General features: G+C 38.2%; 2 protein-coding genes across 3 annotated transcripts; one reads left to right on the top strand and one right to left on the bottom strand.

The window, feature by feature from the left end:
- The first annotated feature begins 4,916 nt into the window (after window positions 1-4,916).
- ddx21 (DEAD (Asp-Glu-Ala-Asp) box helicase 21) lies at window positions 4,917-14,454 on the top strand. Of its 2 annotated transcripts, none has more exons than XM_023395279.1 (16): window positions 4,917-5,079; window positions 6,142-6,375; window positions 6,603-6,743; window positions 7,090-7,165; window positions 7,632-7,807; window positions 7,961-8,078; window positions 8,273-8,458; window positions 8,780-8,925; window positions 9,553-9,702; window positions 10,035-10,196; window positions 10,509-10,628; window positions 11,929-12,002; window positions 12,217-12,376; window positions 12,716-12,850; window positions 13,130-13,174; window positions 13,300-14,454. In XM_023395279.1, exons 1-16 carry the CDS (start codon window positions 4,996-4,998, stop codon window positions 13,558-13,560), a joined length of 2,268 nt encoding a protein of 755 aa, XP_023251047.1. In that variant the 5' UTR covers window positions 4,917-4,995; the 3' UTR covers window positions 13,561-14,454. The 2 variants fall into 2 exon arrangements, with proteins under 2 accessions (XP_023251047.1, XP_023251046.1); XM_023395278.1 differs by having other exon boundaries at window positions 6,139-6,375.
- A 1,130-nt stretch (window positions 14,455-15,584) lies between these two features.
- On the bottom strand, window positions 15,585-43,057 carry chs1 (chitin synthase 1). The gene is made up of 35 exons (XM_023395272.2): window positions 42,759-43,057; window positions 42,525-42,616; window positions 38,734-38,869; window positions 37,365-37,550; window positions 36,500-36,701; window positions 34,778-34,938; window positions 34,342-34,417; window positions 33,760-33,878; window positions 32,822-32,999; window positions 32,499-32,595; window positions 30,489-30,585; window positions 30,078-30,199; window positions 29,722-29,817; window positions 29,061-29,225; window positions 28,828-28,975; window positions 26,926-26,991; window positions 26,650-26,825; window positions 26,394-26,452; window positions 25,994-26,194; window positions 25,686-25,854; window positions 25,380-25,495; window positions 24,288-24,467; window positions 24,069-24,173; window positions 23,793-23,910; window positions 22,783-22,864; window positions 22,455-22,693; window positions 22,054-22,130; window positions 21,795-21,876; window positions 21,343-21,496; window positions 20,932-21,036; window positions 20,466-20,576; window positions 19,348-19,485; window positions 19,134-19,213; window positions 18,683-18,749; window positions 15,585-16,546 (listed from the first exon to the last, which is right to left on the bottom strand). The coding sequence occupies exons 2-35, from the start codon at window positions 42,569-42,571 to the stop codon at window positions 16,463-16,465; spliced, it is 4,239 nt and encodes a 1,412-aa protein (XP_023251040.1). The 5' UTR covers window positions 42,572-42,616; window positions 42,759-43,057; the 3' UTR covers window positions 15,585-16,462.
- Window positions 43,058-61,499: the final 18,442 nt, after the last annotated feature.

The following is a 61,499-nucleotide window of genomic DNA, read 5'->3' as shown; positions in this document are numbered from 1 at the left end:
GGGGGGGGCTTGAGTGGACAAACTAGCTGAACCTGTTTTTCAACAGACCCTTGCTCTCCCACCTCCAACAGCCCCACACTATCCCTCTGAGCTGCCGTCCTCAGTCAGCCCCCAGGACTGTCCCTTTACGAAATCCATCCTCCCCCTATCAACAACATCAGAGGAGCCCCTGCTGATGACCCCATTTGCTGACCCCACCCTCCCCACCTCCACAAAAACCTACTGCAGACCATGCGACATCTTCCACTGGATTTCACACCACAAGCAACCAGGTGAAGAGACAGGCCGAGAGATTTTATCAGAGCACGGCTTAAATAAACATTTGGAAAAACTGATTACTGTTAGGATCTGCAGTGTTGTCCATTCCCCCTTGTTTCCCTGTTGTGTTCTCCCTTCTTGTTCCATGTTTGTCCCCAGTTTGTTTCCCCCATCTATCTGTGTTTGTCTTAGGCTGGGTGTGTGTCTTAGGCTGGGCATGGCTGACCTACATTCTGCTCTTCTGCCAAACTCATCACACACCTGCTGCTCCTCTCCTGTGGATAATTTACTCTGATTGCCAGCTACCTGACTTAACCCTGGCCTTTCTCTCCAGTCTTCGCCAGTTCATTGTGAACCTTTCAGTGGTAAGACCTCACCTGCCCCATCCAGCCACGTCCAGCCTCACCATCTCATCTCTCCCCGAATTCTCAGGACTACCATACTTGTGAGAGAAGAGACCCGTGTCTGCATTGTGGGTCCAGATAACTACTGCTAGATTGTAACAATTACGCAAGTACAGGGATACAAGTGGTGGATCAACCTTGAAAAGGAGTAACTTGAACAGAAAACCTAAAACCATATCATGTATGCTATGGTGTTTGACTGTATTGCTCCCATAAAGCTGTTAAGACTTGACAGTTGAGTCCTGCGGCAGTGTCCCACATGGCTGGACCCCAAAAACTTGTCCTGCTATATATCTCCAGAACAGTTTTATTCACATGTTGCTTCAAAACACTTCTTGCAACCCAACAGCATCATTCGAAGATTTGGCAGCATCTTTAGTGCACACAGGGTCAGCCACTGCCAGTTACAAGCTAATAAAAAAACATAAACAAATGATACGTCCTCTAGTCGCCAATTTTGGTGCACACCACCACCCTAAATAAAATCTCTTCTATTCAGGAGACAGACATACTGTGTACTATGGACATTGTGAGCATTTAAACTAATGTTCCACATCTAAAGGGTTTGAGGGCAGTTGCTCATTTTCTATATTCGAGAAAAAAATCAAACTCCAAACCCCTACTGGTTTTTTGGCAGAACTTACTCAGCTGGTTCTCAATAAAAACTAGTTCACTATTTTCTTTCCATCTACAATGTCAGGAAGTTAGCATGGGCAGTGCATGTGCTCCCAATTATGCCAACTTATTTATGGGAAAGTTTTAATAAGTTTATGTATATCAAAACAACCAGGTTCTTTCTATATGAAATTGTTGGTTTCAACAACATATTTCTAATATTTTCTGGCACAGTCAATGATTTGGAGTCTCAGTCATACAGTAAGCTATTATAGAATGTCAACTATAAAATTACAGTACAGTAGAAAATCTGTTTCCTCTTTGATGAGCTCGTTAAGAAAACTGAATATCTTGATACCAGTGTCTATAGACAAAAGACAGACAGAAACATGCTTTTACATTTCAAGAGCTACCATCCTCCAGGGTTAAAGAAGGGTCTTCCTTACGGCCTACACAGACAAGGCATTTGAGGAACATGTTACAGGGATGTATAATTGCTTCCTGGAGAGAGGATACAGTGATACGGTTACCATACCAAAAGTTTTGAGCGAGTGAAAAATGCAGAAAAAAATTACTTATTAGCCCTTAAACCTCAATGAGGGACCCAAAAATTGTGTTGGGTACCACACTTTCCCTATAGTCCAATGAGATTAAGAGGTGTGTTGTCAGACATTGGCATACTTTATCCAGTGACCCATCAGTGGGCAGTGGCTTCAAAGATTTACCATTTGCTAACAAACACGCCAAATGAAGTGTTAATGATGCAATGTTTTCTTACACCCCCACTCTGGTAAAAAGTTAATAATTTTCCTCAATTTTGTCAATTTTTCAAGAAACTAGAAGAGCATTCTTGGAGCACAGACCACCAGCCAATGTCAAACAACACGAGGAGAAATTCGTTGTAGGCCTAAATGATCCTGATCTGCCCCAAAATTGCCCCAACACTGCCCCCAAAATCTAACGTTAACCATATATGGATTTATCTTCTGGATCTTTATTGTAACTGAGTTTAAAAACTAGAATTACTGTATCACGGTTGTATGCCTCCAACAACCAGCCAAGTTGCAAGTAATATGGCCACAGCGATGGAGGAGGACTGAAATGGCAGTTATATTGTTGCTCTCAGGTCTGACACTATTGTATGTGCGTGTTATGCTGAAGTGAAGTGCCTTTAATAAAAGTTAAGTCAAGTCTCTGGAAGTTCATCATATGCTGCAAGACCCCCGGTCATATTGAAGTCATTACAATAGAAAAAAAAAATCATACAGCTACTATAATTTGTAATGTTTGAAAAAAAAAAAGTACAGCTCTTATTATGACAGGTAAAAGACTTACCCCAAAAGGACGAGAAGAAAGGCAACACCAACAAAATATGGGTCCTGGAAATGTTGCACAAAATATTAATTCTCCGGATAATTTATGCCCTATGGTCTGAACGGACTGTATCTGTAACTGGACTAATACGGAACTTTACAAGAAACAGCAACAACAACAACAACAACAACAACAACAACAACAACAATGTAACAGAGGTTAAACTAAACTAAAAGCATTGGCTGTAGGCTCAGTTTCAATATAAACTAAAACAAGCAGGTCATTGAGTATTTACATAGCCTACTACTACGCAGGATGTCCTGGAGACCCCTTTTAGTTGGTAGCCGGTGTGAATAATATTCAATTGAACACTGTGTGATGCAAGATAAGACCCCACCCCACCCGTGGAAAGAAAAAAAAAGAAAAAAACACATGACCACAAAACCCCAAAAGTTTTACTACTTTTTATTACTATAATATTCAAAACACTGCAATTCCTAGTCTGAATATGTACAATCCCCTGTGATCCAACCACAATATTTTTAGATTAATAATAAAACATCAATATCTCATGATAACCCATGGATAATATAACTTATCTGGCTTATCCTTCCATGCGTTACTGTTTTCATTTAGTCCTGATTAGGTTGAGGAAAAGCTGTCTTGATGTGGTGCTGAGTTTCTCAATGTACAGCAGCATGCATGTTTATCTTAGCTGGAGTGAAATCTACAACTTACTTGACTGCAAGCCATGTATTTGTTGTGAATGCACATTGTTGTCATTTCAGCTATTTATTATTGTAGAAGAGAGCAAAATTCATTAATATGCCATAGTTATGCCGACAAATTACATTGGCCAACTCAACATCAACTTTTTTTGAACGGAATATGCCTTGTTAAATTAACTTTTTAAACATGAAAACAAACTATTTACTCAAGTTTAATAACTGTAAATACCATTTTTTTGCCATTAAAGCTGCCAATCTGTTTTCATTCAAAAACTGTGTACTTTGTTCATTGTATGTTAAATGATCCTTTGTTACAGTTCTACTATTTTGAATGTCTGTACTGGATTGTAATACCATGTGCATTACAATTTTTTGTTTTTACCAGTGTTTGTTAAAAAAAAAACTCTTATTTTCTCTATTATGTTTTAATGGATGGCTTTGTTAAGAGAATACTGGCATTGATTTCACAATTTCAGGTGGAACTGTCATCATAATATATTCCTTTTTACATTATCTCAATACATTATTATCGTGTACCTGTTACTGGCACATTGTGACCAATACTGCAACATGTTCTCTTGTCTAATGATTGACCTGCTAATGGACAAAATGGCAAAACCTTTGAGGAGCTTAGAATTCAAATGTTAGGACCTCCCTTACAGCAAACATTTGAATTCTAAGCTCCTCTAAGGGTTTGCCAATTTGTCCATTAGCAGGTTTATGGTGCTTTGATATTCAAATGATAGCACATTTTTCCTTGTTGTTGTCACACACCTGACTTCATCTTGGCTATGTACTGACACAAGGAATATTGAATCATATGTGACATATGTGTCTTGTGATATCATCGTTACTGTGGGCAAAATATGATGATAGAGCATCATGAGTTAGCTTGTGATTTCCAGCAGTATACTGCAAATCTCTATATTGTGTATTTTGTTAAGTTAGTTTTCTTTTTGCTAGACTTTTACATGTATAAAGATCCCCTTTAATGGGAAAAAGACTGCAAAATTTTATGAATTTTCTAGATAATTTTAAAGTGTTAATATATTTTTGCACAAGCAGAACAAATTTCATATGGAGTTGAAGTGTAAAGACAAGTACGCCTTATTATTCCTACCCTGTGGATGCACTTAATGCAATGAATCATCATACATAGAGAGCATACTACAGGACAAAGCCTCAGGATAGGACCCACTGTGCCATCTGCTGGGCAGGTATTATCGTTACGGTTTTGATGCTGACTGCAGTGTGTTTAAAGGGCATTTCGGCTGTTTATGCTATTATGCGATTATAATGTGAGAAATTTTGTTTGTACGGTCGTTTTGTTGAATTTCATTCATATGTCGCACCACTCTAATTATTATTATTTTTTTTACAATACTTTATTTCTCACGTAAGCCGTAGTAGAATAAAAAACTGATAAGTTTCATAATAAAAATCACACCTTGCCTTTTGTCTCCTATGTAGCGTGTAGAACTCCCAGTGATGTATTGTGGACAGTGGCATGTTGAGGTGTGTAGTGACTTTGCGCTGTTCTTCAGTGTCTATAACTTGTATTTCTATGTGTGCCTCGTGAACACGCTTCCGCGCGCCGCCTTGCGCGCTCCTTTCCGCCCGTGTGCCCGTGGGTTTGCCTGTGTGTCTACGCCGAGGGGTTTCATCAGGAACGAGAAATGCCGTCAAAAATCATCTTTGACACTGAAGACCAAGCCATGGAGGAAGATGTAAACACTGTCGCCGAGGCTAAAACCCTGAAGGTGAGCAGACCCGGTCGTGTCGCCCAGGACAGACTGAAAACTCCGGCTCGTGTGACGGCGTGCCCCGGCTGCTCCCTGTTTGACAACATGTGGCTGAACGTGCTAACCTGAAACCTTGGCTAACCGGCCAGCTAACTGTTAGCAGACAATTAAAGGATATGTTTCTGAAGCCACATCGATACCGTCATTGAGACACACTAGGAGTTAAACATTGTTAACTTAATGTAATCAATTGCGGTACGAATGATGCTAGCACACGTTGCCAATGTAGCCATGTAGCATAGCTGTGAGGTCACATGGCCTGTCCACGTGTTACTGAGCTGCTCTGTGGATCACAGCGTGGAGTTCTTTAACAGACTGTTTACATGTACGTGTTTCTGCGCTGCTGTGGACGCGACCGGATGTCGTGTTATACAGCTGTGCTCGTCAGCTGTCAAATATACAAAAAAGTTCATATAATTATAGCTGCTTTTCTTGATTATTGAGATTTTTCCACAAAACAAAATTTCCAACTCATGCACCCTTTACTGTTAGTTTATCTTAGGTTTGGATTTCTTTGTAAAAGTACTATTTCTTGATAACTTATGATGATTAAATGTGCACTATGTAAAGTGTCAAAACTTTTGAAGATGGTCTTACAAATAGCCATTCCCAAAATCAAAATAAGTTGGAGCAGCAATCTAAAGAGACTAAAGGGGTTTGATTAAGTCACCATTAAAACGGTTGTTGATTGATTTTACCTTGATGGATAATTAGTCAATCAAAAGCAGTGCACTTAATGTGACTGCAAATTTTGTTTATAAAAATGGTTGACTTGATCTGAGTGTATCCTTGGTTGCACAACTCAAATACAGTATACTTTAATTTTTAACTGTTCTTATTAATGTGTAATCTAAACTTAAACTAAAGTACAATGTAAATTTTAAATGTGTGAAACACATCTTTTAGAAAAGAAGGCTTTTCTAAAAAAAAAAAAAAAAAAAACTTAACAGTAGCTGCATGGTGTTTGGTTTAACTGAAACCTATTTGTTTTTATTGTTTCTGTAAAAAAATAAAAAGAAGAACAAGACCAAGGAGGGCAAGAAGTTGAAGAAGAAGAAGGAGTTGGAGGACCAGGAAGAACAGGAGGACCCAGGCTGTGAACCTCCAGCACCTAAGAAGAAAAAGAAAAAAGACAAGTTGAGTGCGGATCAAGTGAATGGCCACTTAGATGAGGCCACAGACATGAATGGCAACAGTGATGGTGTTGAAACACCAAAGCAGAAGACTAAGAAGAACACTGAAGGAGACACAGAGGTCAGTGCTGTGTTATTACTACAAATATGTATATACTAGTAGATTCTCTTTCTGAGAAGATCTAATCTTGGTTGTTCTGTGGGACACTGGATGATGTTTCCTGTTAAATTGTGAAAAGGCTGTAGGGGTGATTGTTAGCTGATTAAAATATTCATGATATAAATTCTCTGGCTATGCCCTGGTAGAAAAGGTCATGCTTTGTTTCCACTTTCATCTTTTTGTTTAAGAAAAAAAAAAAGAAGCAAAAGAAATCAATCGCAGAGGCAGCAACCAACGGACATTCCACCTCCAACACCCCTGTTCAGACGCCCATCCAGACACCTTCACAGTCAAGTGAAGAGTCAGCCAGTGACAGCGAAAAAGAAACGGTATGACTCTGGGGCTAGTTGTAAGCAGTTTTTTATCCCAGAAGTTAAAAGTTTGTGTTGATTCTGAGTGTATGATGACTCCATTTAGGAAGCTGTTACTAAATCCTTATTTGTAGGTGTCACATTTTTTATATGATATTTGTACATTTTATCATATTGGAAAACTGCCATTTTGTAATCGATTTGTTAAGCAGCTAATTTCCCAGATCTGCATGTTTTCAAGCATTTAACAGATTCACAAATTTTGTAAACTAAAAATATTTAATTTAGTTTAATTGTGGTCTTATTGCATTGTCAGCTGTAGAGAGGAAACAGTCATATAGATTGACTCTGTTTATCTGTTTAGGAAGAGACACCAGAGCAGAGGGAAGGGGCCTTCTCCAACTTCAGGATCTCTGAGGGCACCATCGGTAAACTGAAAGGTAAACATCATAATTATACCTTTGTTTTTACCACTGTGGCTCAAGACCACAGCTGTACTGGTACATGCCCAACATCTGAAATGTTTGCTGCTCTGTGCAAAGCTGAGAAGACTATGCTTTAACTTGGTTGATGAACATCACTTTATAAAATATTTATTATGTTTGAACACTTACCTTTGTTATTGCATACACAGGCTTACTGATTGACAATCAACAATTGACATATTTTGTCGGTTTTTGAGAAGTGATCTGACACATGGCACACTTAAATAATGAACATTTGAATTTGAAATTTGCTGATCACTGTCACGGACGGTTTTTTTTTCTGTTTGTTTGTTTTTTGTTTGTTTTTTGACTGAAAATGTATATTGGAGTGTTAACAGTGGGCTTTGCTAAATAACAAATTTACCCTTGATTGCCTGTCTTTTTCCCTGTCCCGTGACTCAACTTTGTATCACTTTCTCAGCTCGGGGAGTCTCTTACCTGTTTGACATTCAGGTGAAGACATTTGATATTGTATACGATGGAGAAGATGTAATTGCCCAAGCCCGAACAGGAACAGGAAAAACTTTCTCCTTTGCCATCCCTTTGGTTGAGAAGCTTCAGGATGCATTTACTCCGACCAGAGGCCGGGCTCCCAAGGTGCACGCACACACACACACACACACACACACACACACACACACACACACACACAAACACCAATCAATGAAAACTAGCATCAGTCAGAGTCCCAGTATCGGTTGCTCCCTGAATATGTTTGTGTATGACTAAGTCTCTTTTGTGTGTCTGTAGGTTCTGGTGTTGGCACCAACCAGAGAGTTAGCTATCCAGGTCGCTAAGGACTTCAAAGACATCTCCAAAAGACTGGCTATCGCCTGTTTCTATGGAGGTAGCTCATACCACCCACAGAGTAAGTCTTACGCAAAAACTCAGTTTTGTTTAATAGAAGTCCTTTCTGAAATAGTTAAATTTGTCCATTTGTCCATTTATTCATATTTGTTTGAAATGTTGTTTTTGTCTGCTTGTTTGAAAACACTTTTTTAATAGCATACTTTGTTAATCAATATCAATAGTGACTGTCTCCACTCCTCTCCTCCTGTCTAGTTGATGCTATCCGTAATGGTATTGATATTTTGATTGGAACCCCTGGTCGTGTCAAAGACCACCTCCAGAACAATAAACTCGACCTCTCAAAAGTGAAACATGTTGTCCTGGATGAAGTGGACCAAATGCTGGACATGGGATTTGCAGAGCAGGTTGAAGAAATTTTGGCTTCATCATATAATAGAGGTAAAGTAAATCTGTATGTGCTGGTTTGTAAATTGATAGTTGGAAATGTTTTTAAAAAAGTTAATGGTTCCTGCAATTTCTTTTAGATTGAGCATGTATGTGTATTCTGTGTTCATATTTATGTGTACAGTACAGTGTGTAAACAATTTGGTGTATGTTTTTTAAGACATGGTACATAAAATTCTGGGGGTAGTATGATGTTTGTAAAATCACAGAAAAACTAGTTGAACTGATCAGAGTTATGGAGGTGAGAGTGTGGTCCTCTCCACAATCCTCCACAATTACAACACTTTGTTTTTGTGTGTGCGTGTTCCTGTTCAGAGTGTGACGCCAACCCTCAGACTATGCTGTTTTCGGCTACTTGCCCCTCTTGGGTCTACGATGTGGCCAAGAAATACATGAGACCAGAATGCAAACATGTTGACCTGATTGGCAAGAAAACACAAAAAGCTGCAACAACTGTAGAAGTAAGTGTGTGTGTGTGTGTGTGTGTGTGTGTGTGTGTGTGTGTGTGTGTGTGTGTGTGTGTTATTTTTGTTATTTTTAGGGACAAATTTCAGAATAAAGACCTGGGGATGGCTTGTCCAATTGGGGACAAAGGCAGATTTCTGGGTCAGTGCTTATGGTTAGAGTTAGGGTTAGTCAAGTAGGACAAGTAGTGATTATAGGATTGGTAAAAGTAAGCCGCCAAGAAATGAATGTAAGTGTATGTAATTTCTCACAAATGACAAGAGTAAACGTGTGTGCGAGAAAGTGTTGGAAGAGGTGAAAAAGGGCATTAGGTATGTGATGGGTGCGATTTAACAAGCGTTACGGCAGTCTTAGTTCTTAGGCTTAGATTTCTCAAAGATGCCTGTAAGCAGAGACAGTTAAAGTAATTGAGGCTGTGAAATAAGCTCACATATATCTCCATTCGGAAAGGACAGCAAGTTAATTTGCAGTAAAACTGCCTTATTTATCATCGTCACAAACAGAATTATGATGAAGTTCAAGTCTGACTGTAGGATTAATGGAAATATCTCTTATCTCCTGGTGTCCCTCTCACTGTCTATCTCTGTTGCTCTTTTTGCCTCTGTCTGCCTTCTCTTCTGTAGCATCTGGCCATAGCATGCCACTGGTCACAGCGTGCAGCCGTGATAGGTGATGTGATCCAAGTTTACAGCGGCAGCCATGGCAGAACCATTGTGTTCTGTGAGACAAAGAAAGATGCCAACGAACTTTCCATGAATGCATCCATCAAACAGGTGGAGACACACTCGCACTTATGCACACACACTTAGCAGTTTGTGAATAGCTATTTCATACACTGGCACTACATGACACTTTTAATTTGCAAGATGACCATCTGTCACTATCGCATATCCCATAAAAAGAATAATTTTGACAGTTTTGTAAGATTTGGAAGTTGACACATTCATTTGTTAACCAAGGCTGTTACATTGTCTGTCTTCATTTTCTAATTGTGTTGCAGTGTGTTTGTGTCAATTTCCCCAGAGCAATACCATTACAAAAGATACAGCTGCGAAAAAGCAAGCAAATTTTGTAGTTTTCATTTATTTTGTTTGTATGTTTTCAGAGTGCCCAGTCCCTCCATGGTGATATTCCTCAGAAACAGAGAGAGTTGACACTGAAGGGCTTCAGGAATGGTTCCTTTGAGGTTCTTGTTGCCACCAACGTTGCAGCCCGTGGATTAGATATCCCTGAAGTCGACCTGGTGATCCAGTGTTCTCCACCCAAGGTGTGACGTGTTACCATCAATCTACAAAAACTTCAATATATCTTTGCATTTATTCAATGTGCCATTTCTTTTATATGTAGAGGTTGGATATATGATTATGTTCTAATTTTAAAGGGGAGGATTCAGTTCACATAGACGATTTCACATTGAAAATGGAAACAACTGCAATACACGTGCACTTGTTGATGAATGAAAAATGAAGAAATTAACACTTACTGGACTTGGTGGATGAATGTTAACTGTACACTTAGGAATCATGGATGCTTGTTACTTTTGCTGAACATTTTTTGCTATCTCTGTGGTTGTTCTCAGGATGTGGAGTCATACATCCATCGCTCAGGACGTACAGGCCGAGCAGGCAGGACTGGAGTCTGCATCTGTTTCTACCAGAGGAAAGAAGAGGACCAGCTGCGCTACGTAGAAAACAAAGCAGTATGTGTTTTTTAAATTTGGTGGAAGGTGCAGAAGACAATGGCAAAAAAAAAAAGCGACAGGTTTACTTGTTTAAGCAGCTCTACCAAAATGAAAAAGCTTTCACATCTGTGCTACACATGGGATGAAAATGTACACGAGGGAAAGAATCAAAAATAGTGGACTACATAAAGGTAGAGGAAGGAGTGCTTCATCAGAGGAACCAGAGTTGAAGGAGGTGTTGTGTTGTATAGAAACCTAGACTGAAAGACACTTTTTCCCTGTAGTTCTGTATAGTGTGAAAACTGAACGTTTTATTGACCACGAAACTGCTTTTGGACATTCCATTCAAGCTGTGTGACTACGGTTGGATATCGTTTGAATTTTATCAATTGTGATTGTGCTTAATGTTTCCAGTTTTTATTGATTCCCTCCTTAGATTCCAAAATGATTAGATTGGTTGGGTGTTTAGAAAACAAAAATTCATTTAAGCATTAATCGAACTTTCCCAAAGTAAATAGTATTTACCATTAACTAATTCTTACTACAATAAAAGCGTATGAACCTCAGACATGTGCATTAAAAAAATTGAATGATAGATCTGTCTAGAGTAGTTAATTAAACTAACTGCTAGTTGTTTACTTTTAGTTTTCTGGTGACAAACATCCATCTTTGTTTGTCCCTTATTTTACTAGGACATCATGCAAATGTAAAAGGTATTTATTGGGCTTTTCCATGCCTTTTATTAGAGTAGCAGTGAGAGAGAGGGGATGACATGCAGCAAAGGGCCGTGGGTCGGATTCAAACCCAGGCCGCTGTGGTAAAGACTGAGTCCTAATGGCACACACTCTGCCAGGTGAGCCACCGAGGCGCGCAGGGATTATACTCTTGAATCAAGGCATTTCAAGGAAAAAATAATGCTCTGGAGAATATTAAGGAAAAAAACAATGGTGGCCAAGAATCACACAGTTAAAATTGTAATCAGAAGTAAATTCACTCCAGCATGAGACGCATGAGAGTAAATGGCAAACTGCATTTATTCATCCAAAGGTGAATTGAGGCTGGACCGATGCACAGTTGCTGAGCTTTATGATTTGCAGCAGCAGCAAGAAACACTGCACAGTCTTTCAGTCTTGTAGATGTGTAGGAACCGATAAGCAGAACCAAAATTCGCTTCTTTTTTCAGGTACTCTGCCTCTTGGCATTTTTGAACCAGTTCTAATTTGGAACCAGGCTTCGATCCTCAGCCCTATGTGTGACTACTTCAGATGTTTGTGTATTGACTACCAAACTAAAAAGATTTTATTTTGTTCCCATCCAGGGTATCACATTCAGACGAGTTGGCGTTCCCACCGCCAATGATATCATCAAGTCATCAAGCAAGGATGCTGTCAGGTGAGTTATTCTGCGAAGTGAGAGGACTGCTATTATTACTCAGGGAACTTAGCTTAGTTTAAACTGGTTACATTGACTTTAAACAGTGTCTCCACAAAGCCTCTGTCTCACTCAAATCTCCTTAATCATGATACTGCTCAATGTGAAACTAATTTCCTGATAGCAAGGAATTCAGTGTCAGATTGTTATGATTTTATTTCTATATTGTGTACAGGTTTCTGGACTCTGTTCCAGTCACAGCTGTCGGGTACTTCAGAGCATCAGCTGAGAAGCTAATTGAGGAGAGAGGAGCTGTTGATGCACTAGCTGCTGCACTGGCCCATATTTCTGGAGCCACAAGTCTAGAGCAAAGGTCACTGCTCAACTCTGATGCTGTAAGTTGCGCACATAAACAATATATAGAGCAAAAATCTCGATGTGCTTCTCGTATTACAGCGACCACAGCTCATCCCTCACACACAGTATTTTTCTACACAAGAAAGCTTTATGTCTGCTCATGGCGGACCACCGTGTTACATGGGGCACAGCTACCCATGGGGGTAGGACAAAGAAACAAACAACCTTGGATACGCACATTCGCACCTGAAATGTTATTCCTTTTACGCACTTGAAAATGTAGCGCCTATTCTCCATTTAGATTTCTCCATGAAGTTCTTCTAGGTGATGAGTAACCCTAATTCCACCTAACATATTATTCCTATTTATATTTCCAGGGTTGCACCACGATGCAGTTGGTTTGTTCTCAGGAGATGCACAATCTGGGTTACGCCTGGAGAACCATCAAAGAGCAGCTTGGAGAACAGATTGAGAACCACATTCAAAGAATGACCTTCATTAAAGGCAAAACGGTATGTACACACACAAACATGTACATATGTGATGTGCTTCTGGTGTATATATACTTACTTTCTCTCAGTTTTAGATTATGTTGTGTTATGGTATGGCTGTATGACATTTGACAGCAAGAATAGGGTTTTGTGTAACCTTTGCAGCATGAAGAGTATATTTCATATTGTGTATACAGATTTGAAGTGAGAACAGGGATGTAGGTTACAAAGAATTCAGCCCAATGGTAGCCAATGACCAAAAAAACACTCACCATCTCATCCTTATTGTGTTTCTAACAGGGAGTGTGTTTTGATGTCCCAGTTGACAAAGTCAAGGAGATGCAGGTGAGAACAACAGTAAAAATTTTATATTGTTGTCAAAATTAAATTTGTGAAAATGAATAATCCAAAGTAAAATATTAAATATTTTGATTGTTTCTTCCTTTTCACCTCACTTGATCCCACAACAGGAGAACTGGAAGGATGGTCGCCGTTGGCAACTGACTGTAGCCACAGAGCTTCCAGAGTTGGAGGAGAAGCAGTTCAATAACCGTGGTGACAGAGGCTTTGGCGGCGGTAACCGCGGTGACAGAGGAGGAGGGTTCAGAGGTGGAAGGGGACGGAATTTCGGGGGAAATGGTGGCCGTGGTAGTGGGTTCCGGAATGGCGGTGGTGGCTATAGCAACAGAGGAGGACACAAACGCAGCTTCAGCCAAGCTTTTGATTACTGAAGAACCAACCTGTGACTAATAAGACTGACTGTCATTCATCTGGGCTGGCAGTGGTTTTTATTGGCTGTCAGTGAGAGGGCTCGATGTATGGCTGGTGGGAAATCTCCATCATGATGCAAGCTGAATTGTAAACTATCAAGTATTCATAAATTGAATCCACAGTACATTAAATTACAGCTTTCAAATATAAAGTAAACATGTTATCTGAAGAATAAAATGTATTTCCATGAAGCCACATCCAAAGGGTTTAAGATCAGTTTTTCTGTGTACAGTGTAAAAACACAGTACCACTGGCAGCCAGTGTTTCTTTTAGGTGACACATTCGATGAAACTCATGAAATGACATGTTCCTAACAGTTTTGACTACATAAATTGGTAATTAATTCACTTCTTACGTCTTAAATGGCAGAGAATCAAAAACACTGGCTAATCAACCCATTTTATATTATGTGATGACATGAATTGAAAGTTTGAATGTGTCATTCAATGAGTTTCAAGTAAAGTGTTTATCTTTTTTTTACTGGATGTTTGGGGAGCAGTGGCAGCAATCAGGCTTGAGCCTTTGTCCAAAATAGAATGCACACCATCCTGACATAACAATTTGACTACATTGGATAACTGGGTGTGCAGTACCATGAAGGTGCACTGTACTGCAGACACTGTCATGTGGGAGGCGCTGCATTTCTCCTGTACGCCCATAGAAAAAAGTGATTAAATGGGGTTTAATCTTTACACTTATGCTCAATGTCAGGTTGCTGCCCTTACCTTCAGCTGAAACCTCTCCCCGAAAATATGTTGGATAATTGCTTTGCAATTGCCTCTATTTAATAATTGTTTCTATTGCTTCCATTCATTTGAATGACATGACTTATTCATTAAAAAAGCTCAACTGAAGTTGTCTTCATTCTTTTCAATGGGGTGTGAAATGAGCATATACAGTTGAAACCAGAAGTTTACATACCCTGTATAAAAAGACATAATCTTTTTTTTTTTTTCTCACTGCCTGACATTAAATCAGACTAAATTTTCCTGTTTTAGGTCAGTTAGGATTACCAAAATTATTTATATTTGCTAAATGACAGAATAATGAGAGAGAATTTTTTAGACAATTTTTTATTACTTTCTTCAAAGTCAGAAGTTTACATACACTTCATTAGTATTTGGTAGCATTGCCTTTAAACTGTATGACTTGGGTCAAACATTGCGGGTATCCTTCCACAAGCGTCTCACAATAGTTTGCTGGAATTTTGGTCCATTCCTCCTGACAGAACTGGTGTAACTGAGTCAGGTTTGCAGGCCGCCTTGCTGGCATACGCCTTTTCAAAAGTTTATTCTGATTTAATGTCAGACTGAGAAAAAAAAGGTTATGTGTCTTTTTATACAGTGTATGTAAACTTCTGGTTCAACTGTATACGATGTACAATGTTTTAAGGTATACATATAAATAATACTTTTAGTTAGTTGGATTTTAAGATCATAAGTGCATTAATGGATCACTAACAATATAGGTAATGTAATTTACTAAATTTTATGATTTTAAGATGGGACTATCAGCTAAATCTACTGCACACAAATCAAATTATAAGGTTTATTTATAAGGCTTTTGGAACCAATACACTACCCACAAGGTTATGCCCTCTTCCTTTAGCTAACTGATTAAATCCCACTTGCCCCCACACCATTTAGGTGCAGGGGTACAGTTTTTATGCACAGCAGTCAAACCTTGTTCACCTATTATCATCCCACACACACCAGAAAAAATATTGTCATAGGTTTACATATCCCAGCATTAGAGTATTGTTAGATGGTAAGGTAATTTTTTTAACTGCCTTTTCACTGTTGAATAGAGTTGAATTAACACATTTCTTTCAAGGTCTCCACAGTTAGAAAAAACAAGAAAGATTTTTGGTTTTATATCCATTCAAAGGACAAAATATTATTTTTACTCATGTAGCATGTGTGAATGGGGTGTGAAAATGAATAAGAGCAGCTGAATATAAGTCAGAACATAATACAGAAAAGGCTTTATTGTCTTTTTTTTTTTTACAGTACAAAGATTGTCCACATATTTAGTTTAATCAGCTCAGTAGTTTCCTGAACAATTTACCAAAATCTTTCCAAGAAGATTCTCTCCCTTTGTAAAGTGCATTTTTACAGTTGGTACACATAATTACACTGATAAGATCCTCAACACAATATTAAAAAGGCAACACAGTGTAACTTACACTAGAAAGTATTTAGAGTATAAAATATGTGAGATTTACCAATAAAATGATGAAAATAATTCTCACAATAATTCATATGCAAATATTGAATTTAAAAATCTGTGAAGGACTGGCACTGTTTCCTGAGAGTAATGAATTAATTTATTAATACTGTAACCTGAATTGCAAAGGAGATAATTCTTGAACAAATAAAAATCATTTGTTTCCATCTTCATCCATCCCATTATTGTAATTCACAAAAGAACTGATTTTGGTGCAGATACATTAAATGAAAAGAAAACAATCAAGAGATTACACTGCCTTTCTTATAGTTTGTTGTTTTACCTTCAACCCTCCTAAATCATTTTACAATGGGATGTACAATCTGTTCAACAAACAACACCCTCGATTTCAGATGGCATTTAATTAGTCTGTAAACCTAATGTATTCAACCATACTTAAACAAAATAAATAAAACTATTAAGAGTAAAAATATTCAAATAAAACACTTGATCATACCTGAGATCTTTTTGACTTTTTGAATAAAAGCCTGACTTTACATGATAGCAATTCCTCATTTTAATTTGTCAAGCAAAGCTTAATGAATCTGTTTTAACTGATATCCCTTGTGCCATTTTGCCTTCCCAGGTGATGCCCGTGTGTGCTGGTTGTCGGACTTCAGTGGTTACAGTTGGTTGTTACTGATACAGGTCATCATTGGTAATGGCAAGTCCATTGGCAAAGTGGGTCTCCAGAGCTATGCCACCTTCCTCATCATCCTCCTGAATGACAGAGAGACACAAAAAACAATGTCATGAGCTGCTTAAAAATATTTTTGTGTCATTCACTACTGTCAGACTACTTTCCAGTGAATCAATATATCCCCAAATATCCACCAGGTTACTTAGTGAAACAGCGCCCCCTGAATTGCAGTAGATGGTAAAGTCCGTCGTATTGTGCGGTGGCAGACTGTATTGCACTGTGATTGGGCGGTTGTTTCTACCGAGGGAAACACAGGTGAAGTAAGTTTTGCCTTGATTAAAAACTCCACCCTCGCGCCACAGGCAACCTGCTGCAAACGGCCAGCACCCAGGTAAAAACTATGAGGTGGATCCACTGTGGCCTTTTCCACTCCTATTAAACCCTAGAAAGTTAGCAAGGTTGTTTAAATGGAATAAAGTGGGTTTAATTGGCAAGTTTTCCAGTAGTGCTAATGACATTAGCTAAATGGTTTATGATAGCGTGCTTTGCTTACATTGGCTCAACATGGAGGACTGAGGAAAAGCTGATGGGAGGCCGACGGACCTGCGCCCGGTTTAACAAGGAGGACGGTGTCGGAGGACATGACAGCATAGACTTTGACACTCAAAATATACAAGACAAGAAGTTGGCTACAGTGGAGGAAAAATGCGACGTCGACGGCATATCTGAACATTTCACCACCACGGAGGACTGGTCTTCTACCGGTAGGTGAATCGGACACACTCTCCCTCCTTTCCTCCTGGCAAATCACTAGCTGTGTCTGTCTGTGACTTGACTTTCCTGCTGGATGTGCAGTTGCTGATTGAATTTTCTGTTTGTGTGATATCATAGTCAAGGTTACTGAAGTTTGACCAAACTCAGACAGCCAACACCTCGGATCGAGGCTGTTTGGGCAAATTAGGAACCCTCCAATTTAATTTTTTTGACATTTTAGTTGTCATTTTAGTAGCCTTGGATTTGTGACTTTTTTTGCCAGCATATGCAGAAGTCTGGTAGTTGCTTGTTGGATTTTTAGCATCCGTCCTTCTTTTAAGTTGAGCTACTGTGTATAATTAGTAATTTGCTTTAATACCTACATTACATTGCATTGCAACTAGTGCATGTATATGGGGTCAGCTGTTAGCCAGAATCCTGCTGCTCATTTAATTTTATTTGTGGCACACTGCCAGAATTGACCAATATATTAATTCAGGAAAATTAAAGCTGAAAAAGAGATTCCACTGCTTATCAAGATCTGTACTGTTTAAAACTAGGTAAAAGCCTTTGCATTTCAGCCTGTGCTTATGTTAAACTGACAGACAAAACATTTGTAAGTTATGTATCGGTATCATGAATACTTTATTTTAATTAATCTGAAACATAATTTTGTTGTATTAATGAGCTGTGGCTAAAAAATCTCAAGAATGTGTTATGTGTTTGACAGCATAGTGCTTTCAATCTAAAGTTTAGACACTTTATAGTTTGTGCAGTTTCTAGCAGTGCATTAGTCATTCACGATTCATTTACATTTTTTTCCTCACACCACCTCTATTAATCTATGATCTGAATAATTAATTTTCTTTACCACTTCCATTTGGTCCATAACTATTGCATTCATGCACTGACCTTCTTAAGTATCAATTATTTCACTCTCTACATCTACATTATGATTAAATGTTCTTTTGTGCAATAGTCTTTATTAAAATCCCATTTGAATGCATATTCTGCTGCAAATACACCATACTCTGCGTGAATCGTGTCAGAGACGGTGTAGTATGTTGTGCCAGCAGTGTTTGGCTGGTTTGTGGCCAGGGTGCTTTTAAGTCCTAGTCAGTTCCAGTTTGAGTGAGTTTTCAGATGTACTCCAAACACTGATGCAAAAGACACCAAAGTGTAGAGTATCTTTATCTTGGTGTTTGAACGAGCTGTCATTATGTTTTAGTGTTTGATAGGGAAGTTTAGATTTGTGTGTAGTTCTGCTTTACAACTTGGCTCTTTTTCTTTAACAATGGTATGTTGAGGGGCCCAAGTGGCATAGTGGCTTAATATAATCAAGGCTCTGCAAGTCTTGTACCTGACAAGGATTCAAATTTAAAAAAAACCCCAAAAAAACCAAAAAACAAACCCCTGCAGTGTTAGGAGTGTATGCACGTGTGTGTTTGAGGTTTGTTACTTACATCATCTTTCTCTTTATAGTCTTTCTCTGTGCTGCGATAAGAAACCACATGGATCAGTGTGTAGATCCTGCAAACAGAGAGGCACCAAGATAAAACAAAAGTAGAAAATATGGAAAATGAAAATGAGGCAATAGATGCACAACAGTTCTGATAACAACAGGGGATATCATTATAATTCTCCGTAAAGGCAGGAATTCATCAATCAAAATTCCGCTGGTCCTGGTGGGGGAAATATTCAGTACCACTGGAAAAACTTTGGTATTTCTTTGCCACTGCAGTATCTGAAAGTTAGGATGTTTCCTGCTTAGTTTTCAAGGTTAGTCTGTGAGCAGTGAGTCTGTCAAATACAAAATCAGATTTTACCACTGCAAAAGTGATGAGAATTTAGTGTGTGTGTGTGTGTGTGTGTGTGCGCGCGTGCGCGTGTGTGTGTGTGTGTGTGTGTGCCTACCTGTGATATAACATAGCCAAGAACTGGACAAGTAGAAGAATAGCAAAAGATAACAGGAACATCAAACTCAGAGGCTCCACCTGTCAATACAAAACGACAGTAATGGTGATAACTTTTAGCAGGAGTTAAAGCTGCTTCAGAAATATGTCGGAGTCCTTATTCAGTTGCTTGTTGCAGCACATGTATCTAGGACTGTTAGTCTGTCTGGCCACACCTTGAGGACTTCTCCAGATTCACTTCCATTTGGAAAGTACTTAGGGATCTTGATGCTGATGACATCATTTCCAATGGCCTGAAGGAAGAAGGTAGCTACCACCCACAGCACGTTGATGATGAAATACAGGAAGACGGCCTGTGGGGAGGAGGGAACATTTAATGCTTTTTTTTTTTTGTAACTCTTCATACTAAAATACTATCAACATGTCAATTAATTTCCTGCAATGGTAGTGGATAAATGTTGTGAAAAGTGTGAGCATGCATTCAAAATGGACAAAAATTTTAACTAAGATAAACATCCCAGAAAGGTCTAAAATTTCCCACAACTCCTTGTTCAACATTTCAAAGTTAGCAAATTGAAATTCTAATATCATCAGGTAATGATAACTTATTACAGATGTATCTGTATCAGCAAATATGTTGACCACTTTGTAAAAGAAATATCGCATTAGAGAAATGCCTAAGATATGTTTGCAGTAATTGAGAAACAGTGCCATCATTACATACTGTAGTTTGTCTACCAGACAACACTGACAAATTATTTTTCATATGTTAAATGTCCCGCTCTCTACATATCTTGGTTGCAGTCTTTGATAACCAAACATTTATCATCAATGTCTGTTTATGAAAAAAGTAGGCCTGCTGCCCGATGCTGCGCCTTGAAAACCCTGTGTGACTGCATTGTGTGTGTATATAAAATAATATAAAATATTGTTTTATATATTTATTTATTTATTTATATATATATATATATATATTTTTTTTTTCTTTCTAATTCATCGCGTTTCATTTAGTCTTTTGCAATGAGTTTAATGCACATGTTTGTATTGCAGTGATGGTGAAAATACGACTTATTGGTCAGCACTAGAAAAAAGGTTGATACATTTTAAGCAAAACAAAAAAGCTACACAGGAAACAAACTAAGTCTGTTTTTGATGATGCTCTTCACTTTTACTGGCGTTATTATTGCATGTGCACTCTAGGAACCCCCTGTTTGCAACTTTTGCTCTCACTTATCTTTGGCTTCTCCTTTTCTGTAGTAGACTTCACTATCAATACAATTAGACAAACGGTAAACATTTGCAGTACATGCAATACAGTAACAGTAAATCTGACCTTGTTGCGCAGTGACTTCAGTTCTCTGGTGACCTCCTCCTGATGTGCTTTAGTGTCAACAATGGGCTTCAAGTAGCGCTCAAGTAATTTGTTCCAGAAGTCTTGCTCACCCTAGAAACATAGATTCATGTGCACAAACAATTTTTAATGCAAATATTAATTTTCATCTGCTCGAAGCCATCGCAAATATAATCATAAAGTAATATTTCAGGATGGCTGCTTACTTTTTTCATTGATGTACCTTCATTATCGTAAAGCTGAGAATGTCAGAACATTTCCATTTACCCTTTGTAATACATCCTCTCTCATACGTGACAGGTGTGCTGGCAATACTTTCTCTAAATAACTTTTTGTTTATCTGTACAGAAAAAAGATTTTTTGCTTTATAGCTAAGCCTGACTTGTCCCTGTTAGCTGCTGTAAAGGATTTGCTTCTCACAGACCCGGGGGCTGAATCAGCATCTTACCTCATCTAGTTTTTGCACCTGCGGGGCGGTGAGTGTTTTCTCGATGGCTCTCTTTACTCTCTTCTCTAGTCTCTCCATTCGATTGGTTTTAAGGATACGCCGAGCCTAGGAGATAGAGTCAATTACTCAGGGATTCAATCATTCCTCTTCTGCATTAGATTTTAATTTAGGTTTTTCATAAAATTTAAAAGCCTTGGAAATAGAGGTAGCAATATGTTGATGAGATAATAAAGCAGTAAACTGTTTATATGCTTATTTCATAAGGGAAATTGCATTGACAGATATCAAATAAATATGGAAAAATAAATGTTAAAGAAAGTGAAACTAAATAGCTGAGCTCTTGGTGCCAAACTCATCACATATTGTTTTAGAACAACACATTATTTCTATTTTAATCAAATCAGTTATCACCTGCTCTGCCAGTGCATATTGTAACTCCTCCAGCTGGCTTGGTGTCAGAATATCTTCAGGCCCCACTACACTTAGCTCTCCATTAACAGTATCTGTTAACATTACGACCAACTCTTCACACAGTTCACCCTGATTTTTGTTGCGGAGTGCGTATCTGGGGAGAAGAAAAGCACAAGAATGAATAGTTGTAATTATACAATTGCGGTTGTACAGTTCTACCTGAAACAACAGTGTTACTGTGTTCTGTTTTGACTTAAGACATGAAAAATACAAAAACACACATAATGAATAGCACATAAAATTTCTTACAAATTATGCTTGTACACATACCTGTTTAACATTAGTAACAACACATACAGACACATTAATAGAAACTATTCAGTGAATTTCTCTTCAGTGATAGTCACTGAAACAAAAAACTCGGATTTCTTTGTATAATTTTAATTATTTACCGTATTTGTTCTTTTAGATTTCTTTTCATGTTGGCATATGTCAGTTTCTTCAAAAACTCCTCTTTCACCGGCGTCACCCAGTCTACACACACACACACACACACACACACACACACACACACACACACACACACAGACAGACACACGTAAGTGACATCATTATAGTGTGCTATGCCTATTGTGCTTTACATGGTGGATTGTATAAATGACAGTAGTAAAAAAGTTTTTAGGACAAATAAACATTTAAAGTGCTTCTCACCACTGACAGGAAACTCCTCTGTTTCCTCTAGGTCATCTTCGTCAAATCCACTCAGTGATATGCTCCTTTTTTCATCACTGCACACATGCACGCACACACACTTGTTAATTTTGGGTAGTACTTCACAATTCCAGTGTATTTGTCCTTCTACAAGGACAGAGTCTAATTTAAATCTGAGCCTGATATTTTCTAAATAAGGAACAAGCATCTTCAGTTTGGGACTTGAACTGTATTGAACTGTGTTTACTGTCACCAGTTTGTAGAGGTGAGTTTGTGACAGAATGACATTTTGGCTGATTGACTTTATAGTAGTACAGGTTTCTGGCAGGTTGACTCTAATATTTAGTAACCAAATAGATTAATGATCAACAGAAGAGAGGAAAGAAAAGAAAAATAAATACCTCTCATTGGAAGCGGCATCGTCGCCTTTTGCTGCATTCATGTTCAGTATGTCAGTGGGAGGTTTCTTAGTTCCTTCTACAGCTTCTTCTTTGGTGTTGTCGAGTTTGGCTTGAGGCTCCAGCTTTGCAGCAGGCTGTGGAGTTATTTCCTGGGTTGTGATTGGAAGGGGAGGGGTGGCGTGCTTTGTATTCTGCCCTGTGATCTGTTGAATCATCAAATTCTCTGTTTCCTGCGTTATCTGCAAAGCAATACGATAAAGATAATTTATCCATTCATCTATTCATCCATTGGAAGGCTCGTCAGTGGCTGTTTGGTAACAAACAGTACCTGTATCTTCATGTCCCAGCAGCAGAGTCTACAGTTTTTGTCACACATAATATTATGGTTCTTCTTCACTGTTCCTTCTCCCCTGGCAGGCAGAAGGAAGGAAGGACAGTCAGAAAAAACAGACTCACATTAAAATACTGACACACATGGTGAGTGATTATCGGGGATGCAGATTGGAATTAATCTTGTTTATGTGTTGTGCAAGTGAATAATTGGTTAACAGCACCCTGCGTCCACTGCATCCTGAATTGGATAAGCAGTGGAAAATAAAAGGATGGATGATTTAGTGGATTTGGTTAGCTAAAGGTCTTCTTGACAATACACATATCATCGTAGACTTGTCAGAACATTTGCCTACGTTTTTGTGACTTTTTTAGTTGGTTATTCATAACTTGATAATCTTAATTTAAATTGTTGTACTGTAGGTATTTTATTTATTGCACTTTTCTTGGACTGTTAAGTTTAATTGAGTTCTCAGGCTAATTTTGTTTCTGACATTAAGAACTCAACTCATGATACTCAGTGACACATGTATACATGCTGGGTTAATCAGTTCATGTGATAATAATCATGGATTACATCACACAAGTGCTTTCCTCTTCGGAGTTGCACCACAGTGTGTTTAATTCACTTAAAATCAGTTAAATGTAATGATGTATAATTGATTATAGTAACACAATCACCATTATTGCTGCTCGTACTACTGATAAGAAATCTTACTCTTTCTATTAGTTTTTTCTGCTTCCATCAGTACCACTTTTCCCCTTACTGTTATCTTTACTGCTGCCACTAATACCATTAGTGCTAAAACCAGAAGTCAGTTAATCAGCTCAGCTAATAGATTGGTGAAAGTTTAATTGATGAGTGGATTCCTAAATTAGGGGATTTGCAGCCTCATTTTAATAAAATCATAAATTAAAAATTAAGTAATTAAAAGATGAATCAATAATGGAAATTATTGTTTGCAGCCAAAAGTAGCACTGCTTCTTCTAATGAGATCAGTGCATTACTTGTTGGTTTCCCTTGTGCCCCAGGACACAATGTGCATGTTAACCAGTGAGTAGATGGTGAGTAGGAGATATCCACTGGGGATACAGATGAAATACATCAGACCGTAGATAATCATCCCTGTGGAAGAACATAACGTAATGTAACATAAGCTGTTAGCATGACATGACATAACATACTGTTAAAATAATATAACATTACATAAAACTGTTAACACAACATAACATGATTTTTATTTATTTTATTTTTATAAAATTTATGAGATTATATAATCATACCAAACTCCTCTGGGTGTAGTATAGCAGTCACCATGTACATGATTGCCATAGAAACCAAAAACAAGCCAGTAGGGGTCAGGAAGGTGCCCTGAATCACCATGTCACCTGAAAAGAGAAGGTGGTGCGCGTATGTGCAGTTGAGGGTTAAAATATATTTACTAAAAGATTTTTACTAAAAAAATGTTAGTAATATGAAGTGAAAGAGTTTTTTTGACGCACCGATGATTGAGAAGAAGGATGCAGTCATGAGGAACGCGTACAGAACACTCATAATACCAGCAATGACAATTTGATTATTAGGCTTGGCTACAAAACAGACGATGATGTAGAACACTGGAGGAATGCTTGCAATGACGATGGAAAGTGTTCCAGTGATTCGGAAGACAAACTGGAAAGCACCTGTCAGGAAAATTCATGGACAGAGACAGTCAGACAGAGAAAAAGAGAAATAAATTGCAAATGCAGGCTGTCAGTACAGTGAAGTTATTAAAGTGGAAACTTTTCAATTCCTATAAGTCACACTAAAATTTAATATAAAGTCTCTTTTGATTTAGACAAGTCCAAAGATATACAGCATTATGAAACATTATGTAGCATTTACAGACCAACCGGAATAAGACATGAAATAACACACTAGTAAGTAATATACTAGTAATCTAGTGTAACTCACACGTTAGGGTTAGGTTTTTATAGGGTTAGGTTTATACTGCGTAGCACTATTATTCACCTGGCATTCATTGCTAAAATTCCTCAAAACTGATTTTTATTATACCTCTCTTGGATATGTGACATGCAATGTCATAAATTGTTGTTATCACACAGTGCAAAAGGGCCATCTTAAGTCAGCTCACGTGTTCACCTGCGTTCATGATAAGATAAAATTTACTGGAAAATTAAAGTGTGGAAAGCCCTTTGAGACTCAAGTAGTAATTGCAGAAACTGCACTTCAAACTGATTTTACAACAGCAGTTTTGAATAGAAAACAGCACACCATAGCTGCGTAGAGAATAAGTTAACTTCCAACACCACTGTTGTGTTATATAGTAGTGTGAATGCAAGGTTTCTGCAAAAATGTTCAGAATTTGTTTTGAGCATAAAAATAAAATTTATTAAGAAATAGTTGTTTTCAGTTACAGAGTTCATGTAAATTGAGTCATGGATGTATAAAAAGTATGATAAAGGGCATCATTTAACAGGAGATGAGAGAGGCAGTGACATGGTGTTAGTGAAGAAAATATAGCCCCACCGCTGTCTTTAAGTGACTGCCAATAAAAAAGGGCTAGTACAATAATAAAGTAAACCAGAACCTACCTGCTATCATGAGAGTCACAGATGCTGGACCAAGGATTGAGGAACCAACTGTGAACATCTGGTAGAAGATGTACAGTCTGGAGATGGATGAGTTTCTCTTCACTGTCTCAGCACCACTACAATTTAAGTCAAGAGTGCGTATGAGTACAATGTGCATTTCATAGTATAATAGTAAACAGGAAGTAGAAATAAGAATATATATCAAAATAAAGATGATGTCAAAATTGAGTTTAACATTTTTAATCAATTAAGTGAAAAGGTGACTGGGGGAATGAAACGCCACTACTAATAATAAATAACACTAACCTGTGCAGAAGGTCCAGTGTATTGGCCAGTGTAGAGGGTCCCCATCGTCTCCTCTGGTTGTAAAACTCTTTGAACTCCTGCGGTGAGTTGGTGTATGCATCTGATGCAGCATTGTATTCGACACGCCATCCTTGCTGCAGTAACAAAGTACACAGCCAACGATCCTCCCCTGGAAAAGTATATTAACAATGCAAAAAAAGAGATGGTCTAGTACGGATGTGAACAGGCTAGAAGCCAACAAGAAAGGTAAACAGATAAATCAATGGGGGGTAAAAATGGCTGGTGCACATGTGTGTCTGTTTGCCAACCTTGGTCATATTGCACATATTCCGATGCTCTTGTTGCAGTTGTTGTGTATCTCTTTATAACACTGTCATCCATTAAGGCCGACCCTCTAAACAGACTGAAACATCCTGGACTGCACAGCACAGAACCAAACACATGTTCTGCTGTCTTCTGGAGCCAGTGGCCTACTGCATACTCAAACTTCTGGTACCACACCATGGGACCTGTGATGGACGGCACACATGGTAGTGAGCATAGAGGAGACACGGTGACAGAGAAAATCAAATCACAAGAGAAATGAGAGAATACACTGGGCGTGTGCTGGACTGGAGACAGACATAGATGGGTTGCTATGGCCAGGTACCAGCTGCAGAGGGCGAGCGCAATAAATTCATAAACAATAAAAAAAATAATTGTACTTACCCATACCAGTTGGATGGATTCTACCACACGCTGCACCCACATTGTCGTACATTCTCAACCTGTCAATCAACATAATTTTTGATTACAATGACAAAAATAATTCATAAATAATACAATAATAAATGAAAACAGTTGCTGAATGACAAAACTAGGCGAAGCATTTCCTGTCCACCAGTGAATTATGTTGGAAAATGATGAGATCATAGTCCTGAGTTGCTATAGTACAAGTGAGTCGGTCAATTTTTCTGTCACTGACCTGTCCACAAGCAGAATCACAGCTTTAGGCTGGAAGTCGGTGTCTCCGTCCAGAGCCAGGATATACGTGTTGTCATCTGAGATGAATTTTCTCTTGTTGTCGTTGTCATACTGAGGCAACAGGAAACTCTCGCCATCCAAAGAGATCAAACTGGCTCTGCATGGGTTATTCTGGCGCTGCACAAAACAGAATAGATTTATAGTATAGTATTTTACACACATACTGTCAAAAATACTAAGATGTACATATTTTACACAAAAGGCAGAAAAGTCTTACTGGGATCTTCTGAGGGTTCTTGACGATGTAGCCCTTCCAGCCGAGTAGATAATACAGATACATAATCTGAAAGTCATATGCATTAATTAGGGCTGCGTTAATCAAAATGTAATGGAAATCGCAATATCCATATTGCAGGAGTTGCAAAAAATTTGCAGGAGCTGCAATTTTGGTAAAGTTAAAATGTGTCACAGCATTGTTGTGCATTGTGAGCACCATAGGCGTTGTGGTGCTACAGAGATGCCCCAGGCTACAAATCATATTCTCCAGATGTAAAGGAATATGTTTGTTTGGCACAAGACTCAACAAAAATCACATCAGAAGTTTTACATTTTTTTTCAGTGAAAATGAAATGCGAAAAAGACCATTCCAATCAATATTGCATATCACAGTTGCAATATTTGCCAAAATAATCACAATATGACTGTTTATGCATATTCTGCAGCCCTAACATTAAAATGTAGTGTGAAAATCCACGACCCTGTGTCAAAGACATGGGTAAAATCTAGGGCTGATCTGATATTTGGGTGCCAATTAAATATGTAATGTGATTTTTTTTTAAATTTTTTTTTATTTTTTTTTTTAGTATTACGATTTGATATTTTTGTTTACTTCTGTTCATTCAACAACTTGAATCATGCACTTCAGGAGACTATGTATATCATGAGTCATATTTCCAAAAACAATGTCAGTCAGTCTCACATGCCGTCACTACCAGGCTAACCAGTGAGCTCCCGGGCTAACTGTTATCTATTAGCTAGTGTGGCAATTAAATTGTAAAAAAAAAAAAAAAAAAAATGGTGATACTTAAATTAATCAATTTTTTCACACCCCTTGTAAAGTCTAAGTAGTTATTTGTCCCACAGAAACTGGAGCAGATGTGACTTGTCGGGTGTTAACTCGTTTCATGTGAGAGACATGATGAAACTGTGTTTAAAGGACCCATAACAGAGAGGACAATATAATTGTATCCTCATTATAAAGCATATCCTAAATTATAACTAAACTTATTCCTACAGAAACAGATACTGTATATAAATGGTACACACAGCGTACTCTGCAGTATTAATGAATTTATTATTGAGCTCATTATCAAGCTTCATAAGTCTGTGTAAGACAATAGAGATCCTATCTCTCTCGCTTTTCAATTCTGAATATGTTCTTCAGACTAATCAGTAATGAAAATTGGCAATGAAAAACACCTTTTTGTACCAAAGGGCCACCTGCTCTGTCAATCAGTTTGTGAATGTATGATGGCCATAGACTGTATATGAGGAGTGGGTGGTAGGTCTATTGTGATCTGAAAATCTCTTCAATATCTGTTGTTTCTCAGAGATGTGAATAATAATAACTTTATTTATACAGTATAGACCCCTTCTTAACAAAGCCGCACAGTGCTTCACAGAAAAATAAAAGCGAAGGCCAAAGAGCCTGAACATAGAAGTGAAGATAATTAAAGCAATAAGAACAATCAAAAAGAATAGAACAGCATCAATAAACATATTATATTATGCAATGTTTGAACGATTTGACAATAGGTGAAGAGAGGCAATGGGATATGTAAGAACAAGTATTAGGGATAAAACAATGTAAATAAAATGCATATCAAACATTACCAAAGGCTGACTCAAAGGGACGCGTTTTAAACGGAGTTAATGATTTAGAGCAACTGATTTTCAGTCAGGGGAGACTTCAGAGTCTGGGGGCTCTAGACGACTGCATTTCATTAGAACACTCAGAGATTTTTTTTTTAGCCATGCCCTGTGTCATGCTCATGTCTTAACTGGGATCTACTTGGTGCAAGTCTTTTACTGTTTGCCACCAAATAGCATCTTGATTTACACACACATGCACATTTACTGGAATAGAATAGACACACAAAACATGATTAGTACTCCATACCTGGGACCATCTCTTCTTGTTCCTGATGAGACTTTTGTCTTTTAGGTGAACATAAAGCATGTTGCCTTCTGGCATAACAAACATCAGCCTTCCACCGTAAGGAGTCTCAATGATTGACACATCATCTGGCTCTTTGTTGGTAAACACCCTGAATAGTTGGATGGATAGATGATTGGTTAGAAAGATAGATGTATAAATGTATAGATAAATAGTTGATAGATGGATAATCTCACCTGTAAACCTCTATGACAACTTGGATCAAGTCATCAACGTAAGAGTTAACCAGCCTTTTCCCTGTATCTTTTTCAGTCATGAAGGCATCATCCACGTAAATATGACACTCGAACTCAAAACAGTCCTTATGTTCCTCCTTTGGTTCACCTCGATAGCGGTCCAACCTTAAACAACAAATTATGGTAACAACACTGCAAAAGCCTACTTTCTTCTTCTCTACTAACTGTCAAAGTATGAAAGGAAATATATAGGGGAATACAATTTGAAATGTTACACAGCAAAGATTTTTAGCATTTTAAGTCCTTTTAATATCTTAAATCATAAGCAAATGAAGTGGACACATTTAATTCATGATTAACACAACATAAAAGCAAAATAACACCAGGCTCAAAATCTGTGTTTCAAAGCCTCTCTGGTTGAAAATTTCATGTCTCTTGCAACACTGATCAGAAGTGAAGTCTGTTGATGTATTGACTCACCCTGGAGTACACTTCTACATCACTGCAGCAAGGTGAGAAGTTAAACCAGTGGATATCAGTGGAAACAAGATTTTTAGCTGCTCTTAACTTTTGCTTTAAAGGGATGTGTAAAAGGAATTAAATTCATGTTCTGTATGTGATACTGGTACACCTAGGTGTCTGCTGTGACTGTGTGTCGAACCTGAACATGGAGGTGAGAATCTTCAGCATTTCATCATAGGTCTCATGCCACATGGTGGCACAAAGATAGATCACACAGTTCTGTATGTCATCATGGCTGTAGATCAGAGGAGAGGGGATGGGAGAGGTTTTCAACAGAAGTTTTAAACATTTCATGTTGTGAATGTATAACTCTCTCAACAGTCAAGGAAACTTTTATCTGTTATGGAGGCTGGGGACTATTAAAGTCCCATTGTGCCAATGATTTCATAAAATAACCAAACATGCAAAAAAGTAAAAATTTCTCTTAGTTGACACGAACAACAACATACGCAATAAACAGTATAAAGTAATAAGGAGCACTCTTCTCCCTCTCACCTCTCTTGGTTTCGGGCTCGTGGCACCTTCATCTTGGTGTTGAGTAGCAGAGACAGGTCAATGAAAGCAGATTCATAGAGTCGACGAACGAAGAGCTGAGATGTTCTCTCTATACGCTGGACCTAAGATATGGTGAACCATATAGAGCCATTTAGGAGTATTTCTTTTTATCTGATTTTAGCTAAGAGGTCCCTGTTTTGATGAAATTACTATTAGACCTAAAATTGGATAAATTGTGATTGTAGGCTGTAGCTTAGATTAAATTGAATGGTATAAATTGTCTTTTTTTTTTTTAAGGGTTTTGTTTGTCCAAATTACAAGGAAAACAAATTCTCACTGACCTTTACTAATATCAAACCATGCAGATAGTTTTGGTGTTAATTGTGTGTGTGTGTGTTTTCATACGGTTACCTTGATCTTCCATACATAGTAGGTACATGTGACGAAGCCTGACCACATGCACACTCCCTCCAGTGCCAGCATTGAAAAAGGCCATTGTATGTAGTGGCTGTCAAATTGTCCATAAACATTTTGGTTAAAATATGCAATGACTGGATGTATGTAGATGCTAGTAGATACATTACTTGGTACTTAATATTTTGTGATAGTTATTGTCACAATAATTATGCTCATGACACACAACTTAATGTAGCCATTTCTCCTGATGACGCAAGACCAATTTTAAATTCTAAATTTTAAAGCTCACGTGGGGCTTGTATCCAAAACTGCTTTTTATCATTTGAAAACTATTTCTAAAGTGCAACCATTTATCTCTCTGAGAAATGTATGCATGCTTTTATATCCAGCAGACTTGACTATTGTTATACTCTCCTATCTGGTCTACCCGAAAACTTTATAAACCAGCTTTAAAAAAATGTTAAACCAGCTTCAGCTGATTCAGAATTCTGCTGCCTGAGTGCTGACCAGGACCAGAAGGAGAGAACACATACCTCTTTTAAAGTCCCCACATTGGTTGCCTGACAGTCTACATATTGATTTTAAAATCCTTTTACTTGTTTATAAAGCGCTTCATGGTGATGCACCTGCATATACAATATGAAGATGCTATTGGTCACCAAAATCTGCATTGTCACATGTTGTTGCATAATTAATATTGTGGGCTTTATTTGAATGATCTAAAGCGCATAGTCTGAAGTGCGTGGTGCAAGTCCATGTCTTTTTGCCTATTTTAATGTCGGAAAAAACAGTTGCTGCGCCAGGCGCATGGTTCAAAAGGGTTGTGCTTAGTGTGAAAATTAATCAAGGGAGTGTTTTTGGCATAACATCCAATAAACCAATCACAGTGCCATCTCCCATTCCCTTTAAAAGCCAGACGTGCTATTATAATGGTGCAGTGTTTCACACAGAGTAAAATTCTATTTGCAGTCAATTGATCACATAGTGTGACTGACCAATGAGCCCAGTCCCATCACATGCAGCAGCAACTCTGCGTGCCGAGGGGCAAAGAAGGGCTGAGCTAATCAATGTGCTGTGCAAAGCTCTACAGTGAAGTAACGGCACAAATCACAATGTTAGCAATATTTTATGTTACATGATTGTTATGAAACTGTGGTGGACAAAATTAGATGATGAATGGGGAACACTGTGGCGGATTTACCAGGAAAGAATGCTTCTCTGCAGAGTCTCATGCAAGAGACATCCATGACATGCCCGTGTATGTTGCCACATATTACTCTCTTGACAATGCGCCCATAAAATAACAGTGAATAACTGTGCCCCTGACTTAAGACCAGGTTTTTGCTTGTTCATCGTGCAATCAGTTTCTGCTGCCTCAAGATGAGCGCAAGTGTATTTGCTATTTAAACAATGTAGGCGCTGGAGAGAAAAATGACAACTGTGTCGGTCTAAAACTAGCAAAGACACTTGGCATTTCGCTTTGCGCTGGGTGTAAGATAGGGCCCTATATGTCTCTTGTTTGTTCCCCTACTTAGCTCATCCTTGAAAACAACTAGATTTGAACAATATGCTTTCCTTGAACCCCCTTATCTATAAGGTACAGTTGATAGCAGTGGCTTCATCTGGACACAAACAGTCATAACAGAAGCTAAACAATGTCTAACAATGTGAAGGTTGTTATGGTGTTAGTGAGGTTTAGGAAAACAAGAGGAACACTGGAGTGAGAAAAATTTCCTTCACAATCAGTCATCTGTGAAGCACTTTGCACTAACCTTCATGAAAAGTGCTATAAAGTTTGATTGATTGATGGGATATGGCATGATATTTAGGACATTTCACTCACAATAAGCACATTTATAAACCAAGAAAACTGCTTGAAATGTGAAGAGTACAACTGCTCGCAGACACTGACAGTTTAAATCTGAAACAAGGAAATGCTGAAAAGTGTTGGCTGAAATACAGTTAGCAGAAATGTTGTACATACTCACTCACACACTCACACACCTGTTAAGGGAAGTACGACAGATGCTCCTGGTAATCTCGAGTAGGACTACAGGGGTTGTGTTCTTATGGCTCAGGTAGACCAAGCCTCCACAAAACTCTGCAATGGAAACATAGCTTTACATTTCAGAATGCTGGTAATAAGTGAAATTATGTTTATTAGGGAATGATTTCTCACATTTCACCACAGCTATACAAACATTTTTCAGCTTACTGGTGTATTACAAAAATAATTTGATTAAACTGAAACAAGAGCACATCTCAATGACATTAAAGAGAGCAAAAACAATTCTAAATATTGGGTTAATGTTAAAAAATAAGTCTACCATGGATGCTTGAATGCTCTGCGCCGTCCAATTTTTGTGCCTGGGTTATAAAAAGTGTCAGTCCCAACAGTAGCACTGTTGGTCCTGTGCAACACACAGGCAGTGCAAAACTCATCCTGACTGCATGAATCTTACAGGCCACCACCCCAAACCAGTGGCAGGCTGCTGAGCAGAAGGCCTGAGACAGGAGACAAGGGAAATATTAGCAATTCATTGTCAGGGGCATAAAATTAAATTTTTCAGTTTAGTAGGGCAGTTGCTAGGACTACAGATATAAATGAGCCACAGTCCATCTGATTTGCATGAAGTGCCATTAATCATGATGTGATACTGAACTTTTTAAGGCATGTTTTGTGCATGTCTTTGAAGCAGGGGAGTGCAAAAAAAGTTCCAAGTTGAATATTGTTTAAATAGAAGAAACATTTGGAACTGCAACCATATTACATGTGACAAAACACTGGGTAAAGAGGCTGAAGTAGGCAGCTCAGTGACTGACTTAAACCTGCTGGAGTTATTCAGAATTAATGTTGGAGATGTTTTTGTAGTTCCCAAAATGTTGCACAGGCCTAGTTAAGGAAGGAAAGAAGGATAGTTCCACTTCATCCTCTCATAAAATTCTAATGACACCTGCTTTTACACGACGGGCAGGTGGGGCCCTTGGGTAATTTGCAGGGCCCGGAGCAAGAGTTTCAAACTCTCTTGGGTGGTTAGGGTCCCCAATAAGGTGCTTAGTTCGCCTATGTGTCGGGGAAGCTCTGCACAAAACTTTAGCGTGGTCTTTTAAGTACATATAGAGAAATGCGATTTGAAGAATTCTTAGTAAATATCCCTCAAGGGAAACAGAAGAAGACATAACTACACATACCAATTGTACTCTATGCTGTATACCATATCTGTCTGTCTCCCTATGCCTGCTTTTCTGTCTTCCCCCTACCTACCTGTAAGAAAAACAGCACGAGTCCTATTTGCAGTAACTCCCAGTCATCTTTCTGCAGGTTAAAGTCCGACCAGATGATCGACTTCTCAATAAGCACATTGTGTAACAGGTATACCCCTCCTATAACAGAATAAAATGTTTTACTGATGTAAAAGAGACACTGTGCGATATAAACAAGATGGAATATCAAAAATATACAGATATAATGCACAATAAATACGAAAAGAAACCAAATAACACAATATGTTTGAATAGATTAACATGAAATCGTGTGCTGATTTGAAAAGGTAAGAAACCCTGGATTTTAAGTAAATATGAAGAAATCAGGCTGTTTGTGTTTGAATTGAAAAACAACAAATTAAGACTTCATCACAGTTGGAGAATATCCTCTGTAAGCCATATGCATCCCTCACATCATAGAAATCATTTTGTTCTCCATTGTGAATGTTGGAAATTACATTTTCCCAGTCTAAGCATTGCAAAACTCAGGCTGTTAATAATACATTTCAAGAGCATATGTGATTTTGTAAGCATGGTCTTTGAGTATTGTATGTTGGTGCTGACATTCATGGCAGATAATTACCTATCATGATTATCCTCAGAATACTGCTGATGACGAACACAAAGTCCCTGAAACCATCCAATTCTGACAATGTATCCTGCAGGAAGAAGGATCGAAAAGAGTCTCACTGATCATGCCAAGTCAATATGTTTGTACACTACAAATATACAGACGAAAAACAGATCACTATCCACCTAAAGCTGTATGAGAAGACATGGAAAAACACCTGGCACCGTTGGCAGTGCAATTACAAAACATTACGAGGTTAAAAAAGTATATTTTAAGGATCGTGGTTAATGGGGGATTTCAGCTTTTTACATAATGAACTTGTAGTCTACAGTGGAATGAATGGGCTGGGTAAATTCCATTTTTTGGAAATAAATAGTGGTAGTAAAATAGTAGTTAAGTTGTTGTCAGAAGACAGAATAAAAGAAATGCATTATAGAAAACATTGTACCTGCATGTGGTTAGTAGCTTGCAGTGGATTTTCCCACCAACAAAGGGAGATGAGAAGTGAAGAGAAAATTCCAATTCCAACATAGATGTAGCAGTCGGAGCTCTGTCTATCCACAAATGATGTCACACGAACATAGTAGTCAACTCCCACGAGGCAGTAACCTGTTAGTGTTAGGAATTGGTTAGTTAATTTGTGAAGTGATGAAGCAGTTAGTTAGTTGGTTAGTTAATAAGAGCTGTTTCTCTATTATGTCAGTGAATTTGTGTGCAAGCTTAAAAAAAAATGTAAAAGTATTGAAGCAGGTGTCATTTGACTGGAAAAGAAATTACTCTTCTCAGGTATCCTAGAGATTACTTTCATAAACAATACATCTGTAAATAGCAAATAAGTTCTGAAAGAAATGTAATGCAGACAGAAGAACGTGATTAATAATGTTAAGGTTAATAGGTTGGTATAGTTAATATAATGAGGAAATGGTATGTAACATGTTAATGTTTAGGTACTGGCAGCACTATAGGGACTGATTGTGGTCTGGTTAATTACAGAAAATACGACTTGTTTATTCACATTTAATGAAAACTGCAACCTTTCCCTAACCTTAACTAAACCTAAACGGAGATGCGACTGGTTGCAAACCCCGGGCTCTGGTGTCACGGTCACGTATTTTGTCTGGCCACCATCCACCCCAGTCTCGTCCTTGTGACTCCAGTGAGGTAGTCAACTGTAACACTTTATTCACAGAAATGTTGCCTCTGAAAATAATCCAGCCAGTGATTACGTTCACCACCACAATTTAGTTGGGAAAACAATTAAGTTGTCGATAAATGTCATTTCTTGGAGAAAGGGTTGCAATCGTTGTTACATGACCTACCTAGATTTGTCTAATTTAGGTAACCTCGCATTTGTTACCTAGATAGGCTACTTCTGGCACTAGGTTTCATTCATGTTGTAGCTAAAAGTTTGTCAGGATTCAAACATGTTTTATAAACAATGTGAGCTGTTGGAAGTGTTTGTCTCCTCCATGAAACCTGGAGCTTGCAACATACATGAAACTACTATTTGATTGCTCAAATCACAGCTTGTCAGTGTTGTTATGCCAGTTAGTAAATCTTATATCATTCATCTGAGACAGTTGTTACAATTAGGGTGGCAGATTTACTGAACCAGATGTTGCATGGAAAAAAAAACAACTGAACAATGGAAAGAAAGTGTTGGGGCTGATAATTAGAGACACCTCAATTCAGTCAAAACCTGAAGGCACAAACTATGACTGAAATGTGTTCAAAACAAGTGGGAGAAACTGAGGAAAACAATCAGTATATGACATCTATTATTGCACCTTTGCCGTAGGAGGAAGAAGATAACAAACTGTTGTCCTCTTTCTTCTTCACTACTATAGTCCCAGTTTTGTATATGGAAATATGTGTCAGCATGGCTATCAAACATTACATTTGAGCTAACAGACACTTTCAAAGGTGAATTTAATATGTTTTTGTGAAGCAGTGATTTGTTAAGTGTATGGAGTAAAAGAACAGTCAGATCCAGATTTTCATTTTGGAGATAACAACAAACCAAATGGGACTGGACACTCAACAGCACCATCTTTTGACTGTGAAGGTAGTATTGGAGGTCTGCTTTGTGATTCTGTCGTCGATATTAGTTACAAGTGTTCAAAAAAAGGCAGACAAAGACTTTCTAATGGGCAGTAAATTAATGAGTTACCTGCAACTGTGAGAATGAGGGAGCATATTGGGAACACGATTTTCCACTTTTCCCTCTGTAGTCTGAACCCAATCTGCAGAATGGCTGACATAATACAGACTCCTCCACTGATGAAGAGATTAGTCAACACATCAAACTGAGGCATCACGACTAGCACCAGGACTGAAGTACCAATAGACACCAGACACTCAATTGCACAAACCTGGAAGAGAGACAGAGGTGCCATTATGTCACATATACATATATTTCAGTGGGTGAAAACTGGTCTACTCATGAATGAAACTGATGGCCAAAATGATTACCACCAATTGTACAACATTAACTTTTTTAAACCATACTGGAACTGTTGTGGTTAAATAAATTGACATTTGCTCAGCATTAGTTTACCAATCAAGAAATCAAATGTTATGTGGATTTGCTGAATGTATTGATATGGCAGTGAGGATTTTACTTGTTTCCTGTGTGCAGTAATTTTGAAAACCACAAGAAGCATGATTCTCATTCATGTGTACACATTGACTAGGAACATGACAATATGATGCACTGACATACTATGGTTAAGATCTGCTAATTGTACATGCACTTGTGTATAGTCATGTATTTGGTTTAGTAAAGTGTAATATTTGACTGTGGACCCATTTTACAGTGTTCCCTAAAGTGTCTCTTTCATAAAGAGTAACAAATGAACAGATTACAAACTCAACCCCCAACAAAAATCAAAACAAATATTGTTGTTATATGCTTGTGATATTGCTAACCCCTAGATTTTAAGGTTGTACCATATGAATTTTTCCATTATCTTATTTGTTACAATCACATGCAAAGCATTGTACATAATAAAAAAGCATGATTCATAAAAACGTACAAGTGCCATGGTCTTCATGTTGGGCTGTACAAAGCTCTTGAAGGCACACCTCCACAGTGATTTAATGAACACCAGGAAGTTGGGGCAAACCAGACAGAAAACCAACATCAGCATGTAGAACTGTTTTTCCTTTTGGCTGCGCATGGAGGTTGGACTGGACAGCGTTGATAACACCAAGAGAGAGCCCTGATTGGACAAACAATTTAAGTATGTTAAGAAAAACTGAAATTTGGACTTCCAAGTACTGTAAATATAAAGATGACTAGGATTTAATGACAACCTCTCCCTGCTTCCAGCTCCTATTGTAGATTATCTGTAAGGACACCTCATTGCTTCATTACCATTTACCCTCACACCAATAAGGAAGTTAATCAGGTTGAACAATAAACATTTTTATTACATAGGAAAATAGACGGTAATATTTTGGGGATTTATTACTTTGTGACTGACTAACTCTGTGATTCATCAACAAGACATAGAATTAAAGATGAGGCCAAAGGAGGAAGATTAAAAACTGAAAGGGAATAGGGACAGAAGCACAGAGGTAGACGATGCAAACACAAGACTGTTAGAGAAAAATGAAGATGACATTTTCAAAGAGGGAGACAGATACACAAGGAAACAGAGAGAGATAAAACAACAAAGGGAGAAAGATGGGTACAAAGGCATCAAGTATTGTAAGCCCTGCCCTATCATAAATAGCTGGAATATTGTTCATGTTACTTTGTGGACAGACAGGCAGAAACAGATAAGACATATTTTGGTAAACCGTTTAAGTTCTGAAAAAATGAACTACAATCACTGCACTGAAAACAATTTATATTTTAATATAAAATACTTATCTAATGCATAAATAAATGTGTTTTTGGTGTTCGTGATTGTTTATAGCTGATTAGTCTAAAATTACCTGTGCAGTTTAGATATGTTTAAAACAGCATTCAGTTTTCTAATCACAACAGGGTTGGTTAAATGTTTCAGGAACAACAACTCTCAGATGCAGGCTACAGAAAGTGATACAATTAAAGAAATGTATCATCTTACATCAACAGCACATATTCAAATTAAATAATTTGTTCAAGTTTAGTAAAAAAAATAAATACAAGTTTTTACAGCAATCGCTTCTAATTTGCCAATTGAATATTGAATACACAGTAACGGCTTTAAACACTTACTGGCAGTAAAAGACATGCACACAACATGTATTTGACTAGATCCTATGATGAAAAATGACCCAAAGATTTTTAGCTTGATGCCTCTGAAACCAGAGCCAGGAACTTCATGGTGGTGTTTCTCCTTCTATGCCTCACCACCAATGAGGAGTAGAAAGAAAAATAACTTTACAGATAGATAGACGGGTAGATAATCCTACCTTAGAGATAACAGCACTGGTCAAGACGGCTAACCCCACAATCACCGCCACCAGATACTGGGCCAGTTGGAAACATCTTCTCTTAGATTCCTTCTCAGCTCCTACTGGGTTCAGCTGGAATGGATCCCATGTATCCCTGAGATGCACACATGGACGCACATATATTGACCATCTTGAGCCGCTATCACAGTTATATCATAATTGTCCAAGGAAAAATTAACCAAGATGGCAGATCCATGGCAGAAGGCCAGTGAGACCCATTGAATTATAGATTGCTGCCGGACATGGGCTAAAACCAGAGCGCGCGTTAACCTGTCACGAGGAAGCCAACAAGACCAACTAAAGATATATATGAAGGAATTACAATTATTATAATTCAGATGATGCAGGTCTTGATCAGGGTGTGTGTGGTCTAGTCATTTAAATAACTGACCCCATTTTGTATATTTCCTCAGAGGGTACAGATTCATGGGTACAATTTGTCTCCACCTTTTTGTGGCTGTCAATGTCAATTCTTTTTTGAATACAATATTCCCATCTTGTTTTCTTTCTTTTAGTTGTTAGATTTTGTTTGTCTGTCTACTTTGTTGTTACCAGCCACTTCGCAATGCTGTGAGATGAAAGATTTTATCATGAAGAGAAGGGTGAATGATGTGTGATAGAGATCCAAGCCTGGATTCTGACCTAAGCAAACAAAGGTACACAGGTATGACAGATGACCGAGTCTCCACCGGAAAACAAACTTAAGATGTTGATTATTTATCAGCCTATCAGCCACCCCCCACTGCTAGCTGAATAATGTCAATTAGGAGGGTGTGGGTTCTCTATCTGGAATTTATAGCATATGCGGTCTTTGACTTTGCCATAGCAACAATCAAATATTATCAGTTACGTATATCAAATACATCTGTTCTTTGTGGCCTGAGTCACACTGGCAGAAGCTGTTTATGTGAGATAAGAGTGTTTGTGAACAGTGATGAACTCTTGTCTTCAATGATGCATATAACTAGTCATTACGTAATTAACCATGAAAAGCTGCTCTTTTTAGAAGAACTAAGCTTTTAAAGTGCTGGAGGATAGACTGTATTTAATTTGAATAATCAATACCAATTATAATAGAGTACAAATGTATACCTCGTCACTCAAGCACAGAGAAGTTGAACACACAATGCCAACACTGATGTTGATGCCACTGATGCCAGTAAAGAAATAGATTTTTGGTTTCCAGTTTTGTCATTTCAATCCTGCTAAATGCTCTCTGGACCTTGTGGCATCATAAAACTATTGGTATTTATTTTTCTGCCCAGCTCCTATTTTTGTTATTTATGACTGAAAAAAAATCATTTCAGTGATTTCAGTAACCAGTATTTGCTAGTTTTCTCAGACTGTAGACACTATATGCCATATCTGGCATTGTTTTTTTTATTTTTCCTTTTTAAAATCATACTTAATTGAAAATGTGTTTTCCTGTAAAACTTTCCTTTTTATCAGATGAATGATAGCAGAATATATATGTAATGTATTTGAAATATCCTAGAAACAACTGGAGTCTTTTCTCCTTAGTGGTATAAATATGCAGAAGGTGATTGAAACTATACTATGTATTTAACATTTTAAATGGAGTAGCACTCCCTTAACAGCAGTCAGTGTCTGTTAGGATGATATCAGCCACAGCAATAGAGAAACACAGCGGCGCACCGGGGAAATTACCTGTTTCCTCAAATTGTAAATTATACCAAATACAAACTTGGTAATACAATACTTTATGATATATCACTAGACAAACAATTTGATTATATCCATTACCAATATCCATCTCACTAACAATTAACCTCCTAATAGTGATAAAGAGGTTAATAAGCTTGTGAAAGTGGAGCAGCTGCCTAATTCAAAGCTGCATTGTGTGTTCAATGTATTTGTTTCTAAATCTGTCTCATGACTATAGCCAGTCAGATATAACTTTAAATGATGGCATGAAAAATTTTGCCTCGTTAGCATTGTTAGTTAAAGAATAATCCAAACTGTCCTTGAATAAGGAAATGAATTCCCTATTTAATCTTTTCACTTCCAGTAAGTATCTGTGATCAAGTACAGATTGTTGCCAAATTGTAAAGTGTAACCTTTATGTCTTTTCTATCTACTGTATGCAAATGAAGACAGTACAAAAAAAGCTATGTTCATATTGGACCATCTAGACAGACTGTTGGTCATTTCTGACTTAAGACTAGAGTTGTAAACACATAGAAATAAATTATTTGTTATTATAAACAGATTATGCCCTCTGAACAGATACAGAAAGCATCCAAGTTTGTCTGAATTTGTGTAGTATATTCACAATAACTTTCTCATCGATGCATTCAGACATTCAGCAAAGTCCATCCTGAATAACTAATCAGTTTTCACCAGATTTGTTGGGCAGCGCAGGTTAAAGCTTGTCATATTATGTTTTTCTTATGATATAATTTAATCCAGTATTGAAGCCTGGCACGTCGCACAACTTGACAGTAGACCTGGAGCTAGGGACCATTACAAATGTATATTCAGAATGGCCAGGAGAGCTTTTCAGATTTTTGTTAAGTCTTCTCAGTGACACTTCAAACCAACTTCATTTTCATTTATACTTCACACATCTTTTTTTTTTTTAATATATATTATGTAACAGCTATCTAATTAGGAATGTTTTTGTGTCAATAGCTTTCCATCTTACAGGATAATGTCAGTTTGGCTGTCCACCAGCTGAAACTCAGTAGAAGTTGGGTGATGTAGCAGGGCAAAGACCATAAATATCAAAGTACATTCTAGAGCCCAGTTAGAGCCCAGACCTTAACCCAATAGTGATATTGTGGAATGACCTCAAAAGAGATCCACACTAGACATCCTTAGAATATGGCTGAGCTGAAGCTGTTCTATAAGGAAGAATTCTCCTAATTTCCTCCTCATCATTGTGCCGGTCTGATCAGCAGCTACTGGAAGCACTTGTTTGAAGTTATTACTGCCAAAGGAGGTTTGACCAGTTAAAAAATCCAAGGGTTCACTTACTTTTTCCACCGGCACTATGAATGTTTAATGTGTGTTCAATAAAGAGACAAAAGATTACAATTGTTTGTGTGATATTAGCTTAGAGACACTGTGTTTGTCTACATTTGTGACTTAGATGAAGATCAGATCACATCTTATAAAATGAATGCAGAAAACCAGGTCATTCCAAAGGGTTCACATACTTATTCTTGCCACTGTATGTATAAACTGTATGTATAAGAAAAATTTTACAGAGAAATTAAGCAATCTATTGAATTTCTAACAAGGCCTTGCTTACACCCAGTATTAATCGTAATACAAATAGGTATAGGACTACAGATAATAGCTTTGGTTTACACCACATTAAAAGACTTTTAGGGATATTTCCACAGGTTAGGCTTCCTTAGCAAGTTATCATGTTTCCGCAGTACGGAACCAATTTTATTTGATTGCCGAAAAGCCTCACAATGACAGCCTAGATCACAAACACTAGAAGGAGCCACCAGAGAAGACGATGTTGTGCTGCCTATAGGAAGAAAGTGTCATCTAGACAGCTGTCTTTACCCATTGCATATATTTGATCAGGCAGGCTAATTGAGATCAAATTGTAGCAGCTGGACCCAGTGGGCTGCCATCCATATGTATTTGATATATATTTAAATTCAACTTATTATCCTCTTTTTTTATCTGTAACATCAGTCATCGCCTTAAATGAAGCAGAAAATAAACATAATGACCTAAAGAGGCAACAAGTAGGTTAGATTAATTTTTACCTGTGCCTTCCCTCTCTTTTCTTTCCTCTGTATTTGAGTTCCTCCATCTTGCTTTCCTACTCCACTGCTCCAGCAGGTGACTTGTGTAGAGTCTGTGTGTCAAAGAGAAAAAAATATTCAAACAGCAACCTGAAATTAGTCCTTTTTTAAATTAGCCACAGTATAATAGGTATTTTAAAATGACAGAATGACCTAATTAAGCCATTTTAAAATGTAAAAGGACAGAAACTGTACCTTGATAATTCTTCTATTTATTGGATCTTTGTCTTCAAGTTTCCAGAAGTCCACCTCTAGTGTTTTTGTATCTCTTCAAAGAAGCTCTACCTTCAGTTCACCTCAAACTCAGAAAAATGTCCTCCAAACTCAAATGTCAGCAAACTTTTATCCACAGGAAAGAAGTTTCAACCATCCAAAGTAGAATGAAATTACATGAAATCCCAAATCATGAGTAAAAATGTATGTATTTTAAATTAGTTTCATTAAAAAATCTTGAGTTTTGGACTGGAAACCAACTGCGTCACAGTCTCAGTCAGACTGACAGTCTGTAAGTCAGTTTATCTTTTGTTCATCTGTTTGTGTGTTATCACCAGTTTATGAAAGAAACACCCATGTAGAGAGTCAGGTTCAGCCCCCTCAGGTGTGTGTGTGTGCGCCTGTCCGATGATCATAGTTCATGTAAGCAGTGTAAACCAGGAAGTGTGTACGTAGGTTTCGGAGATATTGATGATAAACCATAAAATAGTGTATCCACCCAACATGAGTAATGTATATGATTGGAGATTTAAAAAAAAAAAAAAGATTTTTTAGACTGGGTGTGTGTGTGTGCGTGCATGCGTGTGTGTGTGTGTGTAATCAAAGCTTCTCACTGGCCAAAAAATTGAAGTTATCTATCCAGTTTTTATGAGGGGCAGTAAAAAGGTACAAGGATCATTTGCACTGACACACACACACACACACACACACACACACACACACACACACACACACACACACACACACACACACAGACAGGCACGCAGGCACGCACGCAGTCTTAAGTGTTTTTAATTAACTAAGGCTAACATTTAGTGTTCCGTACTAAGGATAACCTTGGGTGAGAAGATGCTGTATGGAGAGTTCGTCTCACATAAATGCTTCGTTGCTTGCTTTATATTTTGATAGTATATCAGATATCAAAGAAATGCCATCCTTCCTTAAATAGGACTCCAAGATGATCAGTGTAGTGTTTTGGATTGAGCTTTGTCCACATGTACTGTATATGAAATTGTTTTTATAAGTGTTTGTGGATAATTTATGGTTGTAAAACTTATGTGTCATCTGAAAACGCCATGGGAACAGGTGCTCTGTTGTTACACTTAATGTAAGGGTTCTTGTTTGCTTTGCCTTTAAGTAAACAAAGGGTTTATTCCTGTCTGCTGGGCTTAATGCCATTCTAACATGAAATATGTTATTTTAGGTGTTGTAAAAATGATTAACTATTGTTCCAAAACAAAATCAACGAAAAATTTTAATCCGTTATTGTCAAGGTCAAGTGCTGACATTGATGGCAATTAAAAATTTAGTGTGTTACTGTTACCACTTGGTGTCAGTACTGAGCTTTGATTGTAGCCTGTGCCTATGCTTCAGTGATTTTTCAGTGGTTTTGAGGTGTGTGTGTATGTGTGTGTGTGTGTGTGTCTGTCTGTCTGTGTCACAAATGATCCCGGTGTGTGTGTGTAAGAGAAGAGATGGACAAGAGTTCTTGTTTGTGTACACCGTTGGTTCATGTGAATTTCTTTCATCTCAGTCATGTGTGTCTTAAATGGTGTGTGTACATTTGCACAAGAATGTGTGTGTTTGCCCCCATGAAGCCATGGTCCTGCATTGTCGTGTGTGTGTGTGTGGTGTGGGCTCAAAAGAATGTCCCTGTCAGATTGTGGACTCTCATTAAGATGCTCTGCCAGTGCATAATAAGCTGGCCATATGGTCAACATGGCGGTGGTATCTCCCCCCACCTTCAGGTGGTTGAGTTTCAAAACAGTTCCACAATTATAACATACAGCAACCACAGAGCAAGGCAAGAGAGAAAGCAGATTTTATGTGTTTGATTTGGAGAAGCAAGATCACTTGCAAGTGAAACATCCCAACAACGATCTCTTATTGTTCATAAAAGGAGATGGGAATGGCTAACAGACCACACAAAGTTGTGTCAGACAAGAGTTTGGCATCTTGTCATTTCTCAGAAGCAGTGCTCTCAGCTCCACAGTCCTGCTCCATGATCTGTGAAATGTTGCTCACATCACAATGGTAATGTCACAGAGGGCAGTGCTACTGCTATTCACAGCTGATGCCTCTCAGATCTACATAAAGGTCAGTAGCAAGGTACCCATCCCTGGCTCTGATTTGGGCACATTGAAATGCTCATTGCCAAACTATAATTAGTAACCATATGGACTGTGTGTTGAGAATAACTACCTGCTGTAGATACACATGGAGAGGCTATGCTTACTCTCAGTATTAATCGGCTGTTCAGAGGCTGTAAAATGGCAAGGGAGGAGTAGGGTCATGAATAAAATGTTAACTCAAACTCCCTAGATTAGCAGAGAATATCTACTGGAAACCACTATCCTCTTCACTCTCTAAAAGATACAGCTGTTTAATTTCATTTTGGAATTTTAGTCTTAGGTTTATATAGATTCAAATAGTGCCCTTTATTATGAAAGGGTTTCTGACACTGTCAGTGTCACTGCCATTCTACAGCTGCATGTACTGCAGGTATAAGCCAATTTAAGCTTATTGTCTCTGGTTTGTTTCCTTAAACATCCCTTACATAAGACTGTGGGCAGATGCTTCCAGCTCACAAGCTCACACTACCCCATGGTACAATACTTGCCCTGAGTGAAATGGTGGAGAGCTGAAGTAAATTATGGGCCTAGATAGTTTTCTCATCAGTCATTAGACCAAACCAAGGCTAAAGTAACACTAAATATTAAACATGCCATACATTCGGAAGTTAACCAGACAGAGGACTCCAGTGGAATGTTCATGTTGTTCTGCTTCTGTTTGATCTATAAATAATATGAGGCAATAACTTAATACATTATCCACTTGACAAATATACATTCAACTCCACTGTCTTCCCTCTATCAATCAAAAATGATAGCTTTGACACTACTATTGATGTGTACTCACGAATTAAAAAAAAAACGTGTAGCTTCTAACTGTTTCGGCAGATACGTTCAGTGTCCAGAGAAGATTGCACTGCCACTGATCAGGATGAATGTGAAAGGGAGTGCTGCTGATCAGTATAATAAGGAAACATGAAGACACAAACAGAGAGTTTTTGAAAATTATGCACAGCAAGAACTCTATAAAGGCCTTGGGGCATTGATCAGCTCTGATTGTGCTGAAAGAATATATTTAGGTAAGAATCAATTGAGATAAGCCTCCCCTGGTCGACTACACACACTTAGACAGACACACATTGTTGATTCTTCCCTTAGCCTCCACTTCTACAAACTAAAAGAGAAGTCACAAAAACTATTCCTACAAACTGCACTACTAATCACAAAGTAGAAATTATGCCCCCCCCACACATCTGGTTCAAACATTGAAACAGCCTGCAGTTTGATGTCTAAAGTCTGCCAGAAAGAATGCAGAGCAGTTATATATAGACATATTACTATATGATACAAAGACGTTTCGTTAACCAAAAAAGGCAGAGTGCTGTATAAATGTTCAGAAACATCAAATTCATCAAAGTGTTGAAGAACTGCATTCTCTAAATGTGGCTGAATGTTGTCTGAAACAAAGTGAGGATCAGGACAGTCTGCTTTTGGAAAGGTAATAAGGTAAAGCCTTTGATCTAGCATGAGTTTACTTGACTTAAAATGATACTTGTTAGACTTGAAATACATAAATATCCCAAATATCACATTCACAACCCTAATAATAGAACTGCATTGAAATTTTTATTGCAGAATGCTATTTTCAGTGCAATTTATTTCATATAGGTTTGAGGGAGATTATCAAAAATCAAGAATGATTTTTATAGAACGTGCAACACAACCCGGCTCACAAGATGAGACTGGTTTGGGAAATATCTGATGTGCACATGATGTACTGTGTATGTGTGTTGAAAATGTCATTTTATCAGAAAATAATTCCACATGCATCATAAAATTCAGAAAGTTCAGTCATGTTGGACAAATAGGAACCATGCATACCGTTACAACAAACACAGAAACCCTGTACAGTATAATGCAATACATTTTAAAAAGAGCCCTAAAAGAAATCCATTCATTATGAAAGTGACAATTTTAAAGTTCACTTGCATATGTAGTTGATTCAACTCTGTTCTATTTTTTGGCTGTGGTTGTTATGTAAGACTGATTTGTTTTAAAAAGCTATTCTAATATTTCGACATTCATCTGTGAAACATGTTATTTCACACATATTGATTCACACAAATTACATACACTTCTGAATACCATGCACTGCAACACCTCAAGAACATAGAAATCCATTAGTCATTAGTCCATTAGTTGAAACAGTCTTAATAAAAACTGAATAGAGGTCGGTTAGGGTTATGATGAAGTAGTTGATAAATGTATAATTTATCGCAGCAGTATTTTGGACAGCAGTAGATTGTACAGAGGTTTTTATATTTGTACCCAGGGGCAGAGGCGTTATGTTTTCAGGTTGTCTGTCTGTACGTCCCATTCTCATGAACGCGATAGCTCAGTTACTTCCTGAAGGAATTTCTTCAAAGTTGGTACAAAAATTCACTTGGACTCAAGGATGAGCTGATTAGATTTTGGTGGTCAAAGGTCAAAGTCACGGTGACCTCACTAAACACATTTTTGGCTTTTTGAACGCAATATCTCAGGAACTCCTCAAGGGAATCCCTTTAAATTTGGAACAAATGTCCATTTGGACACAAGAATGAATTCATTAGGTTTTGGTGGTCAAAGGTTACAGTGACCACATATTGTGAATGTGATATATCAGGAATGTCCAGAGGGAATATTATTACATCTGGCACAAACATTCAGTTGGATTGAATTCTAGAATTTGATGGTCAAAGGTCAAGGTCACTGTGACCTGACAAAACACGTTTTTGGCCGTAACTCACAAATTTATTCACAAATTCACTCAATTATGACACAATTTAACACAAATATCACAAATATGATAAAATGATGAAGTGATGACATTTTATATCCAAATGGCCAGTAAGGGGGAGATAATCCCTTCAATTTGGCTGATTGGTAGAACTGCAAGGCGGTAATCCTAGTTATGTATAACTGTTATTACAGCGCATTGCAAAACTATGACAAACTACCTTTTTTAAGTGCCTCCAAAATATTGTAAGTACTGCCATTATGTCAGAGAACACTATAAAATATGTAGGGAAGCCATCACCACATGGGGACTCCCCAGAATTAAGTCTCTTTATAGCTTGTTGGACATCCTCTAGCATAATATCGCCCCAAACTTCTTTTTGTATTTCCTCTGACAGAGAGGACAGATGCACATGGGATAGATAATTCTATATATCCTCCTTAAGTGCCCTGTGATGTATACAGTATTTGATAAAATAAATGCTTCATTAATCTACCCCATGTCTGTCACCAAGATCCCTTTCTCATTCTCCACAGAGGGTATTTGCGTCTGATTAGCGTTTTGCTCCCTGGGCCAATAACCTCCTGCCATTTCCCTCTGCTCATAGTACCTTTGTCTGCACTGGAGCAATGCAAATTCTGCTTTCTTATTCAGAATAGAATTCAATTCAAGCTTAAGAACAATGCATGCATCTTTTCTAAATTTCTTTAATTCCAGTAAGCGATTCATAGCTTGTCTTTTCAAAAAAAGTGTTGAGCAACCCCTCAAACAGACTTTGAATGCACCCCCCTCTAGATCTGGACTAGACGTTGACCCTTTGTTTAGTCCAAACAAAAATATTCTAGAATTTCCTTTTTGATGAAGTTACAGGATTTTTTATTGCAAAGTAAGGAGGCATTAAGTCTCCAACGGCTTATAGGATCTTTAGGTCCAGACCCAAAACGTAACACCACATCCATTGGGACATGATCCGACGGCATAATATTGCAGATTGACATACTTACAGTCATGCCCACCAATTGTTTAGATATAAAACTATTCTGGATCTATTCTGGAATATGAAGTGTGTTGATATGAATAAAAGGTATACTCTCTTTCTTGAGGATGTAGGAGCCTTTCCATATCTGTTAATCCCAGTTCTTCTTCAAGAACATCAATTGCTAATTGGGATTTCTGTGCCAGTCTGGTGTTTGACTTGTCTACTACCTGGTTTCTTTCTTGGTTAAAATCTCACCCAACTATCGAATATGTATTTGTTTCACTGTGTTATAAATGATCTGGAAACGCTGGGGTTGCTGCTAGCTGACTGTGCAACTGACTGAAGGCTAGTGGAGGCTGTGACTGCTGGAGCTGGCTTCAGATGAAGGATTCCCAGAGTCAGTGTCTGTGCTGTAGGCTGGGAGTTAGCTGACTGGGATGATGATTGGGAGGCTGGCTAGCAGACTGGGGTGGAGGCTGTGGGTTAGCTTGCTGGAAGCTAAGCCAACAGGCTTGGATGCAGGCTGACAGCTAGCAGACCCGGTGCTAGCTGACTGGGGTGCTCGGTGGAGGCTGGGGTTCTGCTTCTAACCTGTAACTTTCATATTAACTGAGTGTTAGTATTATATTTTTATCAATTTACATAATGCAAAGTTAGCGAACAAAAGAAAAATCTAAATCAAATCAATATTTGGTGTTACTGGCCTTTGCCTTCAAATCAGCATCAATTCTTATAGGTACACTTGCACAAAGTCAGGGATTTTGTAGGATTATAGTCAGGTGTATGATCAACCAATTATATCAAACAGGTGCTAATGATCATCAATTTCAAATGTAGGTTGAAACACAGTCATTAACTGAAACAAACAGCTGTGTAGGAGGCTTAAAACTGGGTGAGGAACAGCAAAACTCTGCTACCAAGGTGAGGTTGTGCAAGACAGTTTCATGTCACAGGTCATACACCATGGCAAAACTGAGCACAGCAACAAGACACAAGGTGGTTATACTGCATCAGTAAGGTCTCTCCCAGACAAAGATTTCAAAGCAGACTGGGGTTTCAAGATGTGCTGATCAAGCTGTTTTGAAGAAGCACAAAGAAACGGGCAACACTGAGGATCGTAGACGCAGTGGTCGGCCAAGGAAAGTTAGTGCAGAAGATGAAAAACACATCAAGCTCATTTCCCTTCGAAATCGGAAGATGTCCAGCAGTGCCATCAGCTCAGAACTGGCAGAAACCAGTGGGACCAAGGTACACCCATCTACTGTCCGGAGTCTGGCCAGAAGTGGTCTTCATGGAAGAGTTGCAGCCAAAAAGCCATACCTTCGACATGGAAACAAGGCCAAGCAACTCAACTATGCATGAAAACATAGGAACCGGGGTGCAGGGAAATGGCAGCAGGTGCTCTGGACTGATGAGTCAAAATTTTAAATATTTGACTGTAGAAGAAGGCAGTTTGTTTGCCGAAGGACTGGAGAGCAGTACAATAATGAGTGTCTGCAGGCAACAGTTGAAGCATGGTGGAGGTTCCTTGCAAGTTTGGGGCTGCATTTCTGCAAATGGAGTTGGAGATTTGGTCAGGATTAATGTTGTCCTCAATGCTGAGAAATACAGGCAGATACTTATCCATCATGCAATACCATCAGGGAGGCGTATGATTGGCCCCAAATTTATTCTTCAGGAGGACAACGACCCCAAACATACAGCCAATGTCATTGAGAACTATCTTCATGGTAAAGAAGAACAAGAAGTCCTGGAAGTGATGGTATGGCCCTTACAGAGCCCTGATCTCAACATCATCGAGTCTGTCTGGGATTACATGAAGAGACAGAAGGATTTGAGGAAGCCTACATCCACAGAAGATCTGTGGTTAGTTCTCCAAGATGTTTGGAACAACCTACCAGCTGAGTTCCTTCAAAAACTGTGCAAGTGTACCTAGAAGAATTGATGCTGTTTTGAAGGCAAAGGGTGCTCACACCAAATATTGATTTGATTTAGATTTCTAAAAACTTACTGTACAGTACTATGCAAAATTTTCAGGCAATTGTGAAAAAATGCTGTAAACTAATAATGCTTTCAAAAATGGAAGTGTTCATAGATTATTTTCATCAATTAACAAAATGCAGTGAATAAACAGAAGAGAAATCTAAATCAAATCAATATTTGGTGTGACCACCCTTTGCCTTCAAAACAGCATCAATTCTTCTAGTTACACTTGCATATATGTTCTTCACTATATTGCATTCATGAGAATGGGACGTACAGACAGACAACCTGAAAACATAATGCCTCTGCCCCTGGGTACAAATATAAAAACCTCTGTACAATCTACTGCTGTCCAAAATACTGCTGCGATAAATTATACATTTATCAACTACTTCATCATAACCCTAACCGACCTCTATTCAGTTTTTATTAAGACTGTTTCAAATAGGTTTTAATGGATTTCTATGTTCTTGAGGTGTTGCAGTGCATGGTATTCAGAAGTGTATGTAATTTGTGTGAATCAATATGTGTGAAATAACATGTTTCACAGATGAATAAACAAAATATTAGAATAGCTTTTTAAAACAAATCAGTCTTACATAACAACCACAGCCAAAAAATAGAACAGAGTTGAATCAACTACATATGCAAGTGAACTTTAAAATTGTCACTTTCATAATGAATGGATTTCTTTTAGGGCTCTTTTTAAAATGTAATGCATTATACTGTACAGGGTTTCTGTGATTGTGGTAACGGTATGCATGGTTCCTATTTGTCCAACATGACTGAACTTTCATAATTTTATGATGCATGTGGAGTTATTTTCTGATAAAATGACATTTTCAACACACATACACAGTACATCATGTGCACATCAGATATTTCCCACACCAGTCGCATCTTGTGAGCCGGGTTGTGTTGCACGTTCTATAAAAATCATTCTTGATTTTTGATAATCTCCCTCAAACCTATATGAAATAAATTGCACTGAAAATAGCATTCTGCAATAAAGATTTCAATGCAGTTCTATTATTAGGGTTGTGAATGTGATATTTGGGATATTTATGTATTTCAAGTCTAACAAGTATCATTTAAAGTAAACTCATGCCAGATCAAAGGCTATACTTTATTACCTTTTAAAAGCAGACTGTCCTGATCCACACTTTGTAGGGTTAGAATTAGGGTTAGTATATATTTATAGTCCCAGCATCACCAAATCTGAGTACTTGTATGCTGTTCAGTAATTAAACTTGGCTTCGTAATATAATCTTGTCTTGTAGATGCTCAAATCACAGATAGCTCACTTAATAGTTCAGAGCACTCAGGCCTGGACATGGCTTATTCAGATCCCATAGTCATTGATAACTTCCTGCCTTTAATCAGGCTCCTGACGAAAGAAAATCTCCAACTTCATCAGGGTAGGTAAAAGTGTGTCGGATATTGTCAGCAACCACCCTCAACATGGTAGCTCACCCCATCAAACTTCTTGTTTCTCTGAATAATGTCCTGTGACAGATTCTGGAAGAAAAATACCTGTTTGCCTTCCCATGTCACTCGTCTTCTCTCTGGCTGCTTGCACCACCACCACCAGTCTCAGGAAAGGCACAAGAAGATGTCGGTCTCTGCTGCCTCATTGGCCGGTTCTGTGGGAGCGCTCAATTTCAAAATCCTTGGTTGCTTCAATATCCAGTGCATCAGAGATAGGCCTCTGCACAACCCCCTGCATATCTCGCTCTTCGGCACCATCCATCACTCCCACTATATGGACATCATTGCGACTGCCAGCATCTTCAAGATAAATTATACTCTCCTAGAGCTGCATGATTGATTTCACAGCAGTTTCGACTTCAGTCATTTGAGTCCCTGATTTCTCAACTGTAGTCTGAACTACATCCATACCTGCTTTCCGTCCCCTCTTATCACACGCAATGCCTTGTAGCAGTGTTTTAATGTTAGCTAGTTCTGCTGTAGCGTCTCACTGTTATCCCGATGCTTGAGGAGCCGCCATGTCCACCAGGTCTTTGAAAGTCTTTCTATTGTTTTGACTAATCAAACCATATTGTGGGATGTTCTGTATTAAAGATATTTAAATCACTTTTTGAGGAGGGGAATGGGTTAACAGCTTAGCAGAGGATTCCCCTCTGTGGCCATCTCTGGGTGCTCGCTCCAACGGAAGTCTCCTCATCGTATATTTTTAAGAATTACCAGAAAGTATTATGAAAGTAAATGTACATGTGCTGCCTAGAACTGCAGAACTTTTTCTTGGCCTGAAACAGCCAGCGCTGTGGCTCTATAATTCACCTTGACCAAAGCCCAAAATAGTCATGATTAAATTTCTCCACTCAATGGCACACTAGACAGTGTCGTCCCCCCCCCCCCTATGATATGATTTCACAGTCAGGAGAGAAAAGGGGAGTCTAATTCTCTGAGAGAGCACAAATCAACCGTTAATCACAAAATAAGCTCTTACTAGAGCAGGTAACTGACCTTTACATTTCTGTTATTATTCTACCAGCCAGACTGAATTTTAGAAAAGATTAGCATCTAACTGCTTAGCAGAGATAACCAGAGACAAGTTTTATTGGCTCTCTTAAATTGTTTTTGTGCATTAATTTAAAGATAACTCCCATAATGATTTTTGAATTATATGAAATCCATCTGTGTTTTGGAATGTGGTAAAAATGAGTTGTGAGTTGGAGACCGACCTCACCATAGTCTGCTATTGAGAAATGTTAATTGGATTTGTGAAGTCGATGGTTGAATGCCACTGGGGTCTCACTTCTTCACTTCACACTAAATTATACAGGCGACAAGGTCAGTTGGTACACTGGGTCTGGTAATTGCGGGTTTGGTGGTTCAAACGTGCTGTATGTCGAAGTGTCCTTGAGCAAGACACTGTACCCGAGTCTGCTCGAGGTGAGCAGGTCAGTGATACCAATGTTTTGTTAGGGTGAGATGTACTCTCAGGTTGGTGACCTACATCCACAGCGGCTTTAGATTTAATGAGCAACTTGCCAAGATTTCTAAGTCACCTTCACCAACACGGGAAAGGTGTTTCATGTTTTTGCAGCATGGCATCTGCAGGATTTGAACCACAAATTTAAGATTCCTGTAGATTAATTTGATTCAGAGTCTTTTTTGCAATTTACACAAATTATTGTGTAAATATTATAATAAAAAACTGTCAAAGCCACCAACTGATACAGAGCTCACAATAGAACAGGTCAGTATTTTTAGCTGTTGTCTTAAGCTAATGCCTTTTCTATGTTCATGCCATATGTCAGATTATTTATGAGGCTTACTGACCACATTCAAACTGTGCCTCAGTCTGTGTAAATATATATGTTCTATGAATTCTTTTTCTGAAACAGATGGAATTTGTTTTAAGTTGTGAGACAGAATAGCTCTACACCTGCTCAACATGTTGTGTTGCTATCACACACTGGTCAAATCTTTTCTGATGTCTGTTTTCCACTGATACTGATGATATATGGTGGCTAAAACAATCATAGAGAGATACTGCAACAACTTTAGTACAAGGAATCTAGTTTCAGCTAGAATCAGCATGTAGGTGTTCTACTACTTTTCTACTTCTTCTTTTACACTGACTGACTGAATGGTAGTCACATCCACACCTGCCACTTGAATGGCATAGATTAAGGGAAGACTTGCTGCAGGTAAACTGAGGAATTTCTTTCATATAATGATGTAGTTCTGAGCAGTGGACAATTTTCCTTGCTGATCAAACAAGGGAAATGCAGCAGAGCATAGACAGAAAGACAGTGATAAAGAGAATTTTATTTATTTCATCTTTATTTAAAAGAGCAGTAGGACATTTAATTTCAGAGAGAAACATAAAACAAATATTATTCATTAAATGAAAGACCTCACAAGGAAAAGAATGCGAGAAATAAATTGAAATATGGATAAATGAATAGAGAGAAAAAGATGCAAACTTTTGTGTCAATATTCAGAGGACATTTGTACCTTGTTCTTTACTATGATATGATTATGACCACCTGTGTGACTCTGTTGCAGTCCATTAAAATGTTTTGCTTCCTTCATTCAAAAATATGTTTGCCTCTGAACATAATCCAGACACCACAACTTGTACGTGGGAGACTATTTATTACTATACTTCTCTCCTCTCAGCATGATGTGAGGTTCCACTAAATTGACTCTAAACTGGCTCTTTGCAGCAACATATCATTAGAAAAACAATGCAAATATTTAATTAAGCGTTTTAGTCAACAAATACTTGTATATTATTCAGTGCCGTTCTTCTGCCAAACAATGTCGTTTTTCAGCTACTTTCTAAATGATAACTATGCACTAGGAGGAACTTAAAGATTGTTGATTCAGTATTCTCACTGGCTGGAGAAAAAAGATAAAAGATGGAAGGTTTCTGTTTCTTGTTATTATGTCACAGGTGTGTGTTCATTAGGTATCTTACAACAGCTTTGGTGTGTGACTCGGTCAATGAGGACATAAACTGTGCATTTTATAACAAAAGCCTTGCAAATGTCATATGGCGCTGTGTGTACAGTCGGTGAACTCCACTGATCAAGTCATGAACAAGCGGCCCCGGTCTGTTACTGTCTACTCTGACTGTCATTTGCAATTCTATCAAGTCCCAAAGTGAAATATTCCACCTTCTGTTCATCTCAGGACAGAATCACATTAAAGTATTGTTGGTGTCCTGCAGAGAGAGATGTGTTTGTGGGTGTGTATGTGTGCAACAGCTGTAATGCTGAATAACAAGGCAGATGGCATCAGCTTCTTTGTTGTCTTGTTAACTCACCTCACTGTTTTCTGTTTGTCTTTCCCTGTTTCTCTCATGCCTTTGACTTTGGAATCAGGTTTTTGTTTGTAGCATACGGTGAAATGAAGTTGTTTTTTTTTTAAGAATCTGGTTGAATGATATCATAGGGCTTGTGGTGTACACAAATAGGATATTCATGTAGCACATCCTCTAGTCAGTGTTTTGCTACCTGTATTGTTCTTTCTCTTTATTCTCTTCTCTAAGGGTTTGGGTAAATTAATTTTCATTTCAACAAATTCAAACAACAACCACAAAAATTTTTTCAAATACAAACTTTTTCCACAAAGTTTACATTTATATGACATTGGCCAAATTCGAATCAAAGTTGGGCAACAAATTATGTCTGTATCAGATTAGCACTGTTGTGCAAAACATTTTTTTGTTTTCTTGGTGGTTGTCACATAAGACCCACAAAACTCTAAAGAATTATATATAACCATCACAACTGTATTATAGCAGGTCAATAGATCTTGATTTTACTTAAGTGGCATTATACAATATGATTACCAGTTAAACAAATTAAACCATTAACCATTAAAAACAACTTTTTATTTAACTCTAAGTGAATTGATTCAGCCCTGACATATTGTATAAACACTCTCACCGCAGTCTGACTGTTACTCACTGGCTCAGTCTCTCTCATCTCTTTGTCTATCCTGCCACAGACTTTTCATACTTTCTTTGAAGTGATGGAAAAACACTAAGAGTACTGTTTTACTTGTCCTTTTCCTTCTGCCCTCCTTCAACCTTACTTAATTCAGTATGTCTTTCATTTTCAAAAGCAAACAACGTATGACTTTTGTCACTGCACCAGTTACCTGCTGCAGTCATGTGAAAACCTGGTTAGAAATTATTCTTGGTTGTCATTTTCTTGACACTTCTCGAGTTTTTTACTTAAATTTTAGCTTTCAATTTAACTTTTGTTGATGCAGCTGCACAAATTACATCACCAAGATTATTCCATTTGGATAAGAACCATGGCTGGAGCAAATAATTGCAATATTCAATCAAAAACATGTACAAATATGATGCATTCTGCCCCAGACTCTTACCATGTATGTACAGTATCAAACAAAAGAACAGGCATAAAAAAAAAAAAAATGCAGACGAGATTTAGCATCAGTGTTGAGCCTCAATGTGCTAAATGAGGATTTTCATTGCTCATGATTTTGGTGAAAGGCGAACTGGATGTATCAGTTTGAAAGTAATGAATGTAAACATGATCATGCATCAGAAGGTGTTGGTAACATCAGAACTAATAACGGCACCTGGCATGTGTCTGGCAATGGTAGTGCTGGCTGTTCAAACATTACAGGGGCGGTGTCCGACTCTGCATGGACTGCAGGTCGGTGGAAGGGATTGGTTACTGCTGTCAGCAGCAGCGACTCTGGTTGTGCGCCAGGTCCCCAGCCGCGGCGCCAGTTGGGTCCCGTTCTTGCTCTTGGGCCCTGGCAGGTTGCCTCAGTTTGTGCCTTGGTGTTGACTTAGAACTGGTGTGGACCAGGGAACTCTGACTGTTTAAGTACATCAAAGCTGTCTTTGATTCTAAGGCTACAATACAATAATTCATTGAGCTTGGGAAGTGGCAATGACTGTATGTATTGGTAGGAAAATATTCTATTGAAAAAGAATAGCTAAGAGCTGCTCATCAAAAAAATAAAAACAGTTAACATAAATTTAAGGATTTGGGACTGTGAACTTAGTTCAGTATTAAAATGTGAACTAGTTCATTTTAATCTGTGTGAACTGAACTTTGAGCTTGCTCTTATGAAGTGTGAACTTGCATGACACTGCCCAGCAATAATCATTCCCTTTTTAAAGCTTATAATGTTCCGTTTTTAATGCTGTGTTAAGTTGTGTGGGGGTTGTTAGTGATGTAGTTGAAACAGAGTACTTTATACTGAAATAATATTAACATTAATAATGTTTTTTTTCACCTCTATTTGCATACACAAGGGTCATGAAATATTTGAAACACCTCTCAGTATAACGGAGTCCATGCAGTTGAGAAACATTTACATTTTTACAGGCTCCATATTGATCATATGGATTAAAAATTGTGTTGAAATACATTTTACTGAATTTAAATAATGCATGGATTCAAAGAGCCTTTACTTGATGAACTAACCAAAGAAGCAACATCAATTCATCCTTCTATTTGATTACCCACTCGCACTGTGCAGGGTCAGAGACAGCAGAAACCAATACAAATGTGCATTAGGTAATTGGCAGGGGACAGGTCACTACTCTGTCACGCATACTGTGTATATATAGGCAATAACCACATTCACACAATGTAAAGTAACAGTAACCTATATGTGTTTAAACCCTGAATAAAGTAGAGCACCCATGCAGTTGTGCAGAGGACATCCTCCAAACAGAAAAGTCTGCAGATCCTCTTGCTGTGAGGTGATAAACATTGAGCCACTGTGCTGCTGGGGAGCAATTTTGGATTTAAAAAAAAAAAAAGAAGTTTTTCTCAATTTTCAGAAATTCCACTTGGAGTTTGCTTTGTTTCAGAAAACCAAACTCACTGAGTAGAGAATTTAAAAAAAAAAAAAAAAAAAAAAAAAAAAGGAATTAAGAAATGGATGGTTGGGTGACTGAGAAATGATGTTCACATAGTGAATCAAGACACGGGGGTGGACAGAAGCAGAGAGGAATGAAAAACAGATTGGGGAAGGAGACTGAATAGACTGACAGATGAGCAGGAGAGAGAGATAATGAGGCTAAGGGAGAGACAAGAGAGAGGAGTTGTGCCAGCAAACAGAAAATCAAATGGGGAAAATGAAAAAACGAAGCAAGAATTGAAAGGATGAAGGGAGAGGAGGAGGAATTAAGGGCAGGTGATAAGAAATGGACAAGAGGACTAATTGAAAGCAAGTGAGGGAGAAAAGTATGGACTTGGGTTAGTGGAAGGTGTTTGAGAGGCAAAGACTATGTGAGAGGGAGATAGGGTAGCAAAACAAATTAAGAGAGGAGGGCTAAAAGGAATGGGAGGCTGAAAGAGTGACAGAATGAAAGAGTGAAATCAGATGGAAAGGCCTCTGTTGTTCATCCAGGCTGAAAGTTGAATCACAGTTTACAAGCTTCTGGCTTCAGACAACCGTGTTTTGTATGTGCGTGTGTGTTTTTCCATTAGGCAGTGATACAGGAACAGAGGCATCGTACCATATGCTCATATCGTTCTATCTTGTACTGGAGTGGAGTGCAGCCAAATCCACATTATTCTTGGCCTATATTTAAAGTGCCTGTTATTGTATTCTTGAAGAACTGTGTGTGAAGGTAACACCTCACTGACAATGGTACCTAACAAACAGTTTTGATATCATTTTTGCAAGGGAATCAAGTCAATACAACATGTCCTGTTACTGTAAGAGTAGAGCACACAATCCATGCTGCTATGATGATGAAATGTATGTGGAAGGACAATGTAGAGGAGGTTTGTGGTCTGTTGCAGATTTTAATTATTTGAGGACCTCTTTGTATCACATTCATGTCTGACCACTTGCAGTCACCTGATATGGCGGTTGCATTTGCAAACAATCTCATCTGTCATAATGATTCTCCCAGAAAAGCACACTGAGGTGTCAGGAAATGATTTGTAGGATAGGACACAGGTCCATTATACAAAGGTTTGCATTCCTGCCAGACACAGCAACCACACAATAGGTATTTTTAGTGGATGCTGATGCAGGAGCGCATGCACCGTGCGATGGCCCAGAAGCCAACTCCTCTCCACCAAAGGCAGCACAACATCTTTAAGGTGAGATGTATGACATCAGGTTTCAGAGCTATGATCCAATTTATTTAGGCAATGAAAGCTCATAAAGAAATCAGACGGAAGAGATGGGAACCAGATTTAGATGTTTTGCAGGATAATGTTATTCAAGTTTATTTATTCAGTTGAACTATAAGCTTAGTATAAGCAGGAAACATTACACTGACTGACAAGATTTTCCAGTCTCAGCCATTCAGTTCACCTGCAGATTATTTGTGGAATACCAAATTCATATTCATAGTATCTCAACAGCCTCTCTCTCCTCTGCAGTTGGTGGCTGGTCCTCTTTTTCTTTGCCGCACAAATTGAAGAACAGACAATACTGAAATCCACGAGCTGCACTCCAATGTTGAAATACTGAAAAATATTACAATAATTATAATATGTAAAAAAAAAAAAAAAAAAAAATCTGCAAGCCTCACTGACTGATTTGGGGATCAACGTGTGGGCAAAAAGTAGATAAACTGAAAAAGGATGTTATTTACTCCACTGCTAACAGTGAGCGGTTTCTTTACAACAGACCCTTGCTGTTCTTCTGTTCTTGCTCTCTCCAAGATAAAACAGTCAGTATGAAGACAAATGACGTGATGAAGACATGATGAACGATGGAGATAACTGGCTGATGATAAAGATGACAGAAGGATGAAACATGGCTTGAGGGAAAGTTCGGTCAAGGTCTTTTGTGCGATTTTATTTTTGGGAAGCAATGGCACAGGTGCAAAGTGCAGTCAACCGCAGAGATCACACAGGGCATGGTGTCCATGTCTGGTATTGCTGAAGCCAGGGGCATGTGGTTCACCTGCGATGCAGTCAGAAACTAAGAGGGATTTTGAGGAATAACGTAAGTGGGTGTGTGACTGTAGGGACTGGCATTAATCCATCTCCTCTCACTTCTTTAAAAGCAGTGCATTCCTCACTGTCAGGTAATGACTGTTTAGTAAAGAGCAAGAGTCTCTTTTTAAGTACGTTTTACTTTTCCTGAAGAATTTATGATCAAACTGAACAAGCAAGCATAATATACATAAATCATATGTAAAAGGGCTTAAATAGTTGGTGTTTTTGGCACAACTAAAGTTATAAAAATAGTACAGACTGTGAGCTTTGAGTTGTAAAACATTGGGCTGGTCTGAACAGGCCAAAAGCACAAACTCATGTAACCCGGTGAAAACCCCTACTTTCACTTGGTTCTACTGGGGAGGAATCTGTCAAGCAGCACACACAGAGCCAGAGTCTTGATAAAGATTTATTTTAACAAAGTAGATAAAAGCTTTAATAAAAGCTATTCTAAAATAGTCCAGGACTAAAGTCTCTATAAAAAAAAAACAAGGTCCAGAGGTCCAGGAAGATCCTCTTCTTCAGCTGGGCCAGGCCGCACACTCAGGGGCAGGCTGGTGGAAAGCCTACATACAAAAAGGCTACGTTACTCCAGAGTCAGTAATCAGTTCTTTTGTGCTTCCCCCAAGATTATAAATGCAAAATAACTAAAAACTACTCCAAATCAAATAAAGGGCCACGGCAAACTCAAACTAATAAAAAAGGGAAGCAAGTAAATAAGCTCTATGGGGTAGGCACATCTGAAGCTCTCTCTCTGAGTCTTTTGTAGCAATTAACTCGTCCCTGATGTGATGATGGTAAAGAGAGGTTACTTAGCTGAGAAGAGGAGTGAAGCGTGCCAGACCCAAAGCCCAAACACATAAACACATACACACACACACACACACACACACACACACACACACACACACACACACACACACACACACACACACCTTGTGACACTCATGTCCTGGTCATCCTCCCAGCCAGAACTAGTGCCCACCTTCCTTCAGGGACTCATGCTACTGTGCTTCTTCTCCTTCTTTGGAAATGTTAATTTCTGCAAGACAAAGAACAGTTTGTCCCTGATAGACATAACACCCATAAGATTTACTATAATTTTACATAACATAAAATCACCCTGTAATTATAGATGGTTTTGCTACAATTGACACAGATCAGCTACAGTAAAGTGGCAGGGGCATTTTCTGTCAGCAGTGATTAAGGTTGTACCTACCCGTTTCATCTCTGCATCCTCAAAGAGTTCTTGAGTGGAGTCTTGCTGGATTAGCAGGCATTCAGGTTGAAAACAACCCTGTGATAAGGTGCCAGTGAGTAGATGATCCAGGAAGTCTAGTTTGAGTGTCACGCACACACACACACACACAGACACACACACAGACACACACACACACACACACACACAAAAATATCTGGTTTTGCAGTTGTCAATTTGTTTCTCAAATGCAGCTTTTTTTTTTTTTTTTTTAC

Source organism: Seriola lalandi, unplaced genomic scaffold (assembly GCF_002814215.2).
Source record: "Seriola lalandi dorsalis isolate HSWRI2012SDOR001 ecotype SW California unplaced genomic scaffold, Sedor1 jcf7180002054959, whole genome shotgun sequence".
NCBI classification, from domain to species: Eukaryota; Metazoa; Chordata; class Actinopteri; order Carangiformes; family Carangidae; genus Seriola; species Seriola lalandi.
This window is presented reverse-complemented; position numbering and strand designations above follow the sequence as displayed.

What these genes read in the sequence shown, in the direction of transcription:
- chs1 (XM_023395272.2), bottom strand. Translation starts at nt 42,571, where the DNA reads ATGGAGGAACTCAAATACAGAGGAAAGAAAAGAGAGGGAAGGCACAG. An exon ending in ACTACACCCAGAGGAGTTTG is followed by an intron (nt 23,911 to 24,068) that starts GTATGATTATAT and finishes GTTCTTCCACAG; the next exon opens with GGATGATTATCTACGGTCTG. An exon ending in AATCTGGAGAAGTCCTCAAG is followed by an intron (nt 19,214 to 19,347) that starts GTGTGGCCAGAC and finishes TTGTATTGACAG; the next exon opens with GTGGAGCCTCTGAGTTTGAT.
- ddx21 (XM_023395278.1), top strand. Translation starts at nt 4,996, where the DNA reads ATGCCGTCAAAAATCATCTTTGACACTGAAGACCAAGCCATGGAGGAA. An exon ending in GTGACAGCGAAAAAGAAACG is followed by an intron (nt 6,744 to 7,089) that starts GTATGACTCTGG and finishes TTATCTGTTTAG; the next exon opens with GAAGAGACACCAGAGCAGAG. An exon ending in TCCAGTGTTCTCCACCCAAG is followed by an intron (nt 10,197 to 10,508) that starts GTGTGACGTGTT and finishes GGTTGTTCTCAG; the next exon opens with GATGTGGAGTCATACATCCA.